The sequence below is a fragment of the Apodemus sylvaticus genome, chromosome 8, assembly GCF_947179515.1.
Source record: "Apodemus sylvaticus chromosome 8, mApoSyl1.1, whole genome shotgun sequence".
In the NCBI taxonomy this organism is placed as follows: Eukaryota; Metazoa; Chordata; class Mammalia; order Rodentia; family Muridae; genus Apodemus; species Apodemus sylvaticus.
Window position 1 is genome coordinate 31,426,397 of NC_067479.1, and position 72,089 is coordinate 31,498,485.

Below are 72,089 nucleotides of genomic sequence, written 5' to 3' on the forward strand. Positions count from 1 at the left end.
TATGACAATAAAGTAAAACAAGATAAAAAGCAAAAAGAAACAAACCAGCATAGGACAAAATGAACAAACAAATTGAAGAAAAAAATATCAGCAGCAAAACACATATAAGGTACAGCGGCACGCACATCTGCACACACAGGAACTCCATAAAAATGCATAACCAAAAGTCAGAATATAATCTCAAAGAACTTATAAGATAAAACTAAGTTAGTATCCAGGAAGTGAGATATAATGGGATGGGGGGTTAGTGGAGGGGGTAACCAGGAAGTGAGCTATCATTTGAGATGTAAAGGAATGGCATGATTAATAAAAAAAAATAAGTAATTTAGTAAGTAAACAACAACAACAACAAAATACTAACAAAACTTTATAAGATAAAGAACTTCCAAAAACGTCTTGGAATTTATTTTGTTTTGGATATGGGTTCTGCTCTTTGGTGCAGTTTCTGTATCCAGACTCCTTTTCAGAGAACTATTTGGGAGTGTTATCAATTGCACATAGCTTCTGTGCTAAGGATAGGGACTTGTTTCTATTTCTTCTCTCAGCATTGGTTCTCCATCAAACACTGGCTGTTGCAAGTCCTGTGCACATTGACATACTCTCTGTTAGTTCGGATGTATAGCATCCCTGCAGTGTTTAGCCAGCCTTGTTTCTTTGGTGTCTTCTGTATCCTTTAGCTCCGACTGTTATAATTGTTCTGCCACCTCTTCCACAGGGTTTCCATTGTCCTGATAGTAAGGATTAGTTGTAGTCATCCCATTTAACACAGAGTGCTCCAGGGTCTCACAGTCCCTGTACATTGTTCAGCTATGTCTCTCTATACTTGTTCCCATGTACTGAAGGAGTAGGCTTCTGTAGCAATGGCCGATCAAATCTTTGATCTATGAGTGTAGAAGAATGTTGTTATAGATATTTTATGGCTACAATTCTTTACGAGAATATTGTATGATTTTCCCCAAGGGTCTAGGCCAATTGGTCCCAGCTCGGCCTCGAGCAGTGTTAGCAATGGGTTCAGTCTCATGAAGTATACTTCAAGTATAATCAAGTTTTTATTGGTTCCTCTCAGAAAATCCTATCAAAGTCGATGTTATTCAGAATGAATCCATTCTATCTCAAGAAAACCAACACTAGAAGTTCCTGGTACTTTATCTAGTCTAGGATCCACATGGTGTAGAATTCTTTTGCCATTTTTATTATTAAGTGATGCTTAAGGTATTTAAAAACAAGTTTCACTCTAGACATCAAGATATCCTTTTTGAAATGGAGTTGTCTATTTCCATATAAATTTTTAAATTACAAGAGAATACATTAATAAATAAAAACCTTGTCTTTATGTTATATTACTTGCTTGTTGTCTGCAGGTGTGGGCAATTCTTGATTTTTGTTTTTTTGTACCCAAAGATATCTTTCATGTTATTTTTTCTCCCATTATCAAAAATACCATTTTGATCCTTTTCCACAGGAAAGATTGTCTTGTTCCCTGAAGATGGCAGAGTGTGTTGAACTTACTTTAAATAGACCCTAAAACCAAGAAAACACTGTACCATCAAGAATCATAAATGGTATAAACCAAATGATAAACTGCATCTTATGCAGGGAAGATGATTAAATTTTCATTTATTTTATGATGTTCATGGAAAAATATGTTCCAGGTTTTCAACAGAATCTTAAAATGTCTTCAAACCCCATATTTGGTTGTTATTTGAGAACTGCCTACATTTGATTCTAAAATTGACTCTTGATAACCCATTGGAAAAGTGTATTGTGTTTCCATACCTCCATTTTCAAATTCTAAAGTTATGTTGTGAAAGTGTATTTCTCGGCTTTGGCTTCCTTCTAGTTGGCCGCTCGCCAAAGGTTTGCAGTAAATTTGTTTTAGTGAATTACTTTTTCTCCTTTTGTACTTCTTGCTACCTTTGCTGCCTCTCTGTTGTTGGCCAGCTTCCCACTGTACCATGTTAAGCTTCACTTTAAAGGGAGGAGAAAAATAAAATCTGTTCATAACATTTGAGACAAGAGATTTATTTGCTTCTTATAGTTGCTAGGATCTTTTTGCTTCTCCTTGGCTAGATTCAATCCATATTCCACCCAAATGCTAAATTTAGCAGTTTTAGGATATTATATTTCTTTCAAAGAGCATCATGAAATATTAAATGAATTTAGTTATTTAAATTTGCATTGTGTTAGTTATCTTTATTTTCTGAACATCAAGGACACTAACTCAAAAATAACTTTGGAATTAAGAACAAAATAACTGTAAATTATGAAAAAAGTCTCCAAAACAAATACAATAACTGCATTCTGGGAAAACTTTAAAATTACTATGATCTTTAGGTTTTGGGGAACCTTTAATTGTCAAAGACTAATTGGCAATTCTAATTTAGCATGATTGCTAAAAATTGATTGATAGTGTACAGAGAACATGTAACAAACAGGAAAACAAAGCTGATAAAGATTTATACTGCTTCTAAATACCAGCACTTTCTAGTGAATGGGAAGTAGAAAAGGAACTCTACTATCATCTTCCTGTCTCAGCAGAGTGCTGACAGTATCTTTTAAGGATAAATTGAAAATAACTGGATTCACATTTTGACAATGACTATTCCTAAAGAATATGACTTGCAATTTGGAAGGTACTATGAAATTATATATATTTTTTATTTCTCAGTACATTTTTCTTTTTACACTCTTTATTAGATATTTTCTTTATTTATATTTCAAATGTTATCCCCTTTCCTCTTTTCCCCTCTGAAGACCCCCTATCCCATTCCCACTCCCGCGCCCTGTCCTGGCATTCCCCTATACTGGGGCATCGACCCTTTACAGGACCAAAGGCTTCTCTTCTCATTGATGTCCAACAAGGCCATCCTCTGCTACATATGTGGCTGGAGTCATGGGTCCTTCCATGAGTACTTTTTGGTTGGTGGTATGAATCATGATCTTTATTTGGAAAAACAATGTCATTAAAAAGCCCTGAGTAAAGGGCACACCAATGAACTGATGAAATGCAATTTCCATTTTAGATATACAGTGAAATAGTCTTGCATTTCAGGAAACAAGGCTCTTCATAAGTGAAATACCAAACTGTTAGCAAATTAAAATTAGAATGTAGGAAAAAAGTCTTCTATACCATGCCTAAAATAATCTACAGATTCAATGCAATATGCATCGAAATTCCAACTCAATTCTTCATAGGCTTAGAAAGTGCAATTTGCAAATTCATTTGGAAAAAGAAAAAACCCAGAATAGCAAAAACTATTTTCAACAATAAAAGAACTTCAGTGGAATAACCATCCCTGACCTTAAGCTGAACTACAGAGGATAGTGATAAAAACTACATGGTATTAGTGCAGTGAAAAGTAGGTAGATCAATGGAATAGAATTGAAGACCCAGAAATGAACCTACACCCTTATGGTCACTTGATCTTTGACAAAGGAGCTAAAACCAGCCAGTGAAGAGAAGACAGCATTTTCAACAAATAGTGCTGGTTCAACTGGTGGTCAACTAGTAGAAGAATACAAATTGATCCATTCTTATCTCGATTTACTTCTCTTTTTATTGTTTTATTAATTTACATTCAAAATGGTAACCCTAGGTCAGTTTCTCCCTCCAAGACTTCTTGACCCCATCCCCCCACTCTTTGCCTCTAAGAGAGGCACACAAGCCACCCACCCTACCTCACCTACACCCCTCATCTCCTCTACCTCATCCCTCCCCGTTATTTCCATTTCCAGAAGCAGCAAATCTCTACAAGATTGAATGCATCCTTTTCAGATAACACAGTCCTCTTCTACATTTGTGCCAGAGGCCCAAATCAGCCCCTCTTTGTTCAGCGGCTTAGTCTCTGGGAGCTCCTAGGTTTTCAGGTTAATTGACACTGTTGGACTTCCTATGGAGTTTACATTCCCTTCAGCTCCTTCATTTCTTCACCCTAACTCTTCCTTAGGGGACCCCAACCTTAGTCCAATGGTGGCCTATCACTTTCAAACTTTGATGCATTCTTCGACAAACTAACTTTACCTTCATTGTTTGAGATTAAAGGTGTGAACTAAAGGGGTGTTTGTAATATAAACAGAGGTATTGATCCATTCCATTCCTTTATGGTATAAATCCATATAGTAGATTTAGCACAGATATGTGCTAAATCTGAGCCATACCATGAGAAACATGTTTTTGAAGTAAACATAGGAGTTCATAGTATGATTATGATGGTATGTATATGTATATTCTGAAATATACAGTAAAATATTACCAACTCACAGTAACAGTTAATAACTGAAAATTAGAGAATTTAAAAAGTTCAGAGGTTATAAAAAATGGTTGAGGCATGCATCAATATCTAACTATATTTCATGTTAAGCATATATATCTTCAATATTTTCATAGTAATGAGAATAATTTTGAAATGATATCCTAGAGCAAGAAATATAGGTGTCTTCTGGAAAAAATAATTTCTTGCCTTTTTAATGTTGGCAAAATATAGAATAATAAACTAGTCTGAAAGTTTCCTTTTAATCACAGCCTAAAAATAACATAGCAGTATAGCAGTTCAAGTGTCTCTTCTTTGAAGACAGACTATCTCTACCCATTTCCTTTGCTCAAAGGAGATCTGAGTTCTGTAGTTTCACAGTTCTTACAGGATTTATAAAATTCCTGTTGAAATATAATATGTGGAAATCTCAATGCCTCCCAGAAGCTAGTTATAAGGTTGACATTTCAGTACAGATTGAGCACTTCATAAAGACCGAATAATTTAATTGAAGAAAAACTGAATAGATTTTTTAAACCAAATATTTTCATACAAGATAAATTAGAACTGTAATTGCAAACTTTTTGAAAACTGTTTTGTTATCTGTTTATGAACATGTAAATATGTATGATTACATATAGCCATTATATATGCTACATAAATATAAAATATAAGTATTTATAATATATAAGCATTTCCATATATATAGAAAGATGAGATATACATAAATGCATACACATATACATATATAAAAAGAAAATAGATTGATGATAGATAAAGATGATTATAGTAGATGATAAATGACAGATACAGATGGACACATTGATAGACAGACAGATAGATAGATAGATAGATAGATAGATAGATAGATAGATAGATAGAGCAGGCCAGTGGTGGTGCATGCCTGTAATCCCAGCACACTGGGAGGCAGAGGCAGGTGGATTTCTGAGTTCCAGGCCTGCCTGGTCTACAGAGTGGGTTCCAGGACAGCCAGGGCTATACAGAGAAACCCTGTCTCAAAAAAACCAAATCCAAAAAACAAAACCAAAAAAAAGATAGATAGATAGATAGATAGATAGATAGATAGATAGATAGATAGATGGATAGATAGATAGATGGATGGACAGAAAGATAAAAAGATTCATAGATGGATAGATAATGGATAGATAGATTCATAGACACATAGATACATACATAGATAGATGATAGATAGATAAACATAAACAGAGAGATATGTAGATCAAGAGATAGTTCATAAAAGGAAGATAAAGAAGTGACAGGATGTCATAATGCTTACAGTTCTTACAAAGCCTTAGAGATTTCCATGAAAAATTTGGATTTCTTTAGACATTTAATTTTACGATACTCTAGTATGATATGCAGTGGAAATTGTTTTCAATAATTCTAATCAATTTTTTATTGCTATAATGTAATGACTTAAATCATGGCTCATTATGTAATATTTTCTAATATTTAAACTATTCTTTATATTAAAGAATTAAAATATACTTAAGTATAGATCAAAGCATATATCTCTATATCTATTTTATGATTATCATCTACTATAATCATTGAAATCAATATATATTGATTATATTGAAATTACATTGAAAAAATATATATAGCTGAAAAGTAAATTATATTCAAGGCTATAAACTTGTTTCTTCATCCAGGTTTATTCTTATTTATATACATGCTTTCATATAATGGTCAGCATCCAGACAGTAGTTAGTATGTTTTTTTTTTAACAGAATAGATTGAATTTTGTAGAGGAAATTTTATCCCTTTACAGCTTCTTTGGCAAAAGATAGCATACAAAGACCTTCTAGGTCTATATGATTAAACTGGATTGAAGACATGCCCTGAATTACATCATGAACTATCTATCTGGTATACAGAGATGGCTATGCTCTTAGTATTCACCTTTAATCCTAACAGTGAAGGTAAACTTAGTTTATAGAATGAAGATTGAAGCAGCCATCATTGAGTGTGGTTGCAAACAAAGCAACAAATATGAGAAAAATAAGTGAGAACAAGTCAGATAGAAGATATGGCCACTTGTCACCTGAACAGCAAAAGAATGAGAGGGGACTCAAGAGGGCAGTAAAGACAGAGGGAGAGAGGAGAGAGAAAAAGAGAGAAAGAGAGAAAGAAAGAGAGAGGAGAGAGAGAGAGAGAGAGAGAGAGAGAGAGAGAGAGAGAGAGATAGGGGAGAGGGAGAGGGACAGGCATAGGGAGAGGGAGAGGGAGGGAGAGGGAGAGGGTTGGGCAGGGAGGGAGAAAGAGAGGGAAGAAGAGAGAGAAGGTGGAGGGAGGGAAGGAGAGAGAGAGAGAGAGAGAGAGAGAGAGAGAGAGAGAGAGAGATTAACAGAAGTCTGAGGCTAAGCAGAGCAATTTAGTCAATAACCTAGAGAAGACAGATTGAGTCAGTAGCTTGGAAGATCAAAGAGTAAAGAGGCTAGAAACTTCCAGGCCTAGGCCTACAAATAGTTAATTGGAAAGATAAGGAGGCGATCTGCTCTTAGCACACGCTATTTATTAACACAGCTTGTATATGGCTCTCATTTAATCACTTCATCTGAGGAAATAAAAGTTACCTTTACAAATTTTGATGAAGTGTTATATATAATATTTTGCAGTATTCATTGATGCCTGACTTCAGTAAATTGTGAAACATAGGGCCATATTTGCCTGTTTCAGGCATGAAGGAAGCCCTGGATGTAGGGTAGTTACATCTCCCTTATAAAGATCTCAAATGCTTGCCATTTAACTGTCGATAAGGATTCTATGAAATTTTATATAAATGTTTTCTTCTAAGCCCACACTTTGATACTTTTAAGCATATAATCCCGAGTTACATGTCTGGGTCATTTAGTTTTCTAATGCAAACTTAAAAGGTTTTGGAAAACTGCTTCCCAAAGTTGTATTACCCGTTTGCGATTGAATCAGGATTTTATGTGCATCTCAATTGCTCTATCACTTTGCCAACCATTCTGATGGTGAGTCTTTAGAATCTTAGCAAATTAAGTGGGTCGGCATTTAAAAGTCACTGTGCTTTAACTTGCCTTTCCTGAACCATATTGAAGTTCATTGTGTGGAGTGTTGCCTTTGTGTTCTGTGAAGTGCTCTTTGTTTTTATACATTAATACTAAGTTAGTTTATCTGCTGTGCGATTAAGCTGGAATTGTCCCTGTAGATTCACAGCACACCTTCTTTCATGATTCGTATTCAATGAATCATTTTTGTTTTTGTCATTGCTGTTGTTTGTAGATTCTCCTTTTTTTGTAATCTGCAAGCCAACATTATTCGTCAAATGCAATGTTTTAATTTGATGGAGTTAAATTTATTTATAGATTCATAGATCAAGCTTTTCTGGGTAAACACTTAAAAGTTGGTTCATTAAAATTTCTCTTATGCTTTCCTCTATGATAAAGAAAAATAACCTGTCCTATGTGAGGCCCAACAAGCAGCTGACTGAGGCAGAAGCAGATACTTCTGCCCAAACAATGGATTGAAAGGAGGGGGGCTCTGTGGTTGAATTAGGGAAAAGCTGAAAGAAACTGAGGAGGAGGGCAACCCTGTGGGAGGACGGGCCATCTCAATTAACCTCGGACTCCTGAAATCTCCATACACTGAGCCACTATCCTGGCAGCATATAAGAGCTTGTCTAAGGCTTCTGACACATATACAGCAGAGGACTGCATGGTCTGGCCTCAGTGGGGGAAGATATGCCTAACCATAGAGAGACTTGAGGCTCCAAAGAGTGGGGAGGTCTGGTGAAGTGGAGGTGGGAAGGGGATATCCTCTTAGAAACAGGGCAAGGGGAAATGGGATGAGGAACTGTGAGAGGAAAGACTGCAAGGGGAGTAATGACTAGATGGTAAAAAATGAATAGTATAGATAGAGATGATATATGTATATGTGTGTGTGTGTGTGTGTGTGTGTGTGTGTGTGTACATACATATATATTTAAAATGGAAAAATACTATTTTATCACTTTTTATTATATGATTTATTTTTAAATCTTTTGTATAGTAACAACTAACTTTGTTTTACATACTAATACCACATGAAATTGCCATCTTTTCAGTATTACTTCTTGAGAAAATACAAAATTCTCATATAACATTTCTATAGCCCTCAATAAAGATCAATTTATAAATTATTTATGGGGGCAAACATATAGCAACTCTACATATTTACATAAATAGCATGTTTTGGTCTATTCTGTAAGTTTTAGTATCTATTTCTCTGTCAAGATCACATTTTTGATGTTTTTGTGAATATTAAATAGTCTAAAATCTGTTAGTAAGAGAGCTTTAATGGTATATCTTTTAAATGTCTTTATGGATGTATATTCTACTTATTTATGCTTTAATACAAATCAATTTACTAGCTTTTAAATAAAATTCTGGAAGACTGAGTTTGGAAAGAGCTTGTTATCTAGAATATTTGCAAAAGTTTGGTTTCTGAATGATGCTGAGATTTTTATAGCCTTGGTCTTACCACTTGTCTTGCTGAAGTTCTGTACTCTCTGACAACCATTTTTCCTTTTCTGTTTATAGGAATAATATCTCTGTTTCAATTCTGTCCTATGTTCACTTCTTCGTCATTTTAAAATGGTATAGTTTTATAGTTTAATATCTTATTGTCTGTTTCCAGTATATGGAAAATAACTAGAAAGTTCTCGGTAGTCTATTATGACATATATAAGCAATTTCTTATTTTCAAGCTGCAGAAATTCTGTTAATTATTTTCATTACATCATTTAGCCATAAACCCTATATTGATTTGAAGAGAGAGTTATACAAATTTTTGGCTCAATCTTTATTTTATCAGTATTATCTATTTTTAAGTTCTAGATTTCTGTAGATGCCTTTGGGATTTTTGTGGAAGGTATTTTCAGGTAATTTACGGGGGAAGGGGCATGGGGTCAGAATTTAGATTCTTGTCAAATGTTTTCTTACTATATTAAAACAAAGTGTCAATATATTTATTTTTATCATGGCAGATCTTTCCTCAAATGCTCAATGAATTTCTTTAGGAATACAAATAATTAATTCTATGTTAATACGAAAAGTTATTATTTTCATGTATATGTTCCATATAATTCAATGTGGTACAGTTTCATTTAGAAATTTGGACTAGTTATAGGCTCAAATGTGCTTTTCTCATCTCAAAATTTTAATGTTGGATAATTTTACATACTTCCTAATGTGACTATGTTTGCCAATTTCGTCTAGGTTGCTCTTTTCTCCAATTTGACAGCCCTTGTAACCGTGTTTTAAAGATTCTTACTCCTTGATGTCTTCTCTCTCCACTTTTTTCTTCTTTTCGTCCTCTTCAGACCCCAAGCCTTTCTATTTGGAGATTTTTTGTCATTTCCTGATAGGTGCCTGCTCTTTCTGGACAGACATGAATGGGATGGATACAGGTGGAAGTGGAGGTGGGGAAGAATTTGGAGAAGTATTCAGGAGGAGGGCAAAACTGGAAACAGGATATACTGTATGAAATCACTGAAATGGTGCCAGCAGAAAGAATCTGCGTTTCTATAAAGTGGCTAATTGGCATTGTCAACTTGACCTGATCTCTACAATACTGACATGCCATTGGTCACATCTGTGAATGTTTTTCTCAAATAGCTGAATCGAAGTGAAAAGACATGCTCTACCTGTGGACAGATCTGATGATCCATGTACATGAAAGAAAATCCAAGATAAAATAAAATCAATCAAACAAACAAAACCTAGTACTTGCTTCTTGCCTACTTGTCTTTATGCTTTCAAGGTCATCTACTCTTGGGATTTTATTGATAGTATCACTACTGTGATACTTCCTTAAAACCAAAAATCAAGATCAGTGGATCTCTCTAAATCCTTGGAGCATCTAAACCTGAATGAGGTGTATGACCTCATGGACCAATTGGCTACTAGATTCTCAGCCTGTACAATATAAAGACAGACATTGTTTGATGGCCTGGACTAAACTGCAAATACCAGTCTAGGAAATTCCCTTTTACTATGCATTTGTTGCACTAGAAATTCCTGACTATTATAATACCTGTCCTATATACTGCAGGCACTTCCACCAAGGGTCTCTTTCTCTTGCCAGCAAGTATTAATTGTTTGAATATTCTGAGACAGTGGTGTGGAGAGTCTTGTACAATTGTGTGTGTGTGTGTGTGTGTGTGTGTGTGTGTGTGAGAGAGAGAGAGAGAGAGAGAGAGAGAGAGAGAGAGAGAGGAGAGGGAGAAGGAGAGGGACAGGGAGAGAGAGAGAGAGAGAGAGAGAGAGAAAGAGAGAGAGAGAGAGAGAGAGTGTGTGTGTTTTAGGTGCCTCTTCATTTCTGGAAGAGATGTTGCAGCTAAGAAACAAAAAATAGCCACACAACATACATCCTAACAACAGGGCTCAAGTCCAGTGATTTGTGAAACATTAAGTAGATGCCACTCTTTATTAGGATACATTTATTAATTAAATTTTTCTAATGTGAAAGTTCAGAATTGCAACTAATCTTGGAATTGATAAATAACACAAACTCAGAGGTTAACAAGCATGCTACATTTTAATATAAAAATAAAAATAGGTTAAAATGCTATAGGTGATTCAGTAATAAGGGCAGACAAAGGAAAGATCTCAAAGGGGAGGCAATGCTTTCAATAAAAGAAAAGAGTAAAGAAAATGCATAAGATTTTGTCCGATCACCCACAGCAGAGGCCTATCCTTAACAACAATGGGTATCTTAATTTTCAAATGAATTATATGGAATTCAATGTATTTCTGTATAGATTTGCATTAAAATATTCTGTCATTCCATGCTAGTGTATGAGCCTTCCCAAGCATTTAAGATATCACAACAGAAACTATAGCATTCAGATTAATCCAAAATTATCTCCCACCTAGCAGGAAGTTCAGTGAATTACTACTCAATTCTCAAACAACAAATTGTGGCAGAGTGGCTAACAACTTTTGTGAGTAGCTAACAATTCACATCATTCTCTAGCTTTTATTTTAAAGTTTATTTATCTTTACCTCAAAAGGACTAACTAATCCTGAATCATCTTTTCTTCCATCTGTACTCATAAGATTCATTATATATATTTAGAGTATGCAATATGCTGTGTTGATTATATATGTATGTATATAATGTATGTATATATATATATATTATATTTATGTATATATGAGATAGAATGAGTGCTAATGAAGCCAATTATCACATCAATGTGTTCTATATTTATTTCTACTAATATTTATCTTAAGAGATTTTAAAGAGTACCTTCACCAAGTTTTCAATATTATATGGGTAATAATTATGCCCTCATTTCATACAATAAGATTTCTAAAATGTCTGAGGATCAAGCTACTATATATTTTATGTTTTTATTAACAAACAGTATCAAGTTTGATTTCATTTTGTTCCAGTAAATCTACATGGTCAGTAATGCATACCATCAATAACAAATATATTTAAAATATAAACTAATATGTAAATAAATTTTGTATAGTAATTATAACAAAATCATTTACTTTGATATATTGTGTTTGAATCGAAAAGAGTAGTTTCACTTTAACATTACTGTGAAATACCACAATTCAGAAGTTATTCAACTTGCTCTAATTGTTATATTTTAATTTTAAATTATGGTAAGGATAGTGTGCACACTAGCACTAAGAAAAGTATTATGCTGATTTTGCCAGATAATGTAATAATGAGACATTTTAAACACTTGAATTTAATAGCTAGCATTTCCAATCTTTTAAAAGCATTTGCATTGTTTTACATTTTGTGGAATGAGATATATGTGCACATGAGTGCAATTTCCCTACCAGACAAAGAAGGCATTGAAAAATCTAAAGTTGGAATTAAGTGTAGGATGTTAGAGCCACTTGATATGTGTTTTGGAAACTGAACTAGGGCCCTTTGAACAAGTTTTATGTACTCTGAACTGTTGAACCAAATATTAATTACTGTTTTATCATTGGTTATTGTAATTATTTAAATAGCAAAATATTTTCTTTCAGTTGCATATATACTAAAATGATATCAAATAGATTTATACACACCATAATGAAATTTTAATAATAATACTTTTGACAATTTACAAGTGTAATTATGGTAATTTAAAAATATTCATTTTTTCTCATTAAACTGAGATATTTTACTTTGCATTTACCATGTTGAAAAAAACTTACTGAAACTACATACCATCTATGCCTCCCAAAATAAATAACTAAGGAAGAAAGAAAAAAGAAAGAGAGAGAAAGGAGAGAGAGAAGAAAAAAAAGAAAAGCAGCATGAAGAAAATTATAATGTTATTCAAGGTTCAAGGGCATTTTAATAGCAGAGAATTGATACTAAAAATTATTGAATCCTGCTGAAGCCCTAACTATAATTTTTGCCATTGTATAGACTAATAATGGGAAGCAGAACATCTCCAGTGGAATACATTATAGAAGCTGTTTCAGAGGGATGTGGAACATGTTAAAGTTGTTTTTCTAGCCTCTAGGATTTGAAATTGATAATGCATTTGACCCTCTCAACACAGTAGTCTCACTATCCCCAGAGAGCACTTTTACTGGCTTGTTAATCTCTGTCTAAGTAGTAACCTGTGCACCAGTATAATAAAGATCAAGTTGGTTAAAGTATCTGTGGTCCTAGTTTAATGCATAAATACTTCTGCCAACAAAGATAAAACCAGAAAATACCCTGAGGTATCCAAGGAACTGCAGAGAGGAGATAAAATTATTCGACTGAGTGGAATTGCTGAATTTAATACCAATATAGAAATTTTATCAGTTTATCCTGAAAGAAATTGAAAAATGCAGTACTTCAAATAATATAGCGTTCGAAGATGAAGTGCTTAACTTGCGGTTATAGGTGTAGCTGTCTGTGAACTTCTCTATTGCTCACTAAAAAGGGGAAGTAAATGAATCTTTCAGAGAAATATAACTGCAGTTCTCCATAAGTGCTTTGAAAGAATATTACTGTTTGCTGCATGTTTAGTGTTCACAATATTTCCAGTTATCAGAATATTAAGTATTCTTAAAGGTAAAAGAAATCAACCTTATTGATGTTTAGATATGTTAGATATGCTGTAAATATATACGAAATTATTTTGTCCACGTACCATGCCAGACTTATATAATGTCAACATTTATTATTATTGAATATAATAATATAATATTTTAAATCATTATAAATGATTCAAAAATCATTTGACTTTTGATGAGATTATAAATACAACTTTTCATTTTTTGTTCTTTTCGTGTACATAGCTCTCTGAAGTCAATGAACTTTACACAATGTGATGGATCTGGAACAACTGTGTGTCTAGACTACTCACACATTGAGACAGGTCTTCCCAGGTGTTAAAAGAGTTACAGTCACTGTCAGTGCTCTACCTGCATCCTCTTAGATCACTGTCTCTGGTGCTATGTGCACTTTGGAGGTTGATACTTGCTTCTACAACACACCTTCAGATCACCGTGGGAACTGTCAGTGAGACTTTTCCCTGAACATTCCTTACCTAGCATTTATTGTGTCCTCAGGGCAGTTTTCTTCCTGAGATTATATAGGGCTTGTCTCTTTAGGGAAAAGACAATGATTAGTTATAAAATTCTTCTATTGAGAAGCCACCGAAACTAGTCTTGTCTGATGTTTCTCCAAATCCCAACTCATTTTTCATCCTCCACAAATTTACCCTGCTTTCTCCATAGATACTGGTGTTATTATGACACATGGATGTTATCTTGCTGGATGAAACTAGCTCCTATATCATTGAGGCTAGGATAGAAAGAACTTCTGTCCATTGCCATGAGCTCTAAAATATTCTAAGCCTGGATAACTTGTCTCCTGTAAATTCCAAAGGACAATGCCACTTCCTCATAAAAGCATATTCTTGTTCATTTGTTTTCACTGCCTAAGAGAGCTAATCATTTTGACTAATGACGTTTATTTTTGGGAAAACTTTTATAGATTGCATTATTTATAGTCAAGTTCCACTGGTTTGACAAATATTCTACAAAATTAAAATCAATGCCCTTGCTTTCCAAGAAGATATTGTTTATAAAAAGATGAGAAGATACCACAGTCATAAAAATTAAGAATATGAACGCTAGATGCAGATATGTTTTGTACATAATTGAACAATCTTATTTGACCAAGAGGTGCTTTATTTGCTAGTATATTTTTAATTTATTATTTCGGAATTTCTTATATTTTATATCATCATATTATTTTATTTCCCCAGCTTGCTCTGATCCCTCTATTGACCCAACTTCATGCTATTTTTCTCATAAAAATACAGAAAAGAAGAAAAGAATGAAAGAAAGAAAATAGAAAGAAGGAAGGAAGGAAAGAAAGAAGGAAGGAAGGAAGAGAAAGAAAAGAAAGCACTAAAAATACAAAATTTAATTTGTGTTAGCTATTTACTTTTGATCAATGGGGTCCTTAAACAAAATGCACATAATTATATATGGTAATTTCAAATATTTTACTAAAGCATACAAATGCTTTATGAATAAATCATAAAAAGACAATGACCTTTTAAATTCTTCAGATTCAGAGTTCTTGCTTTTACTTATATTTGAACAATAGATTCTTTTAAAAAATTTGAAGTGTCTTTAATGATACTGGCACACAAATTTCTAATAAACAGTAATCTTATTCGATATTTCAGGAAGAAGTAAGAAAAGCTCCAGATTATAAAGAATACCCCGCTCCAAATAATCTGACTTTGTCTTAAATATATCAAATCAAATATACCAAATTATAGGCATGGAAGATCATTTTCAGTGGTCTTTCATGGCTATAATTTAAGATGTGCTATTTAAGAAATGTGTTAAGCAATACTGATTAAAACAATTATGCTTATAATATGCTCAAAACTAAGAGAAAATCACAATGTATATGATCTTTCAATAATCAGGATAGTATTTCCTCTGTAGCAACTATTCATCTTGAGGGCAAATGAAATGTGCATATTATAGATGAACACAATTAAATGCTTATACTTAAATAGAAATTCATGTAATCATTACTATATCATTACTACGAGGTTTATCAAACTCCATATGAAAGAATTTTCAAGGCCCCGAGGTTATATTTAAAGTTAAGCTTTATGAAGTCCATCCATCAATGATTATTCCCTAGAATTTCATACCAACAAACTAATTTTTCCACACTCTAGGACACCAGCAGCTAAAGTAATTCTATTGTTAATATAATTCACAAGGTAACTGGTTATGTCTGCTGAGAATGGCTAGGATATAGTTTGTCTTAGAAGGCATCCCTCTGGTTTGAGTCATTTGTAACTTACTCTGGAGATGATATATACTGGATGTCTGCATTTGCCTAGAATGTGAGCTATATTGTTTTCCTAGGGTTGTCTTACCAAACACATTATAGGAATCTGTGTCTTAACAGAAATCTATTCCCTGATAGATCTGAAGACTAAATGTCTGAACTCATCATATTAGGTGCTTTGATTCCATTGGAACTATTAGAAACCATTACATTGTCATGTAAGAGAATGGTGATGGATGGCAACCTGGAATGTGTCTTGTTTATTATTATTACTATTATTATTTATTATTATTATTATTATTATTATTATTATTATTATCATTTTTTGTTACAGTTCAATCATTATGTGCCTTACAGTCTACCCTCCAACAGTCATCCCATTCCTCCTCCACTGAATCCCAGAGGATGTCCCCACCTGTCCCACACCACCAGACCTCCACACTCCCTGGGTTCTCAAGTTTCATGAGGTGCATCTTCTCTCACTGAAGCCAAACCAGGCAATCCTCTGCTGTGTATGTGCAGAGGGCCCCATATCAGCTGATGTATACTGTCTTTTTCTTGTTTTATAGATGTAGCAGTCAAATATTTAGCTCCTTCACCAAACAGTGCTCTTTCTCTATTTCATAAAGGAAACAGTCACAGATGTTGAAATGGCTTGGCTCCAAATTCATGAAATTTTCTAAACATGAACAGAGTATATTTTAAAATAAGGTTATTTCCACAGACACTAATACCTATATCTCAACATATCTTTCTGAAATACTCATTTAAATATAGGGTAGTAAACTTTCAGAATTCTTCTCTAGCTAGGTGCTGTATAATTTTCTGTTTCATCTATAATTCCCTTTCTCTTCAGTTAATATTTAAATGATTATTTAGGCAAGTTCACATCTATAAAACACACAAATTATATAACTAAATAATTTAGCAGAAAAGTGACAAAGAGATTTCAGTGACAAAAGTAAAAAAAATTGAAAAGACAAAAGTTTGGAATATTTTTTTGAAAATATTATAAATTTCAAAATTATAAAACATTTGAAAAACTCTGAGTCATTTATTCTGAGTTCCTATAATATAGTTGCTATTATTTGAGTAAATATAAATACGGTGAATAAAAGAATGTAGAAGATGAATTAGACAGAGGTGTTTAAAATATGTCATGAGTCAGGGAACTGCAAGTTTAAATAAGGTGACATTTGAGTCAAGAACTAAAGAAATGAGATAGTAATGGGTTTCAATAGCTACAAGAAACTTAAAGGTCTTGAAGCTGGAAATTGTCCAGAAAAGTCTTTGGGCTTTCAAAGAGGCCAAATCAAATTGAAGAAAGTGAGGTAGAGAAGAACAAATAAGATGTTAGTAATTGCTTGAGTAAATTTAAATATTTATATTTAAACATTTTGAAAAATCACCAAATTTGGAGCATAAAAGTTACTGATCTACACTGTATGGGCCAGAGGGAATATTGAAACTACTCTAATGGGGATTAAGTAAATGAAAGAAATAAGCATGGAGCTATCCCATGAGGCAGTTATCTAGATGCAGAAGTATCTAGTGGATAGGGTCAGAGGTCACATTGAAAAAATCTGAGAAGAACTGGGCTCAGCTGATGGAGGAGATGCTATGTGAATTGTTAGAGCATTGGTCCTATGAAAATAAAGTTTTAAAATATTTCTTGAGGAATTTAAGGGCATGATGTGTATTCAGAATAAAGGGTATACAAGGTATGGTTGTACAGGAGAACGAAGTGGTTCACTACTATACATGATAAATTTCATTGGCAAATTTTACTAATAAGAGAATGAATTAAGAGGTTTCATTGAAGGGTAAAATAAGAAGGAACTAGGTTGTGAATATATCGACATTTTTCAGTGTCAATGTCTGAGATGATAACAGTGACATTGTCTTTGTAGACATTCTATACAGTATAAAAGTAAATATAGTTTGGGGATGATCATTTCTTTCCTTAAAAAATGAGTGTAAAATAGAAAAAAGATAAAGTTTATAAGACAAATAGAATATTCCTAGGAAGGATTATTTAAGGAACACAGAATATGAACATAACCCAAGCTAACGAAGGCGATATACTTCAGGTTTACAGATATTATTATATTAAAGATTTAAAAGGGTAAAGCATTTCCACTAATTAGGACTAAGACAAGCATTCCTACTTCTTCAACTGTTTTCAACATAGTGCACTTTCATAATAAATTATGATTTAAAAGTATCAGTTAAATAAACCTTCTCATCTTCTGGTAGTATTTGGTTATAATATTTTATCTCAGCAATATATATCTAAGGCATACAGCAAAACATATATTGGAGAACAAAACACATTATTCAACATGATACTAGAAAACTTGGATGTATACATGTTGAAGAATGAATCAGTGTCAATATCTTTCACCCTGCACAAAAGCCTACTCCAAGTCAATGACCTCAATTTGAGACCTTAAGCACTGAATTTGCTAAAGGAAAATGAAGATTAAAACTTCATGCTGTAACTATAGATAGAGATGTCTTAATAGGAAACACAGTCCAGCAACTCAGGAAATAAGACAAACTATAAACCAATTGAACTTAGTACAAATTATTTCTCTATTGATAAAGAATAATTAATAGAATAAAATATATAGTTTAGAAAAAGAGATACACTTCCCAACTATATATTATAGATAGATAAATAACATCTATAGTATACAGAAATCTTTAAATAAACAATTCAGTTAAAGTATGGGTTAAAGAACTACATTAAGACATAGCTCTCAAAACAAGAATATATATTTTGTAAGGTGTTCAACATCCTTTAGGTGCCAGAAAACATATTAATAGTACTTTAAGATACCATCTAACCCCTATAAGAATAACTGTTGTAAAGAAATATGTAATGGTGCTAATTTTGTGAAGACAGAATATATTTTGGTTGAAAGATACAGAAAAATCTAGTTGTAGCTGAGATTGAAACTATTGTTGATTATTGTTTAGATTGCAAGAAGATGGTTCCCAAACTTTTGAGGGAGAAGACAATTAAGTGTATTATTCAGTTGTAGAAACTGTATGCTACAACACCAACATTATACTTATACTGACATGACTTGGATTGGTACAATAAAGTATTTTCTATTTGCACATGAGGTTCATGCCATAGGGATGAATGTATATCAGGTATAGTATACCAAGAAAAGTGGAAGAAGTGATAAAAAAAATGGGACATACAATTATGGTTATTTCTCTAAGTAAACATGTTATCATAATATCTTCTAAATACTCACATTTCTAAATATCACACATAGTAATGATCTAAGACTTGGTAAAATGAGCTTGTTTTTGAAGTGGGGGAGTTAGTTAATAAGGACAGTCAATGGTAGTAGCTAAGAATAAGAATAAATGATTGTTGAGGACTCAGTTCTTTTTTTTTTTTTATTCGATATAATTTATTTACATTTCAAATGATTTCCCCTTTCCTAGCCCCCTCCCCACTCCCCGAAAGACCCGTTAGCCCCCTTCTCTTCCCCTGTCCTCCCTCCCACCCCTTCCCAGTTCCGCGTTCTGGTTTTGCCAAATACTGTTTCACTGAGTCTTTCCAGAACCAGGGACCACTCCTGCTTTCTTCTTGTATCTCATTTGATGTGTGGATTATGTTTTGGGTATTCCAGTTTTCTAGGTTAATAACCACTTATTAGTGAGTGCATACCATGATTCACCTTTTGAGTCTGGGTTACCTCACTTAGTATGATGTTCTCTAGCTCCATCCATTTGCCTAAGAATTTCATGAATTCATTGTTTCTAATGGCTGAATAGTACTCCATTGTGTAGATATACCACATTTTTTGTATCCACTCTTCTGTTGAGGGATACCTGGGTTCTTTCCAGCATCTGGCAATTATAAATAGGGCTGCTATGAACATAGTAGAGCATGTATCCTTATTACATGGTGGGGAATCCTCTGGGTATATGCCCAGGAGTGGTATAGCAGGATCTTCTGGAAGTGAGGTGCCCAGTTTTCGGAGGAACCGCCAGACTGCTTTCCAGAGTGGTTGTACCAATTTGCAACCCCACCAGCAGTGGAGGAGTGTTCCTCTTTCTCCGCACCCTCTCCAACACCTGCTGTCTCCTGAATTTTTAATCTTAGCCATTCTGACTGGTGTAAGATGAAATCTTAGGGTTGTTTTGATTTGCATTTCCCTAATGACTAATGAAGTTGAGCATTTTTTAAGATGCTTCTCCGCCATCCGAAGTTCTTCAGGTGAGAATTCTTTGTTTAACTCTGTACCCCATTTTTTAATAGGGTTGTTCGGTTTTCAGGAGTCTAACTTCTTGAGTTCTTTATATATATTGGATATTAGCCCTCTATCTGATGTAGGATTGGTGAAGATCTTTTCCCAATTTGTTGGTTGCCGATCTGTCCTCTTGATGGTGTCCTTTGCCTTACAGAAACTCTGTAACCTTATGAGGTCCCATTTGTCAATTCTTGCTCTTAGAGCATACGCTATTGGTGTTCTGTTCAGAAACTTTCTCCCTGTACCGATGTCCTCAAGGGTCTTCCCCAGTTTCTTTTCTATTAGCTTCAGAGTGTCTGGCTTTATGTGGAGGTCCTTGATCCATTTGGATTTGAGCTTAGTACAAGGAGACAAGGATGGATCAATTCGCATTCTTCTGCATGCTGACCTCCAGTTGAACCAGCACCATTTGTTGAAAAGGCTATCTTTTTTCCATTGGATGTTTTCAGCCTCTTTGTCGAGGATCAAGTGGCCATAGGTGTGTGGGTTCATTTCTGGATCTTCAATCCTGTTCCATTGATCCTCCTGCCTGTCACTGTACCAATACCATGCAGTTTTTAACACTATTGCTCTGTAGTATTGCTTGAGGTCAGGGATACTGATTCCCCCAGATTTTCTTTTGTTGCTGAGAATAGTTTTAGCTATCCTGGGTTTTTTGTTGTTCCAGATGAATTTGATAATTGCTCTTTCTAACTGTGAAGAATTGAGTTGGGATTTTGATGGGTATTGCATTGAATCTGTATAGTGCTTTAGGCAAAATGGCCATTTTAACTATATTGATTCTACCGATCCATGAGCATGGGAGGTTTTCCCATTTTTGAGGTCTTCTTCCATTTCCTTCTTCAGAGTCTTGAAGTTCTTGTCATACAGATCTTTCACATGTTTGGTAAGAGTCACCCCAAGATACTTTATACTGTTTGTGGCTATTGTGAAGGGGGTCATTTCCCTAATTTCTTTCTCAGCCTGCTTATCCTTTGAGTATAGGAAGGCCACTGATTTGCTTGAGTTGATTTTATAACCTGCCACTTTGCTGAAGTTGTTTATCAGCTGTAGGAGCTCTCTAGTGGAGTTCTTTGGGTCACTTAGGTAGACGATCATGTCGTCTGCAAATAATGATAGTTTGACTTCTTCCTTTCCAATTTGTATCCCTTTGAGTTGAGGGCTCAGTTCTAAAGTAGATATTTTTATCACCTCAAAGTCATGGAATATGACAGCAATAGGAAAAAAGGAATATAAGAGACTGAGGTTAGGAAAAAATATTGGTATATGCTGCCTTCTGTAGGTGGCATGGCTTATTCAATATGAACACACACAGTGACATAATACAGCTTGCAATACATATATATTGCAGGTACCAGTATATATATATATATCCTTGATGACTTAATTCTAAGGATGTTGAATATTTCTTTAATTGTTTCTTGGTCCTTAATTTTTCTTCTGTTGATAATTTTCTGTTTAGCTCTGTACCCCATTTTTAATTGGGTTATTTGGGTTGTTGGTATCTACCTTCTTGATTTTTTTAAATATATTTTAGATAATTGTCTTCTTCAAGAGTAGAGTTGAAGATCATCTTTTCCCACATTGTAGACTTATTTTGTCCTATTGGCTGTTTCCTTATGTGTAGAAGCTTTTCAGATTCCTGAGGTTCTAATTATTATTGATTTTAGAGCCTGATTTGTTGATATTCTATTCAGGAAGTTTCACCTGTACCAATGATTTTAAGGCTATTTCTTACTTTCTGTTGTAATAGATTTAGTGTATCTTGTTTTACACTGAGGTCTTTCTCAGAAGGGGAAATAAAATAGATATCAGCAGTGGGTAAAGGAAGAGTTCTGGGCTGGAAAGTGGACACAGAAGGAAATTGGGTGGGAAATGGGGAGAGGGGAATCTGGCATACAAAGAGCAGGGAAGAGAGTGGAATTTGGCAGTGGCACTGTAGGGGGGGTCATCTCTAGGATATGTCAGAGACCTGGCACCAGCAATATGCTATAGAGTCTATGAGGGTGGCTCTAGCTTGGATTTCTATCAGTGAGGGTTCTGTCTCCTGAAGAGTCCACTTCCTGTATCCACACAGTAGAGGAATAAGGACAACAACCCACTCATAAAACCTTCTACCTAAAATGTGCCTTTCCTACAAGATGTTCATGGACAAAGATGAAGCATAAACCAAGGGAATGTCCAACCAACAACGGGTCCAAATTTAGGCCCATCCCATAGCCAAGAACTAACCCTTGACACTACTAATGATCTTCTATTATGCTTACAGAGAGAATCCTAGCATAACTGTCCCTGAGAGCCTCCACAAAATAGTCAACGGGGACAGGTGCAGCAACCCACAGGCAAACATTAAATGGAGCTAGGGAATCTTGTGGAAGACTTGGGGAAAGAATTGAGAGACTAGAAGAGGATGTGATCCCACAGGAAGATTAACAGACTCAACTAACCTAGACTCTTGGGGACTCCCAGAGACTGAGTCACCAACCATAGAGCTAGTATAGACTAGAACTAGTGGATATAGAAGGGAATTGGGTGGGAAGTGGGAAGAGGGAATGCTACATGTATATGGGAAATGGCCCTATATATGTGTAGCAGATGTACCACTTGGTCTTTAGGCAAGACCATCCAACAATTAAAGATGGGGAAGTGTTGTAGGAGCGCCAGCCAACTCTCTTGCCCAGCCAGGCCTTAGCACCATGTCCAGGCAGATCCTCTCTGAAGCTGAACTATTCTCTCCAAAGCATCTCAGCTGTGTTCCTTCTTGGTCAACGGCAGAACCACACTCCACTAACCAAGTAAAGTGAAACTCTTAAAGCTTAATTAAACAATCAGATTTTTGTATCAGAAATATCACAATTTATAAGATGCCAAAGCAATAATTTAAGAGACAATTTATAATGATAAAAGCTTTATCCCAATATTTCTAACCTTATCAAAACTTAGCTATTTTTGCTAGTAGATGCCTCACAGTTCCATGTCCAAGGCCATCTCTACTTTCTCCGCTCTCCTCCTTTGACCTCTGTGACTCCCCAACTCCTAGCTCTGCCTCCTCTTTCCAAAGACAGGCCTTCCACTGCCCTCATAGGACTGGACATGGAAAATCCTACAACAGTATATTCCCTAATCTGTTGTCTGTCTGTGGATTTCTTTCTTCTTACTTCGATGCCTTGTCTGACATCAGTAGGGAAGGATGTACTTAGCTCCAGAGAGATTTGATATGCCAGAATGACATCCCATTCTGACACTGGAGGGTCACACTCTTCAGAGGTGAATGGGAGGAAGGAATTGGGGGAGGAGCTAAGGGAGAGGGGACTGGAAGGAGGAGGACAGATACTGGAATATAAATTGAGTAAATAAATTAGTTAATGGAAAAAACAGAACCCATTTGAGAAAGTACAAGGAGGATCCTGGGGTGGAAGGGGGAAAGTGATGCTTGAGGACAGGAAGTTGGTGAAAGAAAGGAATGAAGGAACTTAGTCACAGATTAGAGAGCCAAAAGAAAGCCAACAGTTTTCCTACTAAATTTTAAAACAAGTTGTTCTTTTCTTCTCTCTTTAGGGGAAACAGAAGTTAATTAGTACAGTCTTATGCAACAGAAGCCGGTTTCTCTTTATTTTAAATGTGAATAAATGCTAATGCTGCTTGCAGGCTCATTTCTAACCCTTATTTCCAGGCAGACTCTCAGGAACCTTCAGCATCACTGCAGGGTTTATAGAAGGGAAACAAGGTATATAGTTCCCTAAAGATCATCATGCTTTCCCCAACTAAATTTCCTTCAGATATCTATCCTGTAGAATCTTGCTTTGACATCAATTAAACCTCTCTCTCTCTCTCTCTCTCTCTCTCTCTCTCTCTCTCTCTCTCTCTCACACACACACACACACACACACACACACACATATCCAGGAAAATAAATCTCCACTAGAGCCCAGCTATCCTATGACAGCAGACACATAATACTCCAAAATAACTGAAGCAGAAAGAAAATACCCAAAATCACCAGTTCTCAACCTTGCTAATGATTCATCCCTTTAATACAGTTTCTCATGTTGTGATGATCATCATCCATAATATTATTTTTATTTCTATTCATCACTGTAAGTTTGCTATTGTTATGAGTCATAATGTAAAACTATGTTTTTGTCAATGGCCTTAAGTAACTCCCATGGAAGGGGACTTCAGCCCCCAAAGGGGTATCACATCACAAAACTGATAACCACCACCTTAAACTGACAATAGGATGGTTATAGTGGTCTTTAAAAAATGAGTAAATCCCTTAATGAAACCCAGATGAACACAATAAAACGTTGGAGAAATTAATATATCCTTTGAAGAAATCCAGGAAAGTATAATTAGAGGAAGTATGTGTCACCAGCACAAGTAACAGCAATAACAATAAAATAAAAGGATACAAAAGTTGTTGGACTGCCTGGGGGTTATGGTACATATTTTTAATCCCAGAACTTGAGAGGCAGAAGCAGGCAAATAGCCATGAGTTCATGACTAGCCTGGTCTATGAAGCAAGTTCCACAACAGTCAGGATACAGAGAAATCTTTTCTCAAAGAAAGAAACAAACAAACAACTTTAAAAAGACAAAGACCAACAAAATAAATGAGAAAACAAGATCTCACCTTCTACTACATCCAAAAACTGTGGGGGAGGATACTAGGAGGAGAAAAGGCAGGAGCAACTGTGGTTGAGATATAAAAAAATATAAAAATAGTATATGAATTTAGTATAAATCAATTTTATTTGTATGTGTTTTATTCATATGCATATATGCATGTAAGGTACATATATATGCTTATAAAGAATTCCCATTTTTTTCATCCACTTATACTTTGATAGGTCTGTGAATCAAAATGCCAATAAAATTTTACTTCTAATATTCATTTAGTATCACTTAAAAATTACAAATTTGCTCTCAAAAAGCATTTATCAACTTTCAGAGATACTTTTTTTTGACATAAGTATGGCATGTGCTACTATAATACAATTGGGACAGGTCCATGAAACTATCAAACAGTACCAAAATACACCAACAACACAACCATAGTTGAAAAAGTTTGAAGCAACAATTGGGAAAATTCCCATTTTTCTCAAATCTATAGCTTAGGATGACAAGGTATGTGAATATATTTTTTTCATTGCATTTGTTTGAAAACACATTCTGTAAGAAAATTCTAGCAAACATTCAAATATAGTCTAGCAACAGGTATCAACATGATTAGGAACATTTTATGATCTCAAGTAAAATATTCATTTTTAAAATCTTGGGTCAGAACACAACAAAAATAGTGGAAAAATATTATGTAAAGCTAACATTTGGGTAATTGTTACACAGTCAAACAGATGCTCAATGAACTCATGACGATGTACCCGGATGGAACAGGTACCAGGGACAATATGGATGTCCAGGTATATAACTGCCACTGCCTGTTACTGGATTCTATACTCTGGAGAGATGGCTCCTTCTCTCAAAAGTGACAGCACACTGGAGAAAGGGCTGTGACTCTTGATTAAGGGAGTACAATCTAGGTGACCCTGATAGCAGTGGTGTTCATGGGCTGGCCTGGAAGTATTGAGTGTGGGATAGCTGACCAAGTCACTCATCTTCTCTGGGTACCATGGGAACATAGGTGCTGTCCCAGTACTCATCTTTCCCAGTCTCATCTCTCCCTGATTACTTGAATAAGGATAAAACATGGCCAGCTGCCTCAGGCAACTGTTCCCATGTCTCCCCTACCACAATAGACTCTACTCTCAAATGTGAACCAAAAATAAACCTCACCTTCTTTAGATAGCTTTTTCATGTGTTGAGTTAGCACAATGAAAACAATGATGCATCCTATTTTCCTCTCTGTCTCTCTCTGTCTCTCTGTGTCTCTCTGTGTCTCTGTCTCTCTGTCTCTCTCTATCTCTCTCTCTCTCTGTCTTTCTCTCGCTCTCTCTCTCCTTTCCCCACTCATGCTGTTTCTTCCAGAGAGTCATTGCTCTTCCTGCCTGTTTTCCTGAGCACTAATTCTAAAGCAGAACTATCTCTAATCTTCTTACTCATCACCTTCCTTCCAAAAGTTCCTCAGGTTTGTAACTTCCATATTCTGTTTGTTTTCCCTTGAACAGAACTGGATATGCTCTGCACCTTTAATAAAATACTGAAATGAAGTTAGTTGCTCTTGACTTATAATATTATATCTCAATTTTTCATATTGTGTGTGATGAAGTAAAAAATGATAGGATAATAAATAGTACTGTAAAATACTTGCCAATTTACAAGAAACTGTTTGGTATTTAGTTATTTTATTCAATATTCCAGAGCTTATTACACTGACATATTTAATTTGTGTATTTTAAGTTTGAATTTAGCTGAACTTGGTGATGAAAGATATAGTTTAAATATATATTTTATAATACTTCAGCATCTAGAATGAAAAATATGCAATCGTGCTATATTCTTTATCCTTATTGTGGAAAAACTGAAAGTCAATGAAAATATCAGAAACAAATTTTAAGAGATATGAAAGGTATATTCTTTTGTTTTAGGGTGAAATACTCCATAAATATTGGTACAGGGGGAAAGTTCCTGAACAGAACACCAATAGCTTATGCTCTAAGATCAAGAATTTACAAATGGGACCTCATAAAATTACAAAGTTTCTGTAAAGCAAAGGACACCATCAAAAGGACAAATCAGCAACCAACAAATTGGGAAAGGATCTTCACCAACCCTACATCAGATAGAGGGCTAATATCCATTATATACAAAGAACTCAAGAAGTTAGACCCCAGAAAACCAAATAACCCTATTAAAAATGGGGTACAGAGTTAAACAAAGAATTCTCACCTGAAGAACTTCGGATGGCGGAGAAACATCTTAAAAAATGCTCAACTTCACTAGTCATCAGGGAAATGCAAATTTAAACAACCCTGAGATTTCACCTTACACCAGTCAGAATGGCTAAGATTAAAAATAATTAATTAATAATAATTCATAAAATTCAGGAGACAGCAGGTGTTGGCAAGGATGTGGAGAAAGAGGAACACTCCTCCACTTCTGGTGGGGTTGCAAATTGCTTCAACCACTCTGGAAATCAGTCTGGCAGTCCCTCAGAAATCTGGGCATGTCACTTCCGAAAGATCCTGCTATACCACTCCTGGGCATATACCCAGAGGATTCCCCAGCATGTGATAAGGATATATTTTCCACTATGTTCATAGCAGCCCTATTTATAATAGCCAGAAGCTGGAAAGAACACAGGTATCCCTCAACAGAAGAATGGATGCAAAAAAATGTGGTATATATACACAATGGAGTACTATTCAGCCATTAGAAACAATGAATTCATAAAATTCTTAGGCAAATGGATGGAGCTGGAGAACATCATACTAAGTGAGGTAACCCAGTCTCAAAAGATCAATCATGGTATGTACTCACTAATAAGTGGATATTAACTTGGAAAACTGGAATATGCAAAACATAATCCACACTTCAAATGGGGTACAAGAAGAACGGAGGAGAAGGCCTCAGGCGGAAGCCCTCAGCTCTACTCTCTCCGCTTCGGGATCCAGATCAGCCTGGGCGGCAGCACCACATCTCCAAGTCCTGCAAGTGGCTAGCTGGGCTTCCGGGCAGCCAGCTGGGAGAAGTCAGTGTGCTCCAGTGAATCCAGCGGGCCCCAGCTTTGGGATCTGAACAGCCTGGGCAGCAGCACCCTGTCTACAAGCAGTGCAGGAGGTAAGCTGTGCACCAGAGGCCAACTGGGAAGGGGCAGATTGCACTGGTGAGTCCAGCACTGACAAGACTAACACCAGTGAGAACTAGATGGCAAAAGGCAAACGCAGGAACGTCACTAACAGAAATCAAGGCAATATGGCAACATCTGAACCCAATTCTCCTCTACCAACATGTCCTGGATACCCCATCACACCAGTAAAACAAGATTTGGATTTAAAATCACTGGTCATGATGCTGGTACAGGAACACATGAAGGACATACTTAAAGAAATTCAGGAGAAAATGGATCAAAAGTTAGAAGCCCTTGCAAGGGAAACACAAAAATCATTGAAAGAAATCCAGGAGAATACAAAAGCCAACAAGGAGGAAATGCAAAAAACACTTAGAGAAATACAGGAGAACTTTGGTCAACAGGCTGAGGTCATGAAAGACGAAACACAAAAAACTCTGAAAGAAATACAGGAGAACTTTGGTCAACAGGCTGAGGTCATGAAAGAGGAAACACAAAAATCTCTTAAAGAATTACAGGAAAACACAAACATGCAAGTGAAGGAGCTAAGCAAAACCATCCAGGATCTAAAATCAGAAGTAGAAACAACTAAGAAAAGTCAAAGGGAGACAACTTTGGAGATAGAAAGCCTTGGGAAGAAATCAGGGGACAGAGATGCAAATATCAACAACAGAATACAAGAGATAGAAGAAAGAATCTCAGATGCTGAAGATTCCATAGAAACCATGGACTCAACAGTTAAAGAAAATGCAAAATGCAAAAAGCTTGTAACCCAAAATATCCAGGAAATCCAGGACACAATGAGAAGACCAAACCTAAGGATTATAGGCATAGATGAGAGTGAAGATTTACAACTTAAAGGGCCAGCAAATATCTTCATTAAAATTATGGAAGAAAACTTCCCTAACCTAAAGAGAGAGATGCCCATGAATATACAAGAAGCCTACAGAACTCCAAACAGACTGGACCAGAACAGAAATACTTCCCGTCACATAATAATCAAAACACCAAATGTTCTAAACGAAGAAAGAATACTAAAGGCAGTAAGAGAAAAAGGCCAAGTAACATATAAAGGCAGACCTATCAGAATCACAGCAGACTTTTCACCTGAGACTATGAAGGCTAGAAGGTCCTGGGCAGATCTCATGCAGACTCTAAGAGAACACAAATGCCAACCAAAACTACTATATCCAGCAAAACTCTCAATCACCATAGATGGAGAAACTAAGATATTTCATGACAAAACCAAGTTTACCCAATATCTATCCACAAACCCGGCCCTAAAAAGGATAATAGGAGGACAACACCAATACAAGGAGGGAAACTTCACCCTGGAAAAAGCAAGATAGTAACCTTTCATCAAACCCAAAAGAAGTTAAGCATTTAAATTTAAAAAATAACGTCAAAATGATAGGAAGTAACAATCACTATTCCTTAATATCTCTTAACATCAATGGACTTAATGCCCCAATAAAAAGACACAGACTAACTGAATGGATACGTAAACAGGACCCTACATTTTGCTGCTTACAGGAAACACACCTCAGTGTCAAAGACAAACACTACCTTAGAGTAAAAGGCTGGAAGACAATTTTACAAGCAAATGGTCTCAGGAAACAAGCTGGAGTAGCCATTTTAATATCAGATAAAATTGACTTTCAACCCAAAGTCATCAAAAGAGACCCTGAGGGACACTTCTTGCTGGTCAAAGGAAAAATACAACAAAAAGAACTCTCTATTAAAGCTCAAAGCACACATTGCACCTAACACAATAATTGTGGGTGACTTCAACACTGCACTTTCCTCAATGGACGATCAGGAAAACAGAAACTAAACAGGGACACAATGAAACTAATTGAAGCTTTGGACCAATTAGATTTAACAGATATATATAGAACATTCTATCCTAAAACAAAAGAATATACCTTTTTCTCAGCACCTCATGGTACCTTCTCCAAAATCGACCATATAATTGGTCACAAGACAGACCTCAACAAATATAAGAAGATAAAACTAATCCCATGCCTCTTATCTGATCACTATGGAGTAAAAGTGGTCTTCAATAGCAACAAAAACAACAGAAAACCCACATACACGTGGAAACTGAACAATACTCTACTCAATGATACCTTGGTCAAGGAAGAAATAAAGAAAGAAATTAAAGACTTTTTAGAACACAATGAAAATGAAAACACAACATACCCAAATCTATGGGACACAATGAAAGCAGTGCTAAGAGGAAAACTCATAGCCCTGAGTGCCTCCAAAAAGAAAATGGAGAGAGCATACATTACCAGCTTAATGACACACCTGAAAGCCCTAGAACAAAAAGAAGCTATTTTACCCAGGAGGAGTAGAAGGCAGGAAATCATCAAACTCAGGGCCGAAATCAATCAAGTAGAAACAAAGAGAACCATACAAAAAATCAACAAAACCAGGAGCTGGTTCTTTGAGAAAATCAACAATATAGATAAACCCTTAGCCAGACTGACCAAAGGGCACAGAGAAAGTATCCAAATTAACAAACTTAGAAATGAAAAGGGAGATATAACAACGGAAACTGAGGAAATCCAAAAAATCATCAGATCCTACTACAAGAGCCTGTACTCAACACAACTGGAGAATCTGGAGGAAATGGACAATTTCCTTGACAGATACCAAATACCAAAATTAAATCAGGACCAACTAGACCATCTAAACAGTCCCATAATGCCTAAAGAAATAGAAGGAGTCATAGAAAGTCTTCCAACCAAAAAAAGCACAGGACCAGATGGCTTCAGTGCAGAATTCTACCAGACTTTCAAAGAAGAGTTAACACCAATACTCTTTAAACTATTCCACAAAATAGAAACAGAAGGAACACTACCCAATTCCTTCTAAGAAGCCACAATTACGCTGATACCAAAGACACAAAAAGATTCAACAAAGAAAGAGAACTTCAGACCAATATCCCTTATGAACATCGATGCAAAGATACTCAATAAAATTCTTGCCAACCGAATCAAAGAACACATCAAAACGATCATCCACCATGATCAAGTAGGCTTTATCCCGGGAATGCAGGGTTGGTTCAATATACGGAAATCCATCCATACAATCCACTACATAAACAAACTCAAAGAACAAAACCACATGGTCATTTCATTGGATGCTGAAAAAGCATTTGACAAAATTCAGCATCCCTTCATGCTTAAAGTCTTGGAAAGAACAGGAATTCAAGGCCCATACCTAAACATAGTAAAAGCAATATACAGCAAACCGGTAGCCAGCATCAAACTAATTGGAGAGAAACTTGAAGCAATCCCACTGAAATCAGGGACCAGACAAGGCTGCCCCCTTTCTCCTTATCTTTTCAATATTGTACTTGAGGTACTAACTCAGGCAATTCGACAACATAAGGAGGTCAAAGGGATACAAATTGGAAAGGAAGAAGTCAAACTATCATTATTTGCAGACGACATGATCGTCTACCTAAGTGACCCAAAGAACTCCACTAGAGAGCTCCTACAGCTGATAAACAACTTCAGCAAAGTGACAGGTTATAAAATCAACTCAAGCAAATCAGTGGCCTTCCTATACTCAAAGGATAAGCAGGCTGAGAAAGAAATCAGGGAAATGATCCCCTTCACAATAGCCACAAACAGTATAAAGTATCTTGGGGTGACTCTTACCAAACATGTGAAAGATCTGTATGACAAGAACTTCAAGACTCTGAAGAAGGAAATGGAAGAAGACCTCAAAAAATGGGAAAACCTCCCATGCTCATGGATCGGTAGAATCAATATAGTTAAAATGGCCATTTTGCCTAAAGCACTATACAGATTCAATGCAATACCCATCAAAATCCCAATTCAATTCTTCACAGAGTTAGAGCAATTATCAAATTCATCTGGAACAACAAAAAACCCAGGATAGCTAAAACTATTCTCAGCAACAAAAGAAAATCTGGGGGAATCAGTATCCCTGACCTCAAGCAATACTACAGAGTAATAGTGCTAAAAACTGCATGGTATTGGTACAGTGACAGGCAGGAGGATCAATGGAACAGGATTGAAGATCCAGAAATGAACCCACATACCTATGGCCACTTGATCCTCGACAAAGAGGCTGAAAACATCCAATGGAAAAAAGCCTTTTCTACAAATGGTGCTGGTTCAACTGGAGGTCAGCATGCAGAAGAATGCGAATTGATCCATTCTTGTCTCCTTGTACTAAGCTCAAATCCAAATGGATCAAGGACCTCCACATAAAGCCAGACACTCTGAAGCTAATAGAAAAGAAACTGGGGAAGACCCTTGAGGACAACGGTACAGGGAGAAAGTTTCTGAACAGAACACCAATAGAGTATGCTCTAAGAGCAAGAATTGACAAATGGTACCTCATAAAATTACAAAGTTTCAGTAAGGCAAAGGACACCATCAAGAGGCCAAATCAGCAACCAACAAATCGGGAAAAGATCTTCACCAATCCTACATCAGATAGAGGGCTAATATCCAATATATATAAAGAACTCAAGAAGTTAGACTCCAGAAAACCAAACAACCCTATTAAAAAATGGGGTACAGAGTTAAACAAAGAATTCACACCTGAAGAACTTCGGATGTCGGAGAAGCATCTTAAAAAATGCTCAACTTCATTAGTCATTAGGGAAATGCAAATCAAAACAACCCTAAGATTTCATCTTACACCAGTCAGAATGGCTAAGATTAAAAATTCAGGAGACAGCAGGTGTTGGAGAGGGTGCGGAGAAAGAGGAACACTCCTCCACTGCTGGTGGGGTTGCAAATTGGTACAACCACTCTGGAAAGCAGTCTGGCGGTTCCTCCGAAAACTGGGCACCTCACTTCCAGAAGATCCTGCTATACCACTCCTGGGCATATACCCAGAAGACTCCCCACCATGTAATAAGGATACATGTTCTACTATGTTCATAGCAGCCCTATTTATAATTGCCAGATGCTGGAAAGAACCCAGGTATCCCTCAACAGAAGAGTGGATGCAAAAAATGTGGTATATCTACACAATGGAGTACTATTCAGCCATTAGAAACAATGAATTCATGAAATTCTTAGGCAAATGGATGGAGCTAGAGAATATCATACTACGTGAGGTAACCCAGACTCAAAAGGTGAATCATGGTATGCACTCACTAATAAGTGGATATTAACCTAGAAAACTGGAATACCCAAAACATAATCCACACATCAAATGAGGTACAAGAAGAAAGGAGGAGTGGCCCCTGGTTGTGGAAAGACTCAGTGAAACAGTATTCAGCAAAACCAGAATGGGGAAGTGGGAAGGGGTGGGTGGGAGGACAGGGGAAGAGAAGGGGGCTTACGGGACTTTCGGGGAGTGGGGGGGCTAGAAAAGGGGAAATCATTTGAAATGTAAATAAATTATATCGAATAAAAAAAGAAAAAGAAAAAAAAGAAGAAGAAGAACGTAGGAGTGGCCCCTCGTTCTGGAAAGACCCAGTGTAGCAGTATAAGGCAAAACCAGAACAGGGAAGTGGGAAGGGATGGGTGCGAGAACAGAGGGAGGGAACGGGGCTTATGTGACTTTCGGGGAGTGGAGAACCAGAAAAGGGGAAATCATTTGGAATGTAAATAAAAAATATATCGAATAAAATTTAAAAAAAAGAAAAAAAAAACAAAACATGACATATTACTCGAGATTAAAAATTATTTCATAAAGATGCTAAAAAAAGAGATATGAAAGAAGAGATAAAGATGAATACTAGAGGATAAATGAAACATTTGCTAAATATGTGAAAAGGAAATTCACAGGTTTGAAATGTTGCTTGTAAGAAATGCAAGGACCTAGAATGTTCAAGACTCTAAATCAAAACTATAGTAGTAAGATGGCCATTTTAACTATATTAATCCTGCCAATCCAATGCAATCCCCATCAAAATCCCAACTCAGTTCTTCACAGAGTTAGAAAAAACAATTCTCAAATTCATCTGGAATAACAAGAAACCCAGAATAGCTAAAACTATTCTCAACAACAAAAGAAATTCTGGGGGAATCAGTATCCCTGACTTCAAGCAATACTACAGAGCAATAGTGTTAAAAACTGCATGGGATTGACACAGTGACAGACAAGTGGACCAATGGAATAGAATTGAAGATAAAGAAATGAATCCACACACCTATGGTCACCTGATCTTCGACAAAGGAGCCAAAAACATCCAGTGGAAAAAAGATAGCCTTTTCAACAAATGGTGCTGGTTCAACTGGAGATCAGCATGCAAAAGAATGCGCATTGATCCATTCTTATCTCCATGTACTAAACTTCACTCCAAGTGGATCAAGGACCTCCATGTAAAACCAGACACACTGAAACTAATAGAAAAGAAACTGGGGAAGACCCTTGAGGACATGGGTACAGGGGAAAAGTTCCTGAACAGATCACCAATAGCTTATGTTTTAAGATCAAGAATTGACAAATGGGTACTCATAAAATTACAAAGTTTCTGTAAGGCAAAGGACACTGTTAAAAGGACAAAATGGCAACCGTCAAATTGGGAAAGGATATTCACCAACCCCACATCTGATAGAGGGCTAATATCCAATATATACAAAGAACTCAAGAAGTTAGACCCCAGGGAACCAAATAACCCTATTAAAAATGGGGTACAGGTCTAAACAAAGAATTTTCACCTGAAGAAATTCAGATGGCCGAGAGACACCTGAAGAAGTGCTCATCATCATTAGTCATTAGGGAAATGCAGATCAAAACAACCCTGAGATTTCACCTTACACCAGTCAGAATGGCTAAGGTCAAAAACTCAGGAGACAGCAGGTGTTGGCGAGGATGTGGAGAAAGAGGAACACTCCTTCACTGCTGGTGGGGCTGTAAGATGGTACAACCACTTTGGAAATCATTCTGGCAGTTCCTCAGAAAACTGGACATGACACTTCCGGAGGACTGTGCTATACCTCTCCTGGGCATATACCCAAAGGATTCCCTGGCATGCAATAAAGACACATGCTCCATTATGTTCATAGCAGCCTTATTTATAATAGCCAGAAGCTGGAAAGAACCCAGATGCCCCTCAAAGGAGGAATGGATACAGAAAATGTGGTATATTTACACAATGGAACACTACTCAGCAATTAGAAACAATGAATTCACAAAATTTTTAGGCAAATGGTTTGATCTGGAAAATATCATCCTAAGTGAGGTAACCCAATCACAAAAAAATACACATGGAATGCAATCTCTGATAAGTGGATATTAATTAGCCCAGAAGCTCTGAATACCCAAGGCACAAATTGCGTAACAAATGACTCTCATGAAGAAGTATGGAGAGGGTCCTGATCCTAGAAAGGATTGATCTAGCCTGGGAAGGGAGTATAAGGACAGAGAAAAAGGAGGTAGGTGATTGAAGAATGGATGGAGAGAACAAGGTTTATGGGACATATGGGGAGGGGGGATCCGGAAAAGGGGAAATCATTTGGAATGTAAACAAAGAATATAGAAAATAAAAATATTAAAAAAAACACTTGGAAAAAAAACTATAGTAGTGAAAGCAAAGGTGTAAATTTCACTTTGATTTTTTCAGATGAAGTCATGAGATGAAAGACACACTCAAATTGTTTGAAAACATGGCATGGCACTGCCCAGAGCATTTCTCTGTTCTAATCAACCCCATGCCTTGTCCTTGAACCCTCTGGGCCCTGAACAATTTAATCTTCCAAACTGTGATTCAATCCAGCTTCCCTTAGCTTCTGACTAAATTTCTCTGCCTAGTTTCATACTAATGTTAACATGCTCTAATCCTCTGGCTCCTTTTTTCATCAACTGTGCTTATCTTTGTAGAACTGTCATATACACACAACTCCCCCCCCCCTCTCTGTGTGTGTATGTGTATATGTGTGTGTGTGTGTGTGTGTGTGTGTGTGTTCTTAAGTAGCCTTACTTTCCTGCTCTGTCTCCTACGAGTTGGGCTTATCCAGTCTCTAACTCATTCTGTCAAATCTTTCTCTGATTCATTTTTTTTTCTGACCCTCAATTAGATGCCACTTTTAAATATGACTGTTTCCTACTACAAACTAACATTACCTTTGTTGTTAGGGATCAAAGGTAGACTAAGGCTATGTCTATATTCTAGCCAGATGGATTAAAATTGTGAGGAGTGTCTGCATTCCAGCTGTATCACATAATCCTAACCAGTATTTGGATGGGATTCTTTGGCATAGCATTCATGGTGCTGGATTAAAATTCCTCTAAAAGGAAGGAACAGGAGGAGGAGGAAGTTCAAAGGGAAGAGAAGGTGCTAAAGAAGGAAAAAAATGTCTCAATGGATAATAGCATTTTTCAGCAAACATATGGACTAGAGTTCAGATCCACGTCACAAGGTAGGCAAGCAGCAAAGGCCAGTAAGCAAGGAAAACTAACTACTGAAGACTGTGCAATTTTATCAATAAATAAAAAAATTTCAGTAGTAATTAAGATAATATTCTAAATTATTATAGTAGACCACATATAGATGGATTTATGTGTCAGTGTTTTAAAATTATAGAAAAGAGTTGATACACATGAAAATATAATTTATACTATTGTTAAAATATAGGTCATAAGAACTTGAGTCATTACTTTTTTACTTTTTTGTTAATTTTTGTAAATTCAATATAAAATAATTAATAGAAAACCAGTTAAATTTAATTTTTAGTCCACTTTAGTAGTAACTATGGTTATCTGCTTATAAGTTCTGTTAAAATAGGTAGCAAAAAATCACAAAACTAAACAAATTATGTAATTGTCCCCATAGTTCTCAATGATGCATGTGATAATATATCTTAATAATAATGTAGAAACATGAAAAAGTCAAATTAATGCCAAACTAAGGACCCTAGGCTATAATCCTAACTTAAGTAAAATAGGAAATGATGAATTTTGGCTGAGATCCTTGAGCATGTTTATAATAATGGATATAATGTTTTATATAGATTCTCTCTGTATCTTTGAAATACATTAAATATACAACATACATAGGCAAATCCAGAGACCTGGTAATGCCACTATCTGTACTATACTATCCTAAAAGGTCTAGGTGAAGTTCTACTGCAAACAAAGTTCATACTTAATGATAGCCGAAATGATGGTCTGTGAAGAAAATGTATGAAGGTAACAAAAATATGCAAATTATCTTATATTTTGTAATCTTGAAATAGAATTAATTTAAAGTGTCTAAGATGCCTTTGTAATCCTAAAACTAATAATAGGAAATGTCTGCAATCATTTGGATGTGGGGAAAGTGAGGGCTCCATCTCAGTCAGTTCACACAGGTTTCCAAGGAGCCTGAGCAATGCGAAGCTCTGCCCTTTTGACCAGACCAGACCAGCTGGACTGTCAAGGATGACAATCTTAGGAGATACTGCATCATGATAACCTTCAGCTCCAGGTTCAATTGCTGGTAAGAATTTCAGTTCCAAGTCTGGAAGCTGTTGGTACAAAGCCATCTCATAGAAGTTTGGGCATAAGAGTCTATGGAGTAGACAACTTAAAGACATTCTTGAATTTTCTATTGAATATGAAAGTATAACTTTTATTTACACTACATTAATTTCCCTTTTCAATTTTTGAATTAATCAATCCATTCATTTACATCTCACATGATATCCCACTTTGCAGTTACCCTTCCAAAAACTAACATCCCATATCTGTGCTCTGTTCCCCTTTTCCTCTATGAAGTGCTAGCCAACCTTGTAACCCACTCCCACCCTCTCCACCACCGCAGCATCCCCCTATGCTGGGATATCGAACCTCCACAGGACCATTCGTCTCAGACAAGATTGTCCTTTGCTACGTATGAATCTTTTGTATAGTAGTTGTAGATCAATGGTACAAGCACACCTGGACGTGATGAAAACTATTCTAGGGAATTCTTTTTTATTCCAAATTTTTTCTTTGGATATTTTATGTATTTATATTACCCAATGATATCCTCTTTCCAGGTTTGCTCTCCAGAAGCCCCCTCTCCTATCCCCACTCACCCTGCTTCTATGAGGATGCTTCCCCTCCCACCCACCACTCCCCCCTCTCCACTCTGGCATTCCCCTACACTGGGGAATCAAGCCCTCATAGGACCAAGTGCATCCCCACCTATTGATGCCCAACAAGCCATCCTCTGCTACATATACAGCTGGAGCCACTGGTCCCTTCATGTGTGCACTTTGGTTGATGGTTTAGACCATCTGGGGCTTCTGGTTGGTTGATATTGTTCTTCCTATGGGGTTGCACACCCCTTCAACTCCTCTAGTCCTTTCTCTAACTCCTCCAGGTCCAAGAGACCCTGTGCTCAATCCTTTGATTGGCTGCAAGAATCGGTCTCCGTATTTGTCAGGCTCTGGCAGAGCCTCTCAGGAGACAGCTGTAACAGTCTCCTGTCAGCAAGCACTTCTTGGCATCCACATTAGTCTCTGGGATGGGTCCCCTGTAAATACTTAACAATAGGGGACGTTTTTGGTTTTGTTTTTATTTGTAACTTAATCTGAGTTGAGATACTAACACCTAGTTCTATGATGCCCATCTGGAATCTGGAGGAACAAGTAAAATTCAGGGCTTTTCCAGCCAGTAAGCTAACAAGAAGGAATGAGCACTAAGATTCTGAACCATCAACAACAAACCTCTCACTTGAATCATCATCTTTTTAATAAGACCATCGATAACACTTAAATGGAAGACAAATAAAAATTGATATTATTAATTTAAAAAGTGAGTAGTGTATTAACAGTCTTTCACTTTGAAAGACCTAAACTCATAGAGGCAATGACAAAGCTACGTGCTAATTTAAAAACAAACCAGTCACTGCCTTAAAGTACGACTGAGTTTTGTTCCTTCCACTACAGAAAATTAATGACAAATGAACATATTTGAAATTTTGAAATGAGGCAGCCCACTCTTTACTGCTTGATTACTCACAGGTTGGAAACCGAAGATTGCATTATGGAAGACTCTTCTTTTTAACGCTACATTGGAAACAAAATAAACCATGCCACTGATAACGTTAATCAGCGTGACATCTTCAAGGTGTTTCCCAAACTTAGTTCAAAATTTGCAACATAACAGCCGCTATGTGGTGCTCAATTAGAAATAATTGTCCTCGATTCTTTAGGCCCAAACTCTCTCTCTTTATTCTGACAGTTAGTCATTTTAGATTTCTTTATTTTTTAATTGGATATTTTATTGGTTTGCATTTCAAATGTTATCCCCTCTGCCAGTTTCCCCTCTAGGAGGATACTCCCCAGGGCACCCAGCCACTCCAGCCTCACCATCCTAGCATTCCTCTTCACTGGGACATCCACACTGAAACCCATTTCCTTTAACCTCTTTTCTCCTTACCTAGTCTCTAGCTGCATCTTCTTTCTCGGTGGTTTTGTCACTTGCAGGACAATTTGTAATTTGTTTAGCTACGTCTGGCGATTGCTAAACAAGTTCAGTGTTGCCTCCTTCGGTGCCTTACTTGATAAGCTTTACTTGATAAGCTTGTTCTTTTGCATAGTTCCTGAAAAGGACATTATCTCCATAAGTAATTGTTTCTAATAAATCCATTCAATTTAATATCTTAATCAGTAATTTTTCCTAGTATATTCAGTTTCATCTTGTTAAACTTTTTCTAAAATAAAAATGTAACTGCATTTTTTTATGATTTTCTTTCCTCCCTCCAAGCCATTTTGTGTACCTTGCTCTTTCCTGAAATAACGGGTGTTGTAGTTCATTAATTGTTCACACACACACACACACACACACACACACACACACACACACACACGCATGCATGCATGCACGCACGCACGCACCTAAATGTATACAAACAATCAGCTCAGTCAGTATAAAGCTGCTGTTATGTACATGATGTAGTCTTGTGATCTAGAGACGTGCATGATCCTCTCGGTTATTACCTCTCCCTGTTAGGAAGGAGAGCCCCTCTGGCTACTTCTCTCCCTTCCATCACTATTTCCGATGACTCCCCGACCAGGTCCAAAATGAAAATGGCAGCTGTGCTAAAGCCATTATGTTTTCATCCAGGAAAATACCAAGGAGTTTTGGGAACATAGCTCCCACATGCCACTATTTCTCACTATTTTTCAAACTGACATTTCTCTGATTGGATCGCTGGCCTTTGACTGGCTTCCGTTCTGCTTCCCTAGCTGTGGAGACTGTCTTGGACTGAATGGCCCCCTGTGGTCAGCAGCTGAGTCTAGTTACATCCCCAGATGCTTTATGTTTCTGCAGAAAAATCGTGTTTTTCTGTGCATTTTTCTGCATTTGTCCTTTAGCACGCTGCCCTTTTCCTATGGTTTTCTTGGGTCAAGAGCATGAGACTAGCCTCCTGGACACTCTGTTTTGCTAATTTTGTTTTTTTTAATTTTCAGTTCTGCTATTTTCCCTCTGTGTTTGCCTCTAGGACATGAATTTCATTCTCATTGGTACAGCGTGGGTAGGCCTACGTTTTCCTGTAATAACACCAAATCCTTGCAATGACCTTAAAATAGAACAGTCTGTATTATAAACTCAAATTCTTTTCTGATTTATATGGTAGACCTCAGATTATGAAAACATAATGCAGGATGAAGGTAAGCACTTTCTACAAAGCCATTTTTGTCCTATTGAATTTCAAATTTTTTCAAAATTCTATACTCCCAGATTTTATTACATGAAGTGCTGTGCAGAATGAAACTGACATGATCTTCACATATATCATGCTCTCTAATTTTAAGTTATGTGTATTCAATAAGCTAAAATAATATAGAAATAGAAACTATAAAATGAAAAATAGGATATGCTATTTTGGCACACTTTACAGAAAATAAGTTAAAAGTTATAATAGTCATATCCACTTTAATATATATAATAAAATATATAATATATTTGTATATAAAATCTACTGATACCATTATACCATCACAAAGCTTAATATAGGGGCCTATGAAGCCTATTATATCTCAGACATCAATAATATGAAATTATTCACCCGGTAAGTAAAACAGGGTACAAATTATTGATGGAAATCATAATGTGTTCAACATTTTCCAGATAAGTAATGCTATTCTACTTGAAAAATGATGTCTCTAAAAATGATTTCAGATTAACATGTAGCATATTGTCTAATATCAGATCAATCTGATAAGTAAGCACTTCTGAAGGACCAAACAGGTGGAGGCCATATCCTTGGAGGTAGTAAACACATTATGCTATTGTTTACCTTAAAAGGTTAGATTAAATATTAGACACAGTAATATATCCACAAGTTAAACTGTTAATTTCGCATTATTCCATATCTCTGTACTCAATTATTCCTAATTTTCACATTTGAAACCTTATTTAATTATATTAAATTACTATTTTTTATCTACCTGTTGACACTAGTTGTTATTGTCTTTATTTTTTCCAAATAAAAATATCTATATAATCACTGTAACTTTGGAAAATTTCATCACACCACTGTTTCAGGATTTCTATGTACTAATCCCTTGAATGGTAATTGCATATTCTAAGTGTAATTGTATATTCAAAGTATCTTTCTGTTACAACTAAATTTGTACTGCTTATATTTATAATATTATAATCTCTTATAGCTCTCAAAACCTTTAATGACCAAAGAAAGTGAACACTTATCTGTTAGAGGACCATCACTCTCTAGGGGCATAAATGCATTTAAAAATAAATGTCAACATATTCTGCATATATTCACAGAATTTATGAGCATAAATTGTTAAGAAAGTAAGCAATATACTACTGCAACCACAATTTATCCCATATCTTGAATATGTGGCCATCATGTCAAAGGGAAGATTCTCCCATGCAGTGCTGTTCACCACACAGTGAAGAATATTCACAGAAGGTGCCATGTATGATGTGTAAATCTAGTGCACCAGTACAAGTGCAACAATTCAAGTGCTGTGTTATCTCCATTTCTTTATTCGACTTTGTTATAATTTTTAAGGAAGTAAATTGAATTCTTAATTAATTATTTTATTTATTTACATTCCAAATGTTGCCACATCCACAGTTAAGGAAGAGGAGAATCACAGCATTTATTAGCTTGTAATAGCCCCATTTCTATTATTTACTGTATCAAGAATACACATTACTAGATAAAGCATAAAATTCTGTTATTTTAATATCTTAACAACAAAACCATAGCTATTGTTTACTTATTCGGAATGAACACTTCTTTCTTTTGTTTGGTTTGTTTGAGACAGTGGACTAGTTAGGCAAAGCTACTCCTCCCCCCTCAACTAACCATCCCGTTTCAGCCTCACAATCCGATTACACATTTACCCTACAATCGTCACTTAAAAATATCCTCATTAAGACAAAAAAAAAATCAGTCAAAGAAGAGGTGTGATATTTTGAGGAAATCATGGAGTAGTCAGATAAATTTGTTAAATTACATTTTATTTAAAAATATACAAGAATTAAGTATAATAGATTTATGAAACATACAAATATAATGAATAAACTGTTATACCAACTCTTAAAAATTTTCTGATAAAAGAACAAAAAAATGAGTGACTAATATCCAACTTGTATCTAGAATTTTCTTCTTCCTTTCAAGTATTACTGTCACGTGCTTTAAGAGACGTTTAACAAACTGCTGAAAGTTCCGTAAGTTCATTCTACAGAATTGGGACATTTTAGTAACAAATCACGGCCTAAACATTCATGCAATCACACAAAACTGGAGTGCATTGCAGAAATATCTTTAGTTCAGTGTAAAATGACCCTAGAAATAGCCTTTCTACTTGTCACATTGCTGATCTTCCTTTAGCTGAGGCAACCATTTTGTATTTTTAAAATTCCAATTCTGGGTGTTATACTTTAATTCTCAGTAGAAATGACTGCCATATTACTTTCAGAATCTCTGTTCACATGAGTTACATTTAAGTTTTTTTCTCTGAACTGGATGGTATTTTTTTTAATAGCCATGTGTTCTCTAACTTTTTAAGGGATAAAACTAATTCTTATAATTGGCTGCCTTAAAGGAATATCATATATATTCCATATATATATATATATATATATATACACAAATGTATTTTATATTCAAATACATTGTGATTTTGATTATATATACATAACTCCTTAAATAAAAGTAAATTATGAATTAGCTAATTTCACTTATACTGTCTAACTTTTGTAGGAATGGTACCATGAAATGTCCATTTATACAAGATTGGGCACTTCAGACCAAAGGAAAAACAATCAACACACATGTAGCCTAGTAACTACTGAACTTTTTGGTGATACATACAGGAGTATTAGTGAGAGGATTTTTTAGAAGCAACTTAAGCCTCAAAGGCAGCTGCTTCACTAAAAGACCCACTCCTGCCTAGGCAAGACTCAAGAACACTGTACCCATGGACCTCTTTGGAGCAGCTCATATAACAGAATCTTTTTAAAGCAATTATTAATGTACAGAATCTTTTTAAAGCAATTGTTAATGTTTATATATCCCTAGAGATGTGACTTTAATTGTTGATGCTCTATATGTCTTATAATTATTATTTACTGTCTGAGTCTGAATGAGCCTATTCAGGATAATTATCTTAGAGGAATTTTCTACACACATCAGTAGATAGATGTGCTAACTAATAGGAGACATTAGTCCTTTGTAATGCGAATGGGCATATAATCTCACACTTGTTTTGCCACTTTGAGGGGGAAAGTACATGAGTAGGGTTAGGGGATGCAAAGGGAAGGGCATCATGCAGTTACATTGTACTTTCCAAAGCTTAAATGTGAGAGGTATTCACAAATATATAAAGAAATCTGCAACTAGTTCTTGTGTAAAAGACCTTAACAATAATGTTTAGTGAAATACTCATTTTTACATTAACTTGGTAAAAAGGAAAGAATTCACAGTAGGCAACTGATTTTGTAAAGAGAATGAAACAGACTCCCTATCTTAGTGATAGGCCATGATTGTGTGATTGAAACCCAAAGTTCTAACACAGAACCAGATAAAAGCTTTCACTAATTAGGATGGGGATAGATTTACCTCTAAAACTGATAGTCTTGAAGTGTTTTACACATTATGATTTCATGAGTGAGTTTATTTTTTAGAACATCAAAAATCCATTTAAATAAAGACATGAATGAGATTTTGTGTTTATTATGGTAAAATATAATCATTTCATGACTTCACAGTGTTACACAAGAATTCCTGTGTCACCAAGGGAGAGTACTCAGTAATATTTACGAGTTTTGTTTCTCATCTTAGACTTCCCATTATCACCCATGATTATACTTCCCAAGGACTACTTTTTTCCTGATTGATTAATCTATTAGGAAGCTAACTATTGCTAGATATAGAAATAGATTCAACAATAACAACAGCAACAACTAAAATCAAGAAGCTCAATGTTATTTTAAGCTAGTAAAATATTACTAACAGTGTAAACCCACATTCTGAGGGAGAGATGTAAAAGGCAGTTGGCCTTGAGACATAAAAGACAAGGCCCTCAAAGAGCAGAGTGTACTCCTGAGGGCATTTCCATGGGTTACTTTCCAGATAATTTGATAACATTAAATAAATCACTACTTAAGTCAGCTACAACTTTATACGTGCTAGGTTTCGATCTTGACTTCTTATCTTTTGTCCCACTTCAAGATAAGCTGAGACAGCCAGTAACCCAGTCACATCTAGACACACTGACAACTTCTAAACTTGGCCTAAGCAGGTCTTATTCTCATTCTGTCACACATTACTGTTTTACAATTCAATTGCTTATCTGAGATGTGAGTACTGTCTTTCTCCTTCCAGAGGAACTAATTTGGTTCCCCCCTGAGGCCACATTATAGTTTACCATTATAGACCCCTGCAATTTAGAAGCCATGGAGCCAAGTTAAGGAGTAACAGAAATGGGCATTAGTGGAGACAGTATTGGCTTTAAGCAGTGCCTTAAAAGACAGCTATGGCTTTAAGCAGTAAGTCATGCTAGATGCATTACCAAAGGATGGGGCAGAAGTGTGGTACTGTTGTTCATTTGTAATGCATTTAATAATAGACTATGACAGAGAACTATTCAGGTAAGCTGACAATAACAAAAATAGCAAAATTATTAAAAATTTTTGTGTAGATATGTAGAAGCAAATTGTGTGAATCCTATACCCTTCCTTCACGGATTTTGCTTACTATTTTCTCTTCATGCTGTACATGACATGGCTAGGATACAGATGATGAGGAGGTAGAGGAAATATTTTTCACACTGATAAATATTTTAAAGTTTTTTTTAAGTTTCATGTGTTCCTATTTAAGGTTTAAGATATATGTGTTTAAAAACTAAAATTCTGAGGGAAACAAAAGCTAACAAACAAAAGGCCTGAACTCTAAAGAAAGCAAAAATAAGGTATATTAATGAGAATTATAATAAGTATTTTAATATTAAAATCCATTTGGCCATGCTGAAAATAAAAGCCACATAAACAAGAGAAGAGGGGACCAAAAAATTGGGAGAGAGAGAGTGAGAGACATTCTAACCTCATATTTATTTTATTGATAGCTTCCTTTGGAACTGTATTTAGTTTTAAAGTGCTCTTCAGAGTACGATTCCCTGGGAGAAATTATTCATAAATGGCACTAATGAGTGTCAAGCTGTATTTCAATGCATTTAGAAAATTGTCCTATTAATTAATGGTGTAATTAAGCTTTTGTCAGTGACATATCATATTTCTGACAGGAATAGATGGCCTGTGTAAGTCAGTGCCAGGCAGCCATCCAGACAGCTGCTGTGTATAATGGATGGTAGCAATTTAGAGCAGGTTTACGGGGAGGGGACCACCTACATGGGGGAGGCTGGCAAGTTGCATACAAAAACACTTCTGCACACTGTACTGCAGGAAAGAACTGTAACTGAGATTGATTTGACCCCCTTCCTAGGACGACGCATTAGCCTTTTACCATTAACCATAAATAGTATTTCCCTGAGCTTTTGTGACAAAAATGTCAATTAGCTTCTAAATTTCATTTTCATTTAATTCTGTATTCTAATTCTATCTGCATATTAATGTGAGCGTGGTAAAGATCAGTTAGATTAGGATACCTCACCAAAGCAAATAGGATGAAATTCACTCTCATTGATGAAAATAGTTTCACACATCTATCTCCATGTGGCCACAAAACCACACACCACTTTTTATAGAATTTGCACCACTTTTTAATCCCTGTCTTGTGTCTATCAGTTTATCACATGCAGCAAGATTTAATTCTCAGGACAGGACCATAAAAGAAGTAAAATTGAAAGAGAAGAGAGAGATCAAAATTCACCCACATCAACACAATTAAATATAAATCATTTTATTCTGGTTCTCCCTCTGAAGCAGATCTCTATTAATTCTACTATTAATAATTTATATTCAGGCTTCAGCTATCAAGGTCTTAAAATTGAATAAAATTCAAATACAAGGATAGAATTTCCTTGATAGGAACATGAAGCTCCTGGACTACAAATCACTTACTTTAAGTAAAAAATAAATTGTTTCTTCTCTTATATAGTTTTATATTTTATACTTACCAGTAGTTAATTTAATTTTCTAAATTAGAAGTGAGTTTGACAAATAAACATAAATTTTTACTTTATCTTATATAACCCATAGGCTCACTTTCCTATTTTTCTTGTTTACATACAATGACAAACCAGTTAGTTGGCAGTGATTCAGAAATCAATGTCACCATACTAAAATATTTTGAAATAGGACAGGACATTAAAGATCACCCATTTCGACCTACTTCATTTTACAGATGAAGAAAATGAACTCTGAGAGATTATGCAATTTGCCCAAGGTCAGGCATCCAGAAAGTGTAAAGACCTGACAGCCACAATTCCACTCAGAGGTTGTTTTCAAAGTCATTGGATTTTCTTTTTAAATGCAAGTGTTTAGATTCAAGCAGGAATAGAATGCCAAGAGAACCAAGATGACAAAGTGAGTGACCATGAAGGAGGAGAGGCTAAAACAAGGAAGGCTAAGAAAACCTGAGGGAAAAGACAGAGAGGGAGTAAGGCAGGAGGCAGGCAAAGGAAGGAGATAGGACTAGCAGAAAGGTCAAAGGAATGTAATGGATCTTTGCATGATCCACAAGGATTCCATTTCAATCCTCTTAAAATTCCTCAATGGTTTGATGTGTAAATAGGCCATTTTTGGATTCAAGGTTTGATTCACTGTGTTTTACATTAAACCTACAAATGCTGTATGTTCAAACATCTTATGTTCCAACTTTAAAATCATTTACACATGAGTTCAAGGTTACACAGGTATATGTACAATATCTTATTCAACTGTTCATGAGCTGTAAACATTTTGTGTCAGAGAATTCTAACTTGCAAAGATAAGCATGACTTTGAGGGACCCTAGTGCATTTAAGTGAGGCTTGCCAATGTGGGTGATCAGCAAGGGAACATCACAACTCACAAGTTGCTTCCTGTTTCTTTGTCCTAAATGAGCCTCAGAACAAGGTGCTGTATGAGGAAAGGGGGAGGTAAGTTAGATGATGGTAGCTTTAGTATCTTTTAAATTTTCTAGTGTCACTACTAATTACTAAAGAAAAATAAATGGTCCATATAAGCCAATTGTTATTTAGAAAGGAGTTTAGACAAAACACTCTAGCACAGTCTTTCCATCTTTGCAGGACTTTTCTATGACAAAATAACAGCTAATGAATTTTTTCTTCTAGTCCCAGGACATTTCCACTAAAAGAACTATTTAGAAATTATATTAGTATTCCTTATAGTAACATATATATTAAGTTGGTGATGAAATTCTTTCCTAGATAAAATTATGAATTACTTAAATGCACAGATTCATTTATGCTTTATGTAATTTTCTACAACATTATTTTAAGCTACAGACAAAGAAATAAAGATACAAACATTAACCCAGTAGATAACAAACAGACTGAAGAGAAGCATTTTCAACTAAGACATCCTCACTCTAAAGGTTATCAGAAGTCATTTGCTTAATAGGAGAGAAAACAGAAATGTAAATACACAAGTAAATTAGAACAGATTCTCCTTCATAGTCGTAAGAAGGAGTCAATATTATTGACAATAATGACTCTAGGAAAACATTTCACTATGCAAAATATTTTAGTCATGAAAAAATTAAAGACACATATTGGAAAGGATAGCCTATAAAATATTGCCACTCAGACACAATTTATAGCTAATTGAATATCAATTTCATCTTCAGCAAACTCAGAGCACATCTAAGTATTAAAGGACATAGGTGTGGTTTAAATGTCAAGAATTATTATTTTTGTAAACTAACAACATCCTGGCTTCTTGAACAGCAGTTTCTGGTTTGGTCAGAGCCTTAACAGAAGCATGAAGTTTAACAAAAGCTAAGATAAGCAGTTATCTGAGGGAGGTTTCTGCACAAATAGACTGAGATAAGTTAGCTAAACACCTTGATCTCAGATTCCTAGAGTTAGGTGATTTTCCATGGGATTCCCCATCTAGGAGATAAAATTCTAGCTAAGCTTGAAAGAGCCTCAGCAAGAATATAAGATGGAAAAAAATTTCATTTTCTTGCCATATGATAATGTGGCTCATAATGTAAACTGTCCTACATTAGGTAAACTACCTCTCTCTCTCTCTCTCTGTGTCTCTCTCTGTCTGTCTCTCTCTGTCTCTCTCTCTCTCTCTCTCTCTCACACACACACACACATACACACACACACACACGACACACACACATGACACACACACACACATACACACATCCTACACACACACAATGAATTCAGATTACCTGCTTCTACAGAAAAACAGAGGATACTCCTATAAGCCTATCCCTAGGGAAGGGAAAAACAGAAAGACATGTGAAGCTAACTGGTTGAAAAGTTTAACCAATGATGAAACTCCAGGTACATAGATTTTGTCTCCAAAATAAACATAGGAGAAAAAAAACATGGCTCACTAGGAAAGGGTCCTGAAGACCAGGGTCAACCTTTAAGTCCAAAAGAGTTAGAGGAGAGAACTGAGTTCATTAAATTATCCTCTTAACACCACACAAGTTCTAAATCATGCTTCCTTCACTCCCAATACAATGAAAATAAGATATCAAATAGAGAATGTTGGAGACTCAAGATTTTATGTATTATTTTAACTAAACTTCCTCCTCCTGTAAGCAAATATACACATAAACATGTACACACATGAAATACACAAACAGGCTTGTGATATCACTCATTACTTAAAAAGTGTTTGCCCTTGAAACACAACATTGTGATTTCAACCCACAATATCCACTTAAAAATGTAGGCATGGTGGTGCACACTTAGAAGTTTAGCACTGTAAATGGAGACAAGTTGATTCTTACATAGATATGGAAATATGGAAAGAATATTTGTATTGTATTTCATATTTGTGCTATAAATATTTTTTATTATTCTTTCAGAATCTAGAATAAGGCCATCGTATTTGAGTAAACTTGGTGTTTCGGGTCAGTAAGAGACCCTGTTTTGTAATGAAGATGAAGAAGAAGAAGAAGAAGGAGGAGGAGGAGGAGGAGGAGGAGGAGGAGGAGGAGGAGGAGGAGGAGGAGGAAGAAGAAGAAGAAGAAGAAGAAGAAGAAGAAGAAGAAGAAGAAGAAGAAGAAGAAGAAGAAGAAGAAGAAGAAGAAGAAGAAGAAGAAGGATTATAATCAAGACACAACATACAAAGTCATCTAAAGAGTTTTATTTTCTTTTTTTGTTTTTTTTTGCTACACATTTTTTTATTCGATATATTTTTTATTTACATTTCCAATGGTTTCCCCTTTTCTAGCCCCCCCACTCCCCGAAAGTCCCATATGCCCCCTTCTCTCCCCCTGTCCACCCCTTCCCACTTCCCTGCTCTGGTTTTGCCCTATACCTCTTCACTGAGTCTTTCCAGAACAAGAAGCATTTGATTGTTGGAGAAGACTTGAAACATAGTAAGAATAAAACAAATTAAATGTGTTGCCATATCCATCCAACCAATCTATCATCATCCATATTCATCATCACTCATACTTGAGTATCTGAAAATCAGTTTGATTGAAATGAATGCCTCATATTGCATCAACCCACTTGTGGGGCAATACTAATGTGATGAGGACCATGACATCCCATGATGAGAGAGCTAAAATGATTGCTCTTGTCCTATATCTAGATAAGGAAAACTAGTTTATTGTAATCTCCACATGGATGTTTCTTTGTTTGACTAGTGCCATGAGCACATCAATACCATAGTTCTGCAGCTTGAATTTTTATACTGACTTGTGTCTATTTATTAAATTGATAATGTATAACACCTCCTATCTGTTCTTCAATTTGCTGTGTCAAGACATTGGAATGGGCCAGGGGATTCCTTTGCATAGGATGCTCAGTTAATTTTGATATTTTGTTATTTAAGGTGACAGTTAATGAACCTTCTTAAGATGACATGGCCACAGATAATTATCATTATTTCACTCCCACCATGCTTCTTTTTCTTCCTATTCTACTCATATATTGCACAGCTAATGGGTCAAAATTATATTGCTATTTATAATATGAATATTTTCCATATGTCCTTTGTGTCTCAAACTAATTGTTTTCTTTTGCCACGGAGTGTCATACTACAACCTTCTTATGTACCTATACAAATCCCCGTGTCATTTTCTTACCATTTATTAACTCTATATTTTAAAAACTAACTAAGTAAAATTCTTTCCTCTGGAAAATCCAAGACTCCAAATATTCAGGGTAAGAACTTTCATTATGGTCGGTGTCATCTGCCTACTGGTTGCTGAGCCACATTATGGTATGATCACTTATTCATGAGCTTCTTTCTTCCCTAGATTATGAAACTTCAAGGAAATCTGTGACATCTTATTAGTCATCATACCCCTAGTGAACTATTGCATTTTCATGTATAAAATCAAAACACTAACTGGCCAACAAGGATGCCAAACCTGTGTATTCAGTGTTGAACAAGGATCTCAGCAATTGCCTGCTCTTTTTCATATCCAAAATGGTATTTCTTTACTATTAGAATATTTGTAATATGCTCTTATTTCATATAAAATTTTGGAAGCAATAACAGATGGATTCATATATAAGAAATAAAAAAATAAAAATAAAAGATTTAAAATATTATTCATGAAAGATATTCCTTTATTAATCTTTAATCTTTTATTTTAAGACTCAAAACAACTTTATCAGAATAAAAAGTCTCATAGGAAAGTTTTTGAGGAATTTATTAATGATAAGTTCTATACTAAATGCACAAAAAGGAGCTCACTATTCATTTGGTGAATATCTAATATATTTAAATTAAATTGGCAACTCATTATCATGACTAAGACATAGAATTACTTTGTCATAAATTATAGGTAATCTGTATTTTCACATTAAGTCTATTACCAGTAATAGAGTTTTAATGTGGTACTTATACTTTGATAAAAGAGAAATCATGTTACAACTAAAAATATATAGGATATGAATGGAGAAAAATTGATAAGTGCAGGAGATTAAAGATGTAGGAGAGGATGAAAAATTGTAAGAAAAGCTATAATGTCTAAGGAAATAGCAACAGGGAAAGACAAGGGAGAAAAAATGGGTCATAAATAGTTGTGTGATATGCTGGAGAGATTGTGAGGAAGATTCTTACAGAAAGACCAGCAGAAAACTAGAGAATCACACACAGGGCAGGATAATCTGAAACAGGAACCACTGTTATTCTGGGGAAATGGAATGATGTAAACTGAAATACAGATACTATGTATCACTGTTGCATACACAGAAATGCTAATTTCTAACATGAACATCAGAATGTAGAAGAATGAAGAAATTCTGTTGTTTTTCTAATGATTTGCCATGGCTTGCCAAAAGATCTAGATTTATAGTCTTAAATTTTTGAGAACCATCGTTGGAAAGTTATAATTGAGAACAGTTTCAAGGCAGTGGAAATATAGAACATTCATAGGCATGCTATGAAATTTAATTTTAGCACAGTGAAATGCAGATATTTTCCTTAGGTACTGCTAAATTCAACAGCAATATATACCTAGAGTCAAGGGAAAGAAGGGTAGCAGATCATTAGATTAAATGGGTAAAAATAAAGTTGAAAATCACAGAACATCATACTACGTGAGGTAACCCAGACTCAAAAGGTGAATCATGGTATGCACTCACTAATAAGTGGATATTAACCTAGAAAACTGGAATACCCAAAACATAATCCACACATCAAATGAGGTACAAGAAGAAAGGAGGAGTGGCCCCTTGTTCTGGAAAGACTCAGTGAAGCAGTATTCGACAAAACCAGAACGGGGAAGTGGGAAGGGGTGGGAGGGAGGACAGGGGGAGAGAAGGGGGCTTGCGGGACTTTCGGGGAGTAGGGGGCTAGAAAAGGGGAAATCATTTAAAATGTAAATAAAAAATATATTGTATAAAAAAATCCAATACCATATAATAAAAAATTAGGTACAGAGGTATATGTAATTTTGCGCTAAATAGTAAAGATATAGCTAAATAAATATCAAGGAATATTTAAAAAAACACAATTTTATATAAGTATTTTTTCTCTTTGGTTATTTAATACCTCATTTTTACAGAGGAATTAAAAAGAGGTACACATTACATCTAAGCTATAATAACTTTGTGATTCATGCTTTGAAAATTGGTTACAGAGTAAACAAAGAAAAAACATCCATAATAAGTTTTAAGAATGGAAGCTCATGTTATAAAGAGTAAAGGAAAAGGACTCCAACTTACTTTATTTCACTCATGATTAATTTCATAGTACACAAAAATGAACAAATAACATTATAAATTAAAAGTAGATAGATTAATTACAATGTTGAGATATTTTCAGTATACATAACACAAATGCTTATTGAATAGCTTAGTATTTCATAAATTCTGAGACTCAGGTATTAGTTTGGGTATTTATGCATGTAAGAATTATATTTAGAATTTAGTAATATAAGCTGGGTAAAATAATGATATATCTCACATTTTCATATTTCTACCATTAACATCATGGGAAGATTTTGTTGTTGATATTTTTAATATTTACACATTTTTAATTTCTGTATTTTTTATTTAAAATGGAGTCTTTTCATAAAATATATTCTGATATGCTTTTCCCTTCTCTAACTCATCTCAGATTCTTTTCACCTCTCCTCCTAAACCAAATTCATATGCATTCTCTATCTTGTTAGGAAATAAGCAAGCATCTGAGTAAGAATAAAATAAGATAAAGAGAAAACAAACAGTAACCACAAAAAAAAAAAAAAGAATATGAACAAGAAACACAAATCAACATAGAAACACACATGTTCACTCACACGGAAAACCCAAAATTGGAAACAATAACATATATATATATATAATGCCTGTAAAGTTTAAAAAAATCCTGGCAAAGCATTATGAAATAAAGTACCTCCAAAGACGCCATTAAGTCCACTGTGATTTGGCCGTCTACCTCTGGACATGGGCCTATCAAGTGAGAAACTATAGAAGAAAACTAACTTTTCATTAGAAAGCAGTTATCAATTAGCCCTAGCTTCGGGCTTAGGCGTGGGAGCCTGTGTCCACTTCTCTGAGCCCTGGGATCCCATTGGGCCTGGACCTAAGTTGGCTGTGTGCTTGTTGTCACAGCCTATGTAAATTCACATGTGCACTGGTTCTGCTGTGCTCCTTGTTGTCCTCCATTCCCTCTGCATCTTACAGTCTCTTACCCTATTCCTCTGCACGGTCCCGTGGGGAACAATTTCATGGATACATCCCACTGCGGAATGAGTGATCCAAGGTCTCCTTTGCAGCTGTGAGTTTTCCAGTTTTTTGTTTTATTGTTTGAGTTTTTTGTTTGTTTTTGTTTTGTATCCTGCACGAGGAAGCTTTTCTAATGATGATTGATTTTGTTATTACAACATAATTACTTAATTATTTCCTTCCCTTTCCTACCTCCAAACCTTTCCATATATCTCTTGTTAATGTCTTTCACGTTCACGGCCTCTTTTATCATTAATGTTTTTATATATGTATATGTGTATGTGTATACATATATTCTTAAATATTTAAATACAAACTATTTGGTATATATACTATTCATATATATGTTTTAATGTGTGGGAATTTGTTTTTAGAAAAATAACTGGTAAACATCTTCCTTGAAGAAGGTTATTGCTACTGTTCTCAGCATCCCTTCATTGCCCATAGTTCTTTGGGTGGGGTCTAGGCCTCCTGGGCTTGCCCTATTGCCCTTTAACATTCACTCACTGCTGTCCTTGTTCAGAACAAGTTCAGAACAAGTCATGGTGATGAGAACATTTTATTGTAGGTTATTACACTACTCAGAGACACAATCACCTAGAAAACTCCCCTGATTCTCTGACTCTTTAATCTTTTCAAACTCTCTTGTGCAATGTTTTCTAGGACTTTGGTTCAGAAGAAGCTTTCTACATGTGTCTTTTGACACTTGGCTCCATTTATCTGCAGTTTCATTGTCTGTGATTTTCGGTAATGCAGTTCATCCATTGCAAAAAGATGTATCCTTAATGAGGGATCAAGACTACACTTTTCTATGGATATGTGATCATATTAAATATTTTAAATTCACATGCATAAGGAGGAGATAGTTATCTCTGAGTGCTGAACAATTAAAATAAGTGTTTTACATCATTAAATGCTATAATTTTATTAGTATGCCTCATGTTATATATGAAAACTAATAGACACATATATCCATTTTGGGGGTATGCATATGCTCCCATGTGCACATTGGGTTCAAATATTCTTTTGGACCTGTAGAGACAGTTATTGTCTTTGTTAGTTTGGCATGGAGGGAAGCATAATTTTTGAAGAGTAAGTTGTTTGAATTTGTGCAAGAATATGGCCAAAATATTTAATCTCATTTCCATAGTCCTTTCATTCACATTCAGGCTCATGAAGAGAAAACTCGCAGGCAATATATCTATGATTTGTGCACAATGCTCGTCTTCCCACTTCCAGCCTGTTAAAGTAGTCTCCACACCTGCATTTTCAGACAAGAATTAGACTAAATGGGACTCGGATTTTAAATGACCCTGTCCTTCTGAGGAAGGATAGCCATTAGCACATTAGCAGATAATTCACTTGAGAGACTTTTGTAGCTATAAATATTCACGTTAGGATCAATTCTCTGACTATTCACTTATTTATCATAGAACTCCTAATTAAGGTCCTTAATTGAGGAAATAAATATATCATGATATTGAGCAGGTGTACTTTCTATAGCTTTTCTTTCATTCTAAACAATTATAACTTTTAAATATGATGGAATTGTAAGATTTTTTTAAGCAAATGAGCAAAGCAGTCTTGCAGCATACTTGAACTTTTTATGCATGCATTCTTCTAAGCACAAGTACATAAGATATCATGTGATAATGATGATAATGTGTCATTGTAATATTTCTGGTTGGCTAGAGCCTTCCTTATCTCATTCTTTCCTATCATCATTATTTCTTATTAGATAATTTTCTAAAGCACCTATGCATAGACTGGAGGTGGCTAGAAAGAAGCTTGGTCTGACTTAAGGAGGGAGCATATTTATTCACAATGAAGAAACATCTTTGCCCTCCCTCCAGTGTATGGATGCCTACAGTGCTGCTAGTAAAGGTTGGGATGAACCTACTTATAAGGGTGGAATCTGTTTCTATTTTTTGCTTAGGGAAGATAGGAAATGTAGCCTTTTAGGACAAACTATCAATTATAATAATTCAATTTGTCATTATTTAAGTTTGAATAATGTACCACACTAAGAGTTTTGCAAATAATGAAAATAAGTAAAGATGGTGATCTAGCTGAAAGTATTCAGTACGTTGGAATGGGAAAAAGCAAATATTGCTTAAAGATGAGAAAATTATATTTTCACAAGAGAATTAGGTTCACAAAGTTTATACATATTGCAATGGCAAGGGTTAATAATAATATATTGTTTACTTGAAAAGTCTGATGACAGTTCAGTAAAGAATATTCCTCTGTCCAAGCCAGAGGATTAGAGACTGATCCCATGAAACCACAGGGTGATGAAACGAGAAGTTATTTCTCCATGGTTTCCTCAGATCTACAAATGCATGCAATGACATGTGTATGATGAAAAATCCTATAGTAAAATTCATATAAAGAAATATACTATAATCTGCCCTATATGATAATACTGTTAGAAAAAAACCCTGAAAATCAAGCTATACTAGTTATTTTGTACATCTATATTGTTTACAAAAATTCTTTTAAAAGGTAATAATTTCATTTGTATTATAAAATACAGGTAGCTGTTATAATCAACACTCATGTTAGTCTGAGGTAAATTATTGTGACTGTCATTATATGTCACTCACACTTTTTCCTATTTTATAAGAAAATGTTGAACAGTTTACAAAATTTGAGTTAATCTACAAATTTCAGGAACTAGTTTATATAATTGCTTAGCAAACAAAGACATTATTATGTAAGATATGTGCATGAAATTTTAATCTTAAAATTCTTAAAGAGTGTTATAATCATGTCCTGAAGACTAGAAATCATTTACCTCACAAGTAGGAAATTTATAAGTTGATAAATAGAATGATTTAAATTTGTGCTTGTATTTAATTTTAAATTTACATTGATGAGGGATCCTAAGTATTTTTTATCACCAGCATTTTTCATAATAATATTTAATAAACAAATGTGTATCTACATATTCATATATATGTTGCCTTACAACAAAGTTAAAAAGAAATATGTTAGTATTCTCAATTAAAGTTATAGCCTCCTAAGTTTAATCCCTTCATAGTCGTGTAAACTAGTTGCCATAGAGGATTCTTAAGAAAGCAGTTGATATCCCATGCAGGTGTTCAGTAGCACTTGTTCCTTTAAGATAAATCTGGGCTACAGAAATGAATACTGAATGGAATGCCGATGTGTTAAAACACATCTGCTCATATGCTGCTTTATTGCAAGAAAATTAAACAGAAGAAAAAAATACTAAATGCACACAAAATGACTGCACATTTTTTTCTCTTAAGTAAATCAGGGAAAGAAATAGCACTCTACATATGCCACAGGAATGTGAGTTGCATACACATGACTTCTGCACATACCGCATTTCAACATGTACAGTGGCCAAGATAACAAATCCTATCAGCTTCTTGTTGCTTGTGTGAAGACTATTTACTCAACACAGTTCTGTCTTGTTGTCTTGGGAATCCAGTGGGTTAATCTCCATTACACAGCTATATTCACATCACTAATGGCTCATGGGTAGCTGCTAAAGACCTTTATATTTTTTCCATGATAAAACTGTGCCAACAGTTTAACATATTTAGAATTTTAAATTGAGTATTTTAATAAACACTTAAACTTGTAAATTGATTTGTAAAGATATTTAAAGTTATTTGCAACACTGATAAATGTGCTTAAAAGGCAGAAAAGATAGAAAGGTTAGTACAATTATTGGGCAAGGAGAAACTGTCCTAGAGCTAATTTGTGAGGCCAAAACATAGCAACAGTCAAAATGTAGGGACAGTAGATCAAGATCAACTGAAAGAAATGTAACATATTTATCATCCACTTTTAGAATACAGACATGAGTGTAATAAAACTCAATGTATATATTATATGTACTTTCCCCCAACAATATAATGTAGCTGGGTAGAGCCATTGATTAACCTTGAAATATAAAATAATCAGACACTCTTCCCCATGATAGTCCCTCAATGGTCCTCATGTGGAAAATCAGCATACAACCCTTCTTATTCAGAAAAAATATGTAGTTTTATTCATTAATTAATAATTAATAATAATATTTATTAACTACTATATACTGAATTTATACACAAAAGAATGCTTGTATACTTTACAACATTTAAATTGTACTTACTGTACCAGTGTTGGGGGTAGTAATTTTTAAATAATCTTCAGTAGTAAAGATATAAGTATAATTGGATTCCATTTCCTCTTATAAATCCAAAATGTTGCTCTGTACACAATGTAAGTAATTTAGCCAATAAACTGTATGCCCATTATGATATGAATGCTAACTCTATTATGAAATGAGCTGTCTTAACCTGATGCAATGCCATTTTAAATCATAGCTCCAATTATCATATAAACAATGAAATGAATATTGTGTTATTAGTCAATTCTGTGTCTGGTGACCAGGCATTAGTATAGAAAATCATGCAACCTATGCTTATACATAGATGCATATATAATATGTTTTGCAGGTGGTGGGATTCTTTGAAATCTTGTTCAATATAGTTATAGTATGAAAACTCATTTTGAATGAGATTTAAAATTCCAAAATGAATATTAAATATCATAGTAGAAAAACATCATTAAATAAGGTTGGGTAAAACCTTCACAGGTACCACAGGAGTAAAACTGTGAACCAGAACAAGCAGAGAACATTTTGGTATACATGTTAAACCCACCACTTTTGAAAATTAGACCACTGTAGTGGCTATTCCTTGTTGTCAACTTGACTATATCTAGAATAAACTACAGTCCAGAAGTGGAAGGCTCACCTGAGATCCTAATCTGGAGGCTGGGAGATACAAGTTTTTGACCTGGATCTTGGCATGGAGATCTTAAGTCATAGTGGCTATGAATTCCAGAAGATTAAGACAGGGAGATCACTTGAGTTCAAGTCATCTGGGATTAAAGGTATGGCAACACACACCTTTAATCTAGGCCATACCCTCTCCTGGAGATACTGGAAGAAAGATTTACTCTCTCTCTTCTTTGCCTGTTTGTGGGACTGAGCAACTGCTAGATCCTTGGACTTCCATCTGTAGCTGTTGCTAACCATTGTTGGAGAGTTGGACTACAGACTGTAAGTCATCAACAAATTCCCTTACTATATAGAGACTACCCATATGTTCTGTGACTCTACAGTACACTGAATAATACAGGTGAAACAGAGAAGCTGAAACAGATGTCTCAGGAAAGAGAAAGAGAATGTAGATATTATTGCAGAAGGGACGTGGCATTTCTGTTATACAGAGTACGTAAATTTGCATGTTATACCCCATTGCTTTTACATTATCGTTTACAACGTATTTTTAAACTTAAATATATCAATATAAAAACATAACTGTATAAAATTTTAAAATATAAACATATAAAGTATAAAAGCATGGAAGTTACTGAAATCCCAGGACCAACTGTATATTCTATGTATCCATGCCATTCTCTCTTTGTAAACTGCATGGACATTTGATTTACCCTCTGTTGTTTGCTATTTGAGCATTGGTAAGCTGAGCCTTAAAGCATATTCTTTGTATGTAGTCCTCTTCTGCTTCTGAATGCATCTTTACCTTAAATAGATGAGGAATCTAGAGCAAAGTCCAGAAGAAGAACATTTAATCTCTGCTGCAAACCAGCCCCACATAGGTAGATAATGTTATTGAAGTCATTCTTAGAAGAGGCACCCAAAGAGCATAAAGCCATCACAATCAGGGAAATGTGGAGAGCATATGTTTGGCTACTTGTGATACTTGTGATAAAGAAGTATTAGGACGTAAAGTTGGTGGGTAGGCAAATGTAGGTCGGAGCATTTTGAATGGAGTTTAGGGAAGATTCCTTGTGATCAGAATATACTATGTGAATGTCAAAGAGTTTATAAAATAAATCACATAAACTATCCTAAGACTCCTAAGAATGATTAGTAAAATAAAATCAAGACTAAATATATTCTAAATGATTGAATAAATGTAGTATACAAATAGTTTTTAGCTTTGAGGGGTTTTGTTTGTTTGCATGGTATTTTTTGTTGTTGTTGTTTATACCTGTGCATAGGACTGTGACAAACATTCTGCATTCCTGCAAAGGAAAGATCTGCTTACAATCAAACCTAAAATCAGTGTTGGGGTTTTGTCTAAGCTCCACCCCACACCTACCTGGCAATAGCCAGGTATGCCCCACCCCAGAGATCTGGCCCACTATAAGAGGGGCTTGCTCCTCCTCTCCCTCTTTGCTCTTCACTCTCCCACAATCAGGAGTATAATGGAAAGTACATTTCTAAAAGATTGCAGCATTTTTAACCCGTAATATATAATGCAAAATATTTGGGCACGTGTTTCTTCATAGTAGTTGCTATGAAATGTCGATGGGGAATATGATGAGCTTGGATTATATGTGAAAAAGTCAAGGAATCCATTATTTAAGAGAAATTTTAAGAAATGAGATGAAAGTAATGATATGACTTTACAAAGATTCAGACAAAAAGTACTGTGAGAGTATTATTTCTAGAAGCATCTCCTTTGTTATAATCAGTCAAGCTTGCCCAAATACAGATATCATGAATGTGTAAGGATTTGCTAAGTATGGCTTCAGAATTACACCATTTTTACAGGATCCTTCCATGTATGAACTTTTGAGCTCTTTGGCAGTTTCCATAACTAAGGGCTAAAATATATTACCAAATATTTGTAGCCATAAATCACTTGCTAAGATCAATTTCTTCTAAACGTACAAATATCTGAGCATGTAACATCATAATTATATTTTTCTCAAGGATCAAAGGGATAAATTAGTTTCCATGCATAGTTTTAGATTTTAACATGCATACATACTATTTAGGTTCTGAAATAAACAATTAAAAGCACACTGAATAACAAAATCATTTAGTCAACAGTGTTGACTATGCCTACCCTATAGATAGGAAATTATAAGAAATATTGCTGAGCTATAAGGAAATGTATTCTGACCATACATTCTCTAATAAAAATAATATAGAAATGCAAATAAAACATACTAATGAAAAATTCTCATTCTAACTAAAAGATAGAACTATGAACACAATCAACATTGAATAAAACACAAAAGTAAATGTTGTAGAAACACTTTAACCAAGGGCAAACTCCAGTTTGATAGCACTATGAAATTAAAAACAAAAAACAAGCAAGCAAACAAAAAACAACAACAGTGGAATGCTGCTGAGCTCCTGGCTGCACTGAATTGCGATGTGACTCCAGGATGTGAAAGATGGTCATTGATTACTACTGTCTGAACTCTCTGCATTTTAGAATTTAAAGTGTACAATGTTTCTTTGCAATCTTCCATAACTTCTTTTTAAATGATATTCTTATAATTATATTTAAATATCTGGTTAGTGCATGGTTGTTCTGCTGTCTGTATGTTTATACACCCTATGTTTGCTAGATGCCTATGGGAATAATAATGCAGCTTTAGAAACCTTAGAATTAGAGTTAAATGTTTCTGGGAATTGCCATGTAAATGATGGGAAATGAACTCAAGTCCACTGAAAGAACAAATAAAACTCTTTTTTTTTTAATTTTTTATTCCATATAAATTATTTACATTTCAAATGATTTCCCCTTTTCTAGCCCTCCACTCCCCGAAAGTCCCGTAAGCCCCCTTCTCTTCCCCTGTCCTCCCACCCACCCCTTCCCACTTCCCTGTTCTGCTTTTGCCGAATACTGCTTCACTGAGTCTTTCCAGAATAAGGGGCCACTCCTCCTTTCTTCTTGTACCTCATTTGATGTGTGGATTATGTTTTGGGTATTCCAGTTTTCTAGGTTAATATCCACTTATTAGTGAGTGCATACCATGATTCACCTAGCTCCATCCATTTGCCTAAGAATTTCATGAATTCATTGTTTCTAATGGCTGAATAGTACTCCATTGTGTAGATATACCAGATTATTTGCATCCACTCTTCTGTTGAGGGATACCTGGGTTCTTTCCAGCATCGGGCAATTATAAATAGGGCTGCTAAGAACATAGTAGAGCGTGTATCCTTATTACATGGTGGGGAATCCTCTGGGTATATGCCCAGGAGTGGTATAGCAGGATCTTCTGGAAGTGAGGTGCCCAGTTTTCGGAGGAACCGCCAGACTGATTTCCAGAGTGGTAGTACCAATTTCCATCCACCAGCAGTGGAGGAGTGTTCCTATTTCTCCACACCCTCTCCAACACCTGCTGTCTCCTGAATTTTTAATCTTAGCCATTCTGACTGGTGTAAGATGAAATCTCAGGGTTGTTTTGATTTACATTTCCCTAATGACTAATGAAGTTGAGCATTTTTTAAGATGCTTCTCCACCATCCGAAGTTCTTCAGGTGAGAATTCTTTGTTTAACTCTGTACCCCATTTTTAATAGGGTTGTTCGGTTTTCTGGAGTCTAACTTCTTGAGTTCTTTATATATATTGGATATTACCCTCTATATGATGTAGGATTGGTGAAGATCTTTTCCCAATTTGTTGGTTGCCGATTTGTCCTCTTGATGGTGTCCTTTGCCTTACAGAAACTTTGTAATTTTATGAGGTCCCATTTGTCAATTCTTGCTCTTAGAGCATACGCTATTGGTGTTCTGTTCAGAAACTTTCTCCCTGTACCGATGTCCTCAAGGGTCTTCCCCAGTTTCTTTTCTATTAGCTTCAGAGTGTCTGGCTTTATGTGGAGGTCCTTGATCCATTTGGATTTGAGCTTAGTACAAGGAGACAAGGATGGATCAATTCGCATTCTTCTGCATGCTGACCTTCAGTTGAACCAGTACCATTTGTTGAAAAGGCTATCTTTTTTCCATTGGATGTTTTCAGCCTCTTTGTCGAGGATCAAGTGGCCATAAGTGTGTGGGTTCATTTCTGGATCTTCAATCCTGTTCCATTGATCCTCCTGCATGTCACTGTACCAATACCATACAGTTTTTAACACTATTGCTCTGTAGTATTGCTTGAGGTTAGGGATACTGATTCCCCCAGACTTTCTTTTGTTGCTGAGAATAGTTTTAGCTATCCTGGGTTTTTTGTTGTTCCAGATGAATTTGATAATTGCTCTTTCTAACTCTGTGAAGAATTGAGTTGAGATTTTGATGGGTATTGCATTGAATCTGTATAGTGCTTTTGGCAAAATAGCCTTTTTAACTATATTGATTCTACCGATCCATGAGCATGGGAGGTTTTCCCATTTTTTGAGGTCTTCTTCCATTTCCTTCTTCAGAGTCTTGAAGTTCTTGTCATACAGATCTTTCACATGTTTGGTAAGAGTCACCCCAAGATACTTTATACTGTTTGTGGCTATTGTGAAGAGGGTCATTTCCCTAATTTCTTTCTCAGCCTGCTTATCCTTTGAGTATATGAAGTCCACTGACTTGCTTGAGTTGATTTTATAACCTGCCACTTTGCTGAAGTTGTTTATCAGCTGTAGGAGCTCTCTAGTGGAGTTTTTTGGGTCACTTAGGTATACTATCATGTTGTCTGCAAATAATGATAGTTTGACTTCTTCCTTTCCAATTTGTATCCCTTTGACCTCCTTATGTTGTCGAATTTCCCGAGCTAGTACCTCAAGTACAATATTGAAAAGATAAGGAGAAAGGGGGCAGCCTTATCTGGTCCCTGATTTCAGTGGGATTGCTTCAAGTTTCTCTCCATTTAGTTTGATGCTGGCTACCGGTTTGCTGTATATTGCTTTTACTATGTTTAGGTAAGGGCCTTGAATTCCTGTTCTCTCCAAGACGTTAAGCATGAAAGGATGCTGAATTTTGTCAAATGCTTTTTCAGCATCCAATGAAATGACCATGTGGTTTTGTTCTTTGAGTTTGTTTATGTAGTGGATTGTATTGATGGATTTCCCTATATTGAACCAACCCTGCATTCCTGGGATAAAGCCTACTTGATCATGGTGGATGATTGTTTTGATGTGTTCTTGGATTCGGTTGGCAAGAATTTTATTGAGTATTTTTGCATCGATGTTCATAAGGGAAATTGGTCTGAAGTTCTCTTTCTTTGTTGGATCTTTGTGTGGCTTTGGTATCAGCGTAATTGTGGCTTCGTAGAAGGAATTGGGTAGTGTTCCTTCTGTTTCTATTTTGTTGAATAGTTTGAAGAGTATTGGTGTTAACTCTTCTTTGAAGGTCTGATAGAATTCTGCACTGAAAACATCTGGTCCTGTGCTTTTTTGGTTGGAAGACTTTCTATGACTCCTTCTATTTCTTTAGGCATTATGGGACTGTTTAGATGGTCTACTTGGTCCTGATTTAATTTTGGTATTTGGTATCTGTCAAGGAAATTGGCCATTTCCTCCAGATTCTCTAGTTGTGTTGAGTACAGGCTCTTGTAGTAGGATCTGAGGATTTTTTGGATTTTCTCAGTTTCCGTTGTTATATCTCCCTTTTCATTTCTAAGTTTGTTAATTTGGATACTTTCTCTGTGCCCTTTGGTCAGTCTGGCTAAGGGTTTATCTATCTTGTTGATTTTCTCAAAGAACCAGCTCCTGGTTTTGTTGATTTTTTGTATGGTTCTCTTTGTTTCTACTTGATTGATTTCAGCCCTGAGTTTGATGATTTCCTGCCTTCTACTCCTCCTGGGTGAAATAGCTTCTTTTTGTTCCAGGGCTTTCAGGTGTGTCATTAAGCTGGTAATGTATGCTCTCTCCATTTTCTTTTTGGAGGCACTCAGGGCTATGAGTTTTCCTCTTAGCACTGCTTTCATTGTGTCCCATAGATTTGGGTATGTTGTGTTTTCATTTTCATTGTGTTCTAAAAAGTCTTTAATTTCTTTCTTTATTTCTTCCTTGACCAAGGTATCATTGAGTAGAATATTGTTCAGTTTCTGCGTGTATGTGGGTTTTCTGTTGTTTTTGTTGCTATTGAAGACCAGTTTTACTCCATAGTGATCTGATAGGAGGCATGGGATTAGTTTGATCTTCTTATATTTGTTGAGGTCTGTCTTGTGACCAATTATATGGTCGATTTTTGAGAAGGTACCATAAGGTGCTGAGAAAAAGGTATATTCTTTTGTTTTAGGATAGAATGTTCTATATATATATCTGTTTAATCTAATTGGTCCAAAGCTTCAATTAGTTTCATTGTGTCCCTGTTTAGTTTCTGTTTTCCTGATCGGTCCATTGAGGAAAGTGCAGTGTTGAAGTCACCCACAATTAATGTGTTAGGTGCAATATGTGCTTTGAGTTTTAATAAAGTTTCTTTTACTAAAGAGGGTGCCCTTGCATTTGGAGCATAGATGTTCAGGATTGAGAGTTCTTCTTGTTGTATTTTTCCTTTGACCAGCAGGAAGTGTCCCTCAGAGTCTCTTTTGATGACTTTGGGTTGAAAGTCAATTTTATCTGATATTAAAATGGCTACTCCAGCTTGTTTCCTGAGACATTTGCTTGTAAAATTGTCTTCCAGCCTTTTACTCTAAGGTAGTGTTTGTCTTTGACCCTGAAGTGTGTTTCCTGTAAGCAGCAAAATGTAGGGTCCTGTTTACGTATCCAGTCAGTTAGTCTGTGTATTTTTATTGGGGAATTAAGTCCATTGATGTTAAGAGATATTAAGGAATAGTGATTGTTACTTCCTATCATTTTGACGTTATTTTTTAAATTTGATTGCTTAACTTCTTTTGGGTTTGATGAAAGGTTACTATCTTGCTTTTTCCAGGGTGAAGTTTCCCTCCTTGTATTGGTGTTTTCCTCCTATTATCCTTTGTTGGGCTGGGTTTGTGGATAGATATTGGGTAAACTTGGTTTTGTCATGAAATATCTTAGTTTCTCCATCTATGGTGATTGAGAGTTTTGCTGGATATAGTAGTTTTGGTTGGCATTTGTGTTCTCTTAGAGTCTGCATGGGATCTGCCCAGGACCTTCTAGCCTTCATAGTCTCAGGTGAAAAGTCTGCTGTGATTCTGATATGTCTTCCTTTATATGTTACTTGGCCTTTTTCTCTTACTGCCTTTAATATTCTTTCTTTGTTTAGAACATTTGGTGTTTTGATTATTATGTGACGGGAAGTATTTCTGTTCTGGTCCAGTCTGTTTGGAGTTCTGTAGGCTTCTTGTATATTCATGGGCATCTCTCTCTTTAGGTTAGGGAAGTTTTCTTCCATAATTTTATTGAAGATATTTGCTGGCCCTTTAAGTTGTAAATCTTCACTCTCATCTATGCCTATAATCCTTAGGTTTGGTCTTCTCATTGTGTCCTGGATTTCCTGGATATTTTGGGTTACAAGCTTTTTGCTTTTTACATTTTCTTTAACTGTTGAGTCCATGGTTTCTATGGAATCTTCAGCATCTGAGATTCTTTCTTCTATCTCTTGTATTCTGTTGTTGATATTTGCATCTCTGTCCCCTGATTTCTTCCCAAGGCTTTCTATCTCCAAAGTTGTCTCCCTTTGAGTTTTCTTAATTCTTTCTACTTCTGATTTTAGATCCTGGATGGTTCTGCTTAGCTCCTTCACTTGCTTGTTTGTGCTTTCCTGTAATTCTTTAAGATATTTTTGTGTTTCCTCTTTTATGACCTCAGCCTGTTGACCAAAGTTCTCCTGTATTTCTTTAAGTGTTTTTTGCGTTTCCTCATTGTTGGCTTTTGTATTCTCCTGGATTTCTTTCAATGATTTTTGTGTTTCCCTTGCAAGGGCTTCTAACTTTTGATCCATTTTCTCCTGAATTTCTTTAAGTATGTCCTTCATGTGTTCCTGTACCAGCATCATGACCAGTGATTTTAAATCCAAATCTTGTTTTACTGGTGTGATGGGGTATCCAGGACATGCTGGTAGAGGAGAATTGGGTTCAGATGTTGCCATATTGTCTTGATTTCTGTTAGTGATGTTCCTGCGTTTGCCTTTTGCCATCTAGTTCTCACTGGTGTTAGTTGGTCTTGTCAGTGCTGGACTCACCAGTGCAAGCTGCCCCTTCCGAGTTGGCTTCTGGTACACAGCTTACCTCTTGCACTGCCTGTAGACAGGGTGCTGCTGCCCAGGCTGTTCAGATCCTGAAGCAGGCACCCGAAGGCTCCCGCTGGGGCCTGCTGGATTCACCGGAGCACACCGACTTCTCCCCGCTGGCTACCCTGAAGCCCCTCTATCCTCTTGCAGGACCTGGAGATGTGGTGCTGCTGCCCAGGCTGATCTGGGTCCGGAAGCAGAGAGAGTTGAGCTGAGGGCTCCTGCCAGAGACCTCAGGATGGGGACCCAAGCTCTGGGCAGCAGGAGCAAGCCATGCTGAGAGCTCCCAGACTGCCTCTGGGTGTACACTGGGTCTCCTGCACTTCCTGGAGACAGAGAGCTTTGGCTCTGGCCGTTGAGATCCCAAAGCAGGCACCCGAAGGCTCCAGCTGGGGCTCACTGGATTCAGCGGAGCACACCGACTTCTCCCTGCTGTCCGCCCGAAGCCCCTCTAGCCTCTTGCAGGACCTGGAGATGTGGTGTTGCCGCCCAGGCTGATCTGGATCACAAATAAAACTCTTAACTGATAGCCCAATTTCCAGACTGAAATTGGCTATTTATGGACTACGCAGTACAATTGTTATATTGAGTTAAATAGAATACCTTTGTTCTAGTGTCTCATTTACGTTTTTGCTTTTCTTTCTTGTGTTCCACAATAGTTGAAAGTGAATTTGCACCATAAAAATATTACAGAGCAATTTGCCTTGAGAACCATTCTAATTAGCATGCTAACACCAAGTGTTCACTATGCTGTCACATTTTCTCTGATAAATGACAGACACTGTGGAAGGACAGTGTATCTACAAGAGTTGACCTCAGGCTCAAAGATATAATCTTGTCCTTGCGTCCTAGAGAATCAAACCCAGTAGGGGAGGTTGCTGTAGATTCTCAGAATGTTTGCAAGAAATTGGAAACATTTAAGTATTTAAGAAAGAATGAAAATGAAAATTAATTCTTTTCAAAAGAAAAATACAATAATGAGAAGGCAGCTGAAAATCCTATAGAATCGATATCTTATAATAAAACACTAGAGTTTAGAAATTAATCCATTGCAGTCAATCATAAGCTTGAAATACAACTAAAATGACTTTGAAAGGAGGAAGTGATATAATTTTAAGATCAGTGAACTAATATCACTTGAATTTCAGACAAAAGGAAGATAAAATAGAAGTAAGGATATTATCACTATAATAATGTGGGGTTTATTCCCAGGACTAGATAATTTAAATTTCCAGCCCCGATAGAGTATAAGCACAATAAGTTTTTAAAAGGCTTGTAACAAGACAAATCATCGTGAAATTGCAAAACAGCAGGGAGAGAGGGAAAATCCTAAAAGCTTCTGGAGAAAAAGATTTTAAAAAGTAGGTCATCAACAAAAGAGTATAAAAGGAATTGCATTTTTTAGTAGCCACCATAGAATATAGATTTACGAGGGCATGGTAGGTGTAAAGCTTCCCGGGGCCATCTTGTACTGTTATTTTATAGTGCCAGTGTAAGAATGAGCGTAGTAGAGCAAACAGTGTATGTGTGAAAGAGGTGCATCGACTTCTGACATCATCACTGATCATGCATTCCTGCTATTCTAAAGGCTAAACTCACTGTTCACTAACAGTGCTAGACATATGTATGATTCATTACAGTTTAAAGACTGGTTTTAGTTCGATTTTTATCCCAAAGCAAAAAAAAAATTGTGATAAACATAAGTACATTTATCATGAGTAACATACAAACAGATATGTATACATATCCAAAGTATTTATTCCTTATTATATATTTGAAATATAAATAAATATGCCAGGTATAGAAATGTGAGATTTAAGACCCCTAGAAGCCTGAAGGAGCTCTTGCTTTCCCTCTGTTCTTATCTACCTGGGTAGGAAAGTAGTGGTAGGAACTTGTAGTGCACCAGTTCCAGTTCTGTAAGATCAGAACCAATGCCTGCTTGGCAAGTGATGGGTTACTTAAGCTCACTGTTAATGGATAACCTGCTATGTCTTAACACCTTTACCCGATCCAGATTCCATGAAAGTCTTTGGACTCTGATCATTAAAAATGGAATTCTAACCCTTCACTCAAATAAGAAATTTCTTTCTCTGCTCTCATCTTGTGAAATGGACCAGTAAACACTGGATGATTCATTCCATTGGGAAATGGAAGCAACCAGCCTTGAATTTGTCCCAATTATCTCTCCCTGCTAAATCTGCTTTCTCTGTTCTGTCATGCTTCATTTCACTTCTCCACATGACCACAAGAAATGGATTTTGTTCTTTTTAAAGCACATATTTGATTATATTACTTTTCTAATTAAAAATGTTCACTGACCTCCTACTGAGTCAAAACATAAAATTCTACCTGCTAAGAACCTTCTGATTTCCCAGCATTCATTTTGATCCACAAGTATAGCATTATTTTGTTTAGCATAAGAATAATATTCAGGTTTTTATTATTGTAAGTTATGACATTTTTGATAGTAAGCCTATGATAGATTTCATGTGAAAAATACTTGTCATCTGTTTTTTTCCCCCTCTACCTATGTACATGAAGATTTTTAGTGCATTTTTGGGGAGGGGTTATATTTTATTTAATTCTTCCTTTAGGCATCTTTCTACACTATATAAAATCTGTTTAGCTATCATTCTATAGGTTAAATTAAAATTTTCCTAGTTTAACCATAATATTTATACATTTGATTTTATAATTTTTAGTTTTCTTGGCCAAAGTATAAAATCTCTTTTATGATTTTACTTTTAAATTTCCAGTTAAAGAAAGTAGTATATGCAAAAAGGTTTGGAAGCCAGGACAATGTGTAATGCTGAATAACTATTCAAGGAAACTTTAGAAGAATTTTAGTTAATTGTTTGCAACACAGCTTTATATATTTTACATTTTGAATGTATTAGTGTGAGACTTTTTAAGTTTATGTGTGTGTGTGAGTGAGTGAGTGTGTGTGTGAGTGTGTGTGTGTGTGTGTGTATCCATTTCCTTTCCTTTTACTTATATCAGTGATAGCTCTTGGGCAATGTGGTGTCATTGAATAAGCTAAATTTTATTTCACAAGCTTATCTTCTGCTTGAAGCAAATTCAATTATTAAAAATCACCATAGTCTTTCCCAGAGTTTCTCACCTTTCCAGAGAGTTCCCAGCATGACAGTCACTTGTCATAATCAATGGTAAGCACTTTGTGCCTGTAGCTACTTTACAGAATGTTGAATCATCTAATAGACCACGATGTGAGAGCATGCAAGCGAAACCAATGAAACACTTCTCTTGAATGTTGAGTTCATTTCTCTATATCTATGAAAAAAAGGAGTATCATTTTTGTTCTTGATGTTGTTTATTCTCTCTTGTTTCATTTCATTAATTCTATTTCCATTGTCATAGCAGAAATTAAAAAACATATATACCTCTCTTAACACTTTAACATCAGACCACTCTTTTATTGGCAGGAGAGTCTACAGTATGAGAGAGTCAAGACAAGGCAGTATTTTCTATCTATGGAAATTAGGATATTCTTATAATGTTTGAAGTCGTATATTTGACCTAAAAATGATCTTGAAGAATAACAGTTTCAGACAGATTAGGAAAACAAAAAAGTTCACTTGTTGACTATTTCCACATATGATACACAAGGTCAACAGGCAGGCTCAGATGTCCACATGTGAGAACAAAGCAGATAATGGACTGAATTTCTTCTGGGCTACAGAATTTCCTTGACACATTGGTATTTTTCTTTCTGTATATCTCCTAACCTCCATGAAGTGAGGATGAAAAATACTTCAAAGGATTCCACAAAATGTTTAGGCATTCAGAAAATTTTCTCTTTCTAGTGTCAGTGACTTTCACTGGTGTCTTTATCCAATGGACCGTGGTGTCAGCCCCATGCAGAAGTGTTGATACACACCTTCCTGTTGCCAAAAGTATCATTTTGCATCAGCCTATTTCATAATAGAATAGATAATTCATAGTATTCTCTTTGGTTGAATGTGAATATAAGCTGTTGTTTATATTATTACTAAACTTAAATATTCTATTATGTATTTTCTATATTCTTTCTGTATTTATGGTAGATAGTTTAACTTTTCTTTTTCCAATAAGCAAAACTTAACTAGAGGTCTTTAAGCTTCAGGAAAATGTAGTTTATTTAGGAATTTAATGTGTTTCAGAATTCAAGTGCTAGGAATATAAAAATATATATAGCAATCAGTTTAGGATATGCTCTAGGAGAGAAGAGTAAATTCTGAAATCTATGTAAGGAAATGAAAGTGAAATCTCTTTCTAGAGCTCATGTTTTATTTAATTGGTAATATTTCAGATGGAAGAGAAGTGGTGCCATAAGTTACCTACTATCAATGAAAAATTAATATTTTATTTTGACAGCACTACATGACATAAATGTAAAACATCACCTTCATCCTCATTATATTTAGGTCAAAGTTCTGACTTTTAAGAAAAGTCTAAAATGTATTTATCTATAACTCTATAGCCTCTGACACTAGCTAACAATTTATATTTTATCTTTTGTCTTTTTTGTTAGTTCAATGTTAACTTTTGTGGTTATTAGGTGACACATGCAAATTAAAAAGCTAGACAAAACAATTGAAAGAGCAATCAAACAAATATATTTAAAGTTTTAAGACACGAATGCCTTTATACATGTATAAGTCATTGAACAACCCCATATAAAGGATAACTGCTATTTACTTCTTCAACAGTGGTTTAATACGTAAGTATGGAGATATTTCAATATTTTTATTTTTTTTGTTTTTTTTTTTCTGTTTTGTTTTGTTTTCTTTTGTTGTTTTTAGTTTTGAGATAGGGTTTTCCTGTAAAGCCCTGGCTGTTCTGGAACTCACTCTGTAGACCAGGCTGGCCTCGAACTCAGAAATCTGTTTGCCTCTGCCTCCCAAGTGCTGTGCAACCACTGCCCCGCTGTTTTTTTTTTTGTTTGTTTGTTTGTTTGTTAGTTTGTTTGCTTTATAAAATTAAAGGTCTGGTGCAAATAGTCAATTAGCTATTATTACACAATTTAGAATTTGCATTTTATATCCTAATTCAGGGTTATTGATATCTAGTTTTTTATAGTAAAATAATACAGCAAATAAAATGTTTATGAGTAGGAGCCAATGCATCTAGATTTTAGATCTAATGCTCTCGATTAATATCTCTATTGCTAAAATTTCTACAATGTGGGAGATACAAACCATGTCTACTTCTTTTTCCTAATGTTCCAATGATAAACTGACTTATGATTCCACTAAAGTCTCCTGTAGGAAAACAATGAGTTGATTGGATTTACTTGCAGAGAACATCTTACAACTTACTTACAGGGGTGTGGGTTCTTTCCATAAAGGCCACACTGAAAAGTCTTTACACAGAAGGGCTGATAGCTTCCCAACACCTTAATCTTGCTAGGCCTATAATCTCGAGCCTGGTGCTTCTCAACCTTCCTAATTCTGTGACCCTTTAAAATTTCCTCATGTTGTGCTTGCTCCAACCTGATATTATTTTTATTATCCAATAACTGGAGCTTTGCTACTATTTTAAATTATAATGTAATTATGTTTTCTGATGGTCTTAGGCAACTGTGGTGAAAGGGCTATTCAGTCCTGAAAGGGATTGAAACTCACCAGTTGAACACTGCTCTAGACTCTCCCAAAGGTCATGTGAAATTAATATAGCATTGTATTCAACAGCAGTAGGGAGAGGCTGCATAGTCATGTAAGGGTCTTGGCAGTCTTTCCTCAATCAATGAAAATATGAAAAATCATCAAACTGAGGTATGGTATTCTTTTTACAGGGAGGCACAGTTGCACTCCCCAAGATGATAGTTACTTATTTTGAGTATA